We start from the raw sequence: 71,293 nt of genomic DNA, 5'->3' as shown, positions 1-71,293 counted from the left end.
TAGTGTAGTAGGCTTGAATTTTTTTGCGATGTGGTTAGCTTGTATGATAATTGAGGTCAAGGTTTTATAGAATTTATGTAACGGGGCTATAGTATAGGGGAGTGTAGGTTCAACAAACGTTAAGGATGTGTTTAAGGGAATTTTGTTTAACGATTGGGGTATATTGCCACTGTGACCTGGTAACGCTTTAAGAAAGAATTTAATGATCACTTCTTTCCCGCACCGTGAGGCGGCAAAAAAGCAAGAGAGTTCTCAAGCTTAGTCCAAGGGAGCATGACCGTGGAACAGTACGCCCGAAAATTTATAGAACTTGAGCGATTTTCTCCCCACCTCATCGCCACAGAAGAAATGCGAGCTGAGCGTTTCTAGGAGGGTCTACGTCCTGATATACGCCGTATGGTGGTCAGCCACCGGATATCCACTTTTCAGGATTTAGTGGATGTGGCCACTCTTGTGGAGCGAGAGAATAATTTGAGAATGGGCTCCCCTCCAGGACATAAGAGGCGGAGTTTTTCTGGTGAATGAAGTAGTTCAGATTTGCCTCAGAAGTTTGTTCAGCAGACTGGGATTCGACCATTAGGAGCCTCGGGAGTGCGTATGGGAGAACGAGTGCCAGTTTGTGCAAGATGTAATAGAGCTCATGGAAGCGAGTGTCGTCTGGATAGTAACCAATGTTTCGAATGCGGCCCGACGGGACATCTTGCTCGTGAGTACCCTAGTCGAGTACAAGAAAGTCGTGGAGCTCGTCGCAGTGGTAAAACTAACCAGAGGCAATTAGTTAGGGCTCATGTGCGCAGTGACTCTTGGTACCGTTGGAGGCGAGGTTACGGAGACTCAGAATGCTAGAGTCATGACAGGTAGGGGTCTAATCTAATCTTTAGTGATGAACGCCTTGTGTGGTTTGTTTTTCTTATGTTATAGAGGCTTAGAGAGAGTGGCATGATCTAGGTGATCTTTTAGGGAAGTAGAATAATTGAGTTCTTTAGTTCCGTGGAGTTTATGAAATGGTCTATAGCGTAGTAGTTTGTAAGTTCAACAAATTTCAATGATAGATTTTATGAAATTTCATTAAAGTTTTAAAGTTTGGGGCCTTATAGATTTTAGGAAAATAAGTTTATGGTAATTAAGGTGTTAGGTTCGACAAGCTTTGGGGGGGAAATAATTAAGTTTCGAGTTTTAGATTTCGTGATTCGGATAAGTAATTTGGTGGCAAATAGAGCTTTAGATTTTACAAGCTTTTAAGGTAAATATTTCGGATTAAAGCCACCAATCTTGAGAATTTCAAAAAATGATTTATTATCTATTAATGTTTTAGAATTTGAAAGATTTGAGAAGTCGATTTTTCTATTATGGGATGTAAGTTCTTTGATCTTAGAGATTCCGGGAGATGATTCTTGTTTGATTTAAGGTTTTAGAATTGTAGAATTGAAGGACTGATTTATAATTGGAATTGAGTTCTTAGTTTTACAGATTTAGTGTTGTAGCTTGATCTACTCTAGTGAGTGATTAGTTTGTAACCATTAAAATGAGGTTGATTAGAGTTGAGTTATTGATATGAAAATTTTTTCTAGAGTAGATTCCTTTAAGAATTGGAGGTAATGATCTAGTTCGTGTTTTTCTTTGAGGATTGAATATATCGAGCTAGTTTAGAAAAATATTTACTGTTAACCCGAGGTTGTAGTGGCAGATTTTAGGAAATGATTTCTATCGACTCGAAAGATATAGGTCCATCATGGTGTTGGAAATAGTAGATTTTGTATTGGTATTAAATACGATTGAATTTGAGGTTATATGATCTGCAGACTTTTGGGAATGGATTCTTAGCAGGTCTAAGGTCATTCTCGGTACCAAACTTTAAGCAATGGCTAGTTGCTGATTTAAAGATATAAGTTGAGTATATTCAGGAATGATTCTTGTTGAGTTGAGGATATAAGTCCAGGTGATGGAAATGTAATAATGGATCACTTGTACGTTTGAATGATTTGTGGTGTTGGCTAAGAGTACATGAGATCGATGAGTAGTAATGGTAAGTGCGTATGGATTTCAGGGAGTGTTGGTTCTAGTCTCATCTATTTTTGGCTTGGTAGGAGTTGAAGAGGAATCTGTGTGATAATACTAAATTCAAGAGATTTTGGCTCTGAGTCATTTGGTAAGTTGAACGGAATGTACAGTCGAATCGGGTTACCCATTGGGATGATGGTTTGAAACGACTGTTGTATTCATCTTGAGAATTAATTGCGACTTGAAGTCATAGGAATTTAAATTGGTGAGGCTATACTTTTATTTGGAAATCAAGTATCCAATTGGGAGAATTGGGGATATGGTTATTTAACTTGAAAGGAGATCGTTAGGTCACCATGTGGGGTGTATCAAGTAATAAATCTTGGAAGTTGAAACTTATGCATCAAAGGTGGGTAGCATGATCATATGTATGAAGTAATAAAGCAGTAGGATCCTTGAATGTTGTTTAATAGTTTTTGATGGATTGAAGATTTAAACAGTATGACCTGTCTTGAGATGTTTTTTTGCAAAGTGCTATGAAGGAATTAGTTGTGCTAAAACTATAGTTTTTGAGAGTACAAGTAGGTGGGTGAGTTACCAAGAGCGTTTTGATTATGTCTAGGTGATGTCAATGGTAGTTTATAATGAGTTTGAAGTATGGGATATCGGATAGAAGTTATAAGCGCTCTCGTTGGTTGGCCGGGAAGGACTTGGGCCTTTTGGAGATGTTCCTTATCTTTAGAGGAGACAGGTGTATTTTGGGATGGTGTTATGTGTTTTCAAATTAGGGCCTAGAGGTTTATTAGTACTGGTTTCTGTCATCAATCAATGGATGTATTTTTACGGAATGTCGATTTTCGTTTAGGGCAGCGATGGCCAACCGAGGAATGAGTGGAGATTTGTGGTTTTTGGAAGTATATGATTGTGGTAAACGTTTTCTTGTGGTTAGGTGTGGATTGAGCTTGTACTTCATGATATTAATTTTAAGGATATAGCCTTTATGTATGTTGGTGAGTTATAAGAGTGCGCGCGAAAGCATGATTTTTGGAGATTTTTAGAAGTTCAATTTTTGTATCGATTTTGAGAAATTAGTAGTAATTCAGAGTTTTAATGGGAGATTAATCTTTTGGTCGTGCAAATTTTATTTATTGATGGTTAATTTCGGGAAGTGGCTATTAGGTTACCAAGGTTGGAATAGAATGAAAATTCGGAAGGTAAAGCAAAGGCGTCGTCGATATTAGCAATTTATGGTGTAAAGTTAATAACCATTGGTTTTGTTGGGAGTTGTCGATGTTATGTATCTCTCAAATATGTTCGTAGTTGTACCTTGTATCTGTTTGGCGCTGATGGTTGATCTTGCAAATTTCGAGGACGAAATTTGTTTTTAAGGGGGTGAGGATGTGATGACCCGCTTTTACGTGTATTTTCACTGAATTGTTGTTTTTATTTTAATTAATATATTGGTTTATTTATTTTAAATTAATGTATTTTAAATTGGTTTTAATTTATTTGATATTGTGTTTAATTTATTTTAGTCGTTTTACGGTTTTTAATATCGTTTTCGGCGGATCGGTTTTTGGTCTCCGAAGTGAGGATTGGACCTCATTTCTTTTCTTTCCTCTTTTTCTTTTTCCCTTTTTCCTTTTCTTTTTCTTCTTTTCTTTCTTTTCTTTCTTTTTCCTCTTCTTTTTCTTCCCGTTTTACTCTTTACATGTGAGAAAATGATCATTTTACCTATAACTTAAAGATTTTGCATACTAACTCCAAAAGTTTCCAAAAGTTACATTCATCATGTAAATTTTGTCCTAAACTTAAATATCAACTCAGAAAAATTTAAAACAAAACACAACTATGAAGAACACATTATGGCCGAAACATCCAAAGGCCATTTCCCTTGATTTTTGTTGCAATTCCTTCTAATTTCAAAACTCATGCTTAAACCAAAATTTTGCAACAAATATCTTCCAATCCTAAGTTCAAAACCATACTTAAAACATCCATTTAGAAAAAGCTAATAATTAACATCAAAATTTTTTGTAAAAAGATCCAAGCACTTAAATCACAAGTTTTGACCTTAAATCAAAACATCTTCAAGAATTTCAAAAATCAAATCTTACTTCTAACATATTCATAATATCATCCTAACATCAACCATGCTTTAAATCATCAAACTAAAGTCACCAAAATCACAAAATAACATTTGGAGTTTTTGGTTTTACACTTAGTCCAAAAACAGAAACTTTTTCCTCAACTAGTTTTGATAAATCTCTTGATCTATGACTTATAAATATATGATCTTCAAACCAAACCATCACATGGTTTAAAAAGATGTCCTAAAACATATATAAGCTTCTAATTCAAGATCACATGGTTAGAAATTAACCAAAACATAAATTTAGCCAAGAATATCCACACTTTGACTTATATGAATATCTCTTTGCATAAAATTTCATATCTTTGAAACTAACATCAAATATCTTCAAAATAATAATATAACATGTATATAAGATACTTAGGATCCTCCAATAAAATTATTAAAGTCATTAGAATAGGTTTAGACCACCAAAGAGTTAAACTTTCTCAAAACAGAAACTGTTTTTCTTCTTCCAGTTTCTAAGTTTCTAAATCTAAGAAAATCTTTCATCAAAACCTTTAATCATGCAAAAACCCTCAACCAATAGTCACATATACATGTTAACAATACTCCATAAAATTTTTGGACCAATATCTATCCATTAACTTGGTCAAAAACTCCAAACTATAACATATTCTCTAGTTTATCTCCCAGAATGACATTTCTATAGTTTACACAATATTTGACTGACCAAATGATCTTAAAATGGGGCAAATAAGATATCCATGTAAACTAGACTCAAAAAGAAACAACTTATATGAAAGAGACTTTATGATAAAATACTTACAACAGCTTCACAATGGGCGTGCAAAAGAACTCCTAAAAACTGTCCGAGAGAGAGTGTTTGATAATCTTTTATTGGAAGGTGTAATTGAAGATAAGTTCATGGGTGCTGGCTGGACATACTTATGGACGAGATAAGGGAGGTGATAAGGCTGGAGTAGAGAGTTGAGTGTGGTTTTCTCCTACCCAAAATATCTATAAAAAATTATCTCAAAATATTTTATCCAATAATGTTTACAAAAATCAGCTCAATATATTTTCCAAATGTGGAGTAGATTTGGAAGAGTAAGGTGGGTAAAATATTTCCATGTGTCCAAATAAAATTTTGCTAACTTAATTTGGATATTACACACTGTGATTTTGAAAAACACTGCGCTTAGTACGTTTACCGAGCTTACTATTCACTCCAAAAATAAACGTAACAAACTTAGTACTGAAAAATCCTAAATATTTAATTAAGCCAAGTGGTGTAGACTATAATGTATTCTGACACTTCTAACTATCTCAAATAATTAAAATCGCATTTCTAGCACCATAGTGAGGGATAACACTAACTATGTTGACATGCTAAAACCTATGCGATTAATCAATTCGTGTAAACTTACGGAGTTTTCACGAGGTTCCTAAAGTCAATAGAAATTCCACAATTGAATTTCTAGCGGCTGTTACAATCTCCCCTCTTAAAAAAAAAGATTTCGTCCTCGAAATCAACATAAGTAACAATTCAAAAGTTAAGGAAACACATATACTTTATTGATATTCGAACAAAGAAGTACAACGTCTGATATTGTCAGTCCCGTACAAGTGAATCACAAAGTATCAATTAAGCAAAAGCCCAAAATAACTCTGCAAGACTGAATTTAGATGTCAAACAACTGGGGGTACTTGGCTCGCATATCAACTTCATTCTCCCAAGTCGCCTCTTGAATATTATGATTTTGCCAAAGTACTTTGACCAATGGGATCTTATGGTTCCGCAACTCTTTATCTTTCCAGTCAAGAATTTGCATTGGCTTCTCTTCATAGGTCAAGTTGGGTTGTAAAGGTATGCTATCGGGATCCACTATCATTGGTGTCTAATTCCCAAAACTCTTTTTCAAAGAAGACACGTGGAAAACATTATGAATTCCATGGAACTCAGTTGGCAATTCCAAACGATATGCAACTACTCCCACTTTCTCCACTATCTCATAGGGTCCCACATATTTCGGACTTAACTTGTTTTTCACTCCGAAACGACTTACTCCTCTCATAGGAGATACATTCACATAGACCCAATCTCCAACTTTAAAATATATGCTCCTCCTTCGATTATCAGCGTAGCTCTTCTGTCGACTCTGTGCAGAAGAAATGTTTCAGAGAGGGGATGCAGAGGCTGGAAATTGTTTTTTCCTCTGAATCACATCACACAACAGTTTGGGTGTGTGACGCCCCCAGATTTCGTTTGGGATCGGACGGACATTTGAAGCGTCGAGACATACAACACAAGGTTACCTGCCCCCGTTCATGACATATAAGATGCAATATTCCTAACATGCATCTAACAATATGCAATATTCACAGCGGATAAATTTTTTCTTTAGCAATATGACCGGTGCAAAACTGCAAGTGCACAGTATCGTAGTTTTATAGTAAAGTAATAAGAAGAGTATCGTCCTCAGGGATTAGTACCTTACGTTTGCCAAATACCAAAATTATACTAAACTTGATTTTATCTAGAGGAATCACTAAGATTTTTGTAGTTGCAATTTAAACTAGATCAACTCAAAGAAAAATATGCAAAGGAAATAACACTGACGTTCGAAGATCAAATTAATGGGAAGAAAACTTCTAAGAAATCGATTTCACCTACTTCTTCACTATGCTTTTCTCATCCAGCTAATTTAATTTAAATCTCTTTTGTCTATTAGCAAATCTCTAATTCATCCAAAAGCCTCTTTCGATAGTCAATTGGAATTGACTCTTGGTTATCAATTCACACAAGAATATGCAAATTCAATAATCAAGAACTCAATAAGACCAATGATTTAATTACTACATAGGTTCATACAAGTCTTTCGATCTCTATACTTACCTATGCTGAAATATCCAAGATCTACCCTATGATTCCCTCTTTCGATAGCAAATCACAAGATTACTTATCATCTAATCAATGGCCAGTTAATTAGAAGCAATAAATTCAGAATAAATCAGATAAACAAAGAGAGAATTGCATTAAATTAGCATAGATAATCAAGCATAGTTCGGAAATAGGTTACATCGTTTTTCTAGAATGAAGAAAATTTAGCTCATGCTAGAAATAGAATTCAACATAAACGAATTCACCATAATTGTTCTGAGAAGATGGGAAGAAAATAAACACTGAAAAATCCTCCTTGCAGCTGCAACTCGTCGTCAAAAGCTCAAGGGAACGATTCAACGCTTTTCTCCCGTCCGTGCTCGTGTATGATTCCAACGTACGTGCAATAATTGGAATTCCCTCTCCAAAAACAAATGATTTGAATCCCTCTAGCTATATTTTTCTCTCCCAAGAAGTGTTCTCTAGTCAAAACTCGCGGCCCTAAAGTGAAAAATTGCTTTTATATGGTGTGACGGCGGAAAACTTAAAATCTGTCAAAATACGATGTTCACTCGAGCGGGGTGTCGAGCGCACATCGAGCGTTCGACTCTGTCTGATTTCGCTCGAACATCCTATCGAGCGCACGTCGAGCGTTCAACTCTGTCTGATTTCGCTCGAGCGGCCAATGTCTCCGCTCGAGCGATCTTTGTTTTTCAGCAACCCGCTCGAGCTCCCTGTCGAGCGGTAGTCGAGCGTTTGAATCTGCCTGAATTCGCTCGAGTGGCCAAAAGCCTCCGCTCGAGCGAACTTGTAAAATCTGCAATATGAAATTTTGCAAGTCATCACAATACTATGCACCAAATTGAAAATATCTCAAATGCTTAAAACATATTTCATACATAAAAATCCATTGAACAACTAAGATCACAACACTAGTCCAAAATGGTTATGATCCAAAAAGTACTAGAGATGCAACTCAATCGTACAAGTAGTGATTTACGTTAATTACTATATTAACATTTATGTTGCACCGTCGCTTAGTCAACTGTGTCTAGTTCATCAGCTCCTGAGTCTCCTTCAGGTCCTGTAACAAGATCTACCATTCGGGGGGGAATGGTAGTTGGGACTACCAAAATGAGATTTGATTACAAATCTCAGTAAGTTAACAAAAAACTTCCACACAAGCTAATAATGCATGGATGACAGTAAAAGCATAAATGCATAATCAAATTCATAAGTAATTAAAGCATAACTTGGTGTACAACATAGCATAATTGACATAACTTAAATTGAAACATGAACTGAACTTGACTTGACATGAACTTGATCTGAAACTTGACTTAGCATGAACTTGCTTTGAAACTTGAATTAACATAAAAAATACATACTCTACAGTTATTGTGGCCCCATGTATTCTACGTGTAAATACATACTCCACAGTTGTTGTCGCCCCATGTATTCTACACAAACTTGACTTAACATGAAAAATACATACTCCACAGTTGTTGTGGCCCCATGTATTCTACGTGTAAATATATACTCCACAGTTGTTGTGGCCCCATGTATTCTACGGAAACTTATTCTTTAACTGCTTAAATACATACTCCACAGTTGTTGTGGCCCCATGTATTCTACGTGTCACAATTGCTGTGTCTCACGTAGTATATGCGCCACAATTGCTGTGACCCCATACATAAGTAATCAAGATGAAACGTGACTGGAATACGAAATTACTGAAACCCTGACGTAACATAACGTGACTTGAACATAAATTAAAATATATGACCAACTTGAGATAGAAACATTTCGTAACATGGCATAACATATAATAGACAACATATTTAGCATGACATACTTGCAACAGTGAATATTACATGACTTGACATACATGTAATAGATAGCATACTTAGCATGACGTACTTGTATGGTACAGTAATATATGACAGAATATATTATGTAACAGATAAAAAAATTGATGACAGAATAAATTCTGTATAATAGACAATTATGTGATAACTTGGCATGGCATGACATATATGATAATATACATACATACACTATAGTTCCTTTACTTAGCACACATACACAGTAGACTGCTAGTAAGTTAAAAGCTAACTTACCTCGATCTCCGCGTTTCTTATAAAACTTCAAGTGCGATCACGAGGAACTGTAATTAGTGATTCTAAAAGTTAGAACTAAATCACTAATAATTTGAAATATGGAAAATACTAACTTAAAGAGTAAAATTTTCATTATACTCTCTACATGTGGAAAAATGACCGTTTTACCCATAACTTAAGGATTTTGCATACTAACTCCAAAAGTTTCTAAAATTTACATTCCTCATGTAAATTTTGTCCTAAACTTAAATATCAACTCAGAAAAATTTAAAACAAAACACAACTATGAAGAACACACTATGGCCGAAACATCCACAGGTCATTTCCCTTGATTTTTGTTGCAATTCCTTCCAACTTCAAAACTCATGCTTAAACCAAAATTTTGCAACAAACATCTTCCAATTCTAAGTTCAAAACCATACTTAAAACATCCATTTAGAAAAAACTAATAATTAACACCAAACTTTTTGTAAAAAGATCCAAGCACTTGAAACACAAGTTTTGACCTTAAATCAAAACATCTCCAAGAATTTCAAAAATCAAATCTTACTTCTAACATATTCATAATATCATCCTAACATCAACCATGCTTTAAATCATCAAACTAAAGTCACCAAAATCACAAAATAACATTTGGAGTTTTTGGTTTTACACTTAGTCCAAAAACAGAAACTTTTTCCTCAACTAGTTTTGATAAATCTCTTGATCTATGACTTATAAATATATGATCCTCAAACCAAACCATCACATGGTTTAAAAAGATGTCCTAAAACATATATAAGCTTCTAATTCAAGATCACATGGTTAGAAATTAACCAAAACATAAATTTAGCCAAGAATATCCACACTTTGACTTATATGAATATCTCTTTGCATAAAATTTCATATATTTGAAATTAGCATCAAATATCTTCAAAATAATAATATGACATGTATATAAGATGCTTAGCATCCTTCAATAAAATTATTAAAGTCATTAGAATTGGTTTAGACCACCAAAGAGTTAAACTTTTTCAAAACAGAAACTATTTTTCTTCTTCTAGTTTCTAAGTTTCTAAATCTAAGAAAATCTTTCATCAAAACCTTTAATCATGCAAAAATCCTTAACCAATAGTCACATATACATGTTAACAATACTCCATAAAAATTTCGGACCAATATCTATCCATTAGCTTGGTCAAAAACTACAAACTATAACATATTCTCTAGTTTATCTCCCAGAATGACCTTTCTATAGTTTATATAATATTTGACTGACCAAATGATTTTCAAATGGGGCAAATAATATATCCATGTAAACTAGACTAAAAAAGAAACAACTTATATGATGAGACTTTATGATAAAACACTTACAAAAGCTTCTAAATGGGCGTGCAAAAGAACTCCTAAAAGTTGTCCGAGAGAAAGTATTTGATATTCTTTTAAAGGAACGTGTAAATGAAGATAAGTTTGTAGGTGATGACTGGAGCTACTTATAGACGAGATAAGGAAGATGATAAGACTGGAGTTGAGAGTTGAGTGTAGTTTTCTCCTACCCAAAATATCCATAAAAGATTATCTCATAATATTCTATCCAATAATATCTACAAAAAATCAACTTAAGATATTTTTATCTAATAATATCTATAAAAATCAACTCAAAATATTTTTACCCAATAATATTCACGAAAATTACCTCAAGATATTTCTTTTTATCTAATAATATATACAGTTTTGAACAGACGTTTTGTCCGAAAATGTGAAAAAAAATGTTATTATGCCATAAGCCTTTAAATAACCCTCCGAGTCTAATGGCACAAACCATAATACATTTTGACACTTCTAACTATCTCCAATAATCAAAAACACACTTCTGATACCATAGTAAATAATAACACTAACTATATAGTTAGACAAAAACCTATACGATTAATGGATTCGTGAAAACTTATGAGGTTTTCACGAGATTCTTAAAGTTAATAGAAATTTTACAATTGAATTTCTAGCGGGTTGTTACAGGATGTGTAGTCTACGTGGCATGTTTTACTTGGACTCTGTTATTTGGGAAAAAACGGAGTAACCTGTGTGAAGTTTTTCTCATTATAAAATTCTCAATTCCTATTTGTTGTTTTCGATTTGATCCAAACTACTTAAGTTAAAATAAAAAGGAAAACTAATCATTAATATTTTTAAAAATTATGGAGGAATCATCCTAAAATACCTAAGCATTAGTATTAGTTCCGTCAAATTCATCTCTAAAATTTAGCTAAGAGCACATATTTTTAATAAATTCAAAATTAATCAAGCCATAACTCTACATTAGATTAGTCAAAATAATAATAATACTATTTTTAAATAAATTTTTTTATTTTTTTATATTTTACAACTATAATAATCACATATTAATTAATAATTTAGTTTTTAGTTAAATTATTATTTCTCAACTAACTTTTTTTCTCAACTTAATTATCTAACAAACGCATAAAAATCATAGAAAAACTAAAGCTCATCTGGGTTAGTGACTAGCCATGAACGGAGGAAAAAAAAAAAAAAAGTCAAAAAAAAAAGTCAATTGATGAGATTTAATGGAATAAAAAATGAATTTGGTCAGTGAATAATGTCTCGCCAAATGTGGCCAAGATGGCTAAATTAGTGTAGCTCAAAAGTTCACATTTCTGCTTTCGGCTAGTCCAGAAAAGTAAAGAAATTAGTGATATTTTGAAATTTGATAAGGTGAATACCAATGCTCTTAAATTTAGAGCAGTGATATTGATGGGACTTCTTGGAATGCCAATTTGGTATATACAGAAAGTTAAGAGTATTTCAAATCATCCATCAATAATAGTAAAATTATTTATGTATAACATTGAATAAGCATAAGTAAATAATTTGTAAAAATGCTTAGAATGAATGATGAGTATTTCAGAACATTGAATAATTTATGAAGAAGCATGTTCTCAATTCTTTTTATAAAATAATGCTCAACAGTTTATTTTATTATTTATCTTTGAATAATAATTTATTTTAAATTAATTATTATAGTATAGTATATTTATAAATCAATCATTTCATATCTTTGAAAAGATGAAGATCAAAAGAAGATAAATATGTTATTATTTTATTTAAATAAAAAAAAAAAGTTAAACTTGTTAGCAAATAGTAAGAGCATAATCAAATGTCAATGCAAGTTCAAATTTTAGTTAGATGTGAGAAAAAGCTTTTATATTGAACTAGTCAAAATTCCAAATCTCGAGATTTAAGCTACAACAAATTAAGGAGGCTCTCTATTGTTGAAGAGTTACTATTTAATATCTATTTAATTATTTTATTATTTTTATCACTATCTTCTTCTCTTTTTATTACATTGAAATAAATCATATAAGTATTATATTGAAATAAATTACCACATTTTATTTTTTAATAAAATTATTAATTAATATATGAAGTGTATTTATAAAATATAAAAAAAAATTAATCGAATATTATTAAAAAATATTATATTATATTATTATTTTATATTTAAGATGATTAGTCTAATATGAACTTATTTAGCTAAAAATTAATGTTATAGTCAAAAGGTAAGATTTTATTTAAATTTTAGACTTCACAATAATTAAATAATTTTCAATGCTCTAATAAGAGTGAACAGTGACCATAAGCTACAGTTCAAGCCATCCTCGTTGAAATTGAGGGGTAGGAATATCGACCCCGGAAACAGAGCCAATCCATTCGCCCTGGAATTAATTATGGTACATGAACACCTACTGTTTATCCTTTTGGTACATGAATTTTGCCATTGTTCCTCACACCAGCGTGCAGGCTTTTGATGAGTTATTTGTCCCTCGATCCAGTCACAGTTGCCATGATTGGCTCAATCATGCTCCCCATAAAATCTCCCCCTTTTTTCCATTTTTTTAGTCCAAAACAACTCTCTCTTGCAACTTCTAAAGATATCCTTCTTTCGTGGGTTCATGTATTTTGAGATATTCTATTAATTCCTCATTTCCTCCCTTTCTGTCACTTTAACGAGTTTACATCTCATAAATGTTTTAGAAGGTTGACATTTTTTGGGTACAAGACATTGCCTGTTTCAAAAACCAGTTCTGTTCTGCCACGGAAACTGCATATCTCTGACCTCATTCTACAGGGTCACTTGACAGATGAACAATGCAGAAATTGGGAAAGAACAGGGCCCATTTGGCAGCATCAGAAGGTAAATTGAAGGGCACCGCTGCAGCTGCACATGTTCCGAGCTCCGTATAAATAAATAACATATGTGCATTACAGTATCCGACGTTTCACATGCCGGAGAATTGAGAAAATGGTAATCCGAGAGATTCCAAGAATGACACTCAGACACGTGGTGGTGGTGGTTTGCGCTATCTTGTAAATAGTCAAAGGAATATTAATATAAGCCAAACCAGGTTGTTTTGTTAGTTTTTTTATATGGTGAAAGGTGATTCATCATCAAGCCTTCCGACAAGACTGTTCCATTGTCATTTAACTGCTCTTTCAGCAAGGGGAAAAAAAAAATACATTGAAGGGTCTTCACATTGAGAAGGAGGGGAAGATTTCAACAGTGTGAGCTTGTAGAGGATGGTTGGAGCCACTTTAGCAATCTGCTACAAACCAAATAGTGCACTGTGCACAAACATTTCATGCAATTTTATATGTTCTTCAAAAGGACTAGACGGAAAAGAAGTTTAAAAAGATGGCAAACTGTGATGTACGGCTAAAAGCTCGAGGAAAAATGGGCTGGGCTTTGAGTGCAAGACTGCAGGTGTTAAAAACCATTAAAACTGAGTAAGGATCAGATAATTGGGCAGAACCTACAAACAAGGTAGATGAAGGGTGCAGGCGGAAGGTTTGTGGAAGGAGTAAGAAAATCCAATCCAGCGGAAAAAGAAGAGAAAAATAGCGTTAGGAAATAAACAAACAAAGCAAGCAGTGCTTTTTGTGGGTCCGAAAAATGCCACAAGGAGACAAATTGAATCTCCGACGTTATTTCACAACGCAGAATTGGGGTTCATCACCACCAATGACTTCGTGATTTCCAAGGAGAAAGAACAAGCGAAAGAGAGCGTAGGGAGTTATTTTTGCCGTGAGAGAGGAGAGATATTCCACGCCGCTCTGATCTGACTCCTCTTTACTCTGCTGTCTGCTCATCCTCTCTCATCCTTTAACCAAAAAGAAAACTCTTTTTTACTGTTTACGTCCGCTACTTTTCCCACTTCTCTGACCACAAAAGACACCATTAAGAGAAAAATAAATCATCCACTTCTCTAATACAATAATAATAATAATAATAATAATAATAATAATAGTAATCAATGCAACAAAACCCACATTACCATATTCACATCAGGAAACAAATAGTAAATAAACCCCATTCAAAACTAAGTGATTACTGGTGTTTCATGGACTGGCCTGGTTTAAGCGCTGCTGCTACTGATTACAAAGTAAATAGATACAAAGATTTGATTCTACTTTCATGTTCGAGGAAAGATGTGAGCTTTTACACATGCGCTCACCAGTCATCTTTCGCAAGACATGAGACACCTCTTTTCTTCGCCCTAGCTAGCCATGTTTTTTTCCTCGGTTTATGAAACATTTACAAAGAACAAAGCTGCGGACTACTCACTGAGAAGGTGACATGAGTACTACAATTACCTAGTCCTTCGTCGGGACCTGAAGACGGATCACACTGATCGTGACCGGAGTTGCCACGACAACTTTGGGGGGCCTCAAAGTCAAGGAGATTGATCGGAGTGTACATCTTTCCCTTCAACCGATGACTTCATGGCCAATTCTGAAGATTTGTCGCTAGACGGGTCGCTTACGGAACGGGATAGCAGAGAAGATTCCGAATCTATGTAACAAAAAGATAATAATTAATCATAACAAAAACTATGTTGCTGTAAACGGTGAATTAGCTTGCATTAGAACTCTGCGGGTAAAGAATTTCAAGAAAAACATACGGAAGAAAAGAGCAAGGGATTTCTTGACATGATTACCTCTGGAGGCATTGAAGGACCTTTTGCAATGCAGAATGGCACCCTGGATCCCATCCTGTTGCTGCAACAGCGAATCATCTCTTCGTCTCGACGACACGGGTGCCGTTGGCACCGCCGCTACCGCAGACGACGAAGCCGACCGGCTCTTACCCAAATGCTTGCACACCACTCTCAGCCCCGTCGGAATATTGCCCAGCTTCTGACTCATCTTAACATTGTTAACTAGACCTTGATCAGAAGCCGCCGGCTCCGCTACAGCCTTCTCGGCGTCCGATTTCACTGGAGCTGGTTTCTGATCCGCCTTGGAAGACGGAGGTCCAGGCTTGGCACCGGCACCGGCACCGGCACCTAGGCTTAACTGCCCGGAAAGCCTCAGCTTCTCGCCGTACCTTTTGGAAACCCGGAAATAAAGAGGCTTTACCTTTCTCAAGTACTTTTGCATTACCTCCTTTGAGAAGCGCTTCTCTTCAGAAACCGACTCTTCCACGTTGTTCTGCTTCTGCGCCTTGTTACCAGCTGAAGCGCTTCTCGAACTGTCTCTGGTGAACAGGGATACTATGGGTACCTCCTCCACCTTGAACTTCACAGTTAGAGACTTACTCTGCTGCTGTTGTGGCTGTTCCTTGTTCTGTTTTTTGGGCTGTGGTTTGGGAGCAGCGGCAACAGGCTCATTTGTCTCTGATTTCGGGGCATCATTTCCACTCGGTTTAGGCTTCTTGAGGCCCAACATGGAGACTCGGAATTTCGTGGCAGATTTCAACAATGAGACAGGGAACTGGGGCGGCTTGGAATTGGGTTCGGAGGTGTTAAACACGAGCGAAGAAGGCTCGATGGGCACGAGCCTTCCCTTGAAGAACAGATCATCAGAAGGAGAGAGCGACAGATTCTGATCCGTACGGTCAATGCTGGACCCAGAGGAAAGCGTGAAGTTGAATTCTCCCTCACCGTCGACGTCCCCACCGCCATCAAACTCGTCGTCGTCTTCTTCGCTCTCGTTCTCACGGTTGGTTCCTTCTCGTTCTCCGCTTTCGTTTTCGTCCCCATCTTCCACATCGTCTTCTTCGTCAGGAACAGCGAACTCTAAGTCGAAAAAAGGTCCGTCGTCGTCGTCGTCTTCGTCGGTCTCCCCGGCACTACTTTGAGCAACGGCAGTGACTATAGTGGTAGTGCCGGCGGCGCGTAAAGAATCTCCGCCACCTCCGCCGCCACTGTTGATGCCACCGGCGCCTCTCCAATACTTGAGCAAGCTAAAAGCTTCCATAGTTGGGAGAGCCAGTATACAAGTGGGAAATGGATTCAGTTGCTGCTTTTAGAGAGGGCTGGGGGGTAGAGTGAAAGAGAGAGAAACGGGAAAAGTGAACTAGGGAGAGGAAAGAGGATTTACGGGAGCCTAACTTAACTTAATGGGTTTGCAGGAGTAGTACTGGTACTGAAAATGGGGGTGGCAGGGAGAACAGGCGATAAGCTTTTACCATAGACAGAGTGAAGAGAGATGAAGAGAGGGAGAGGGTAAAGACTTGGGAGAGTTTTGCTTTTTGGTTTGTCTGTTTCTTAGAGGTAATTGCAGCAGGGTCATGTGAGACCAGTCCTCGCGTCAGATATAGAGACAGAGATAGTCAGAGTAATAAGAGAGGGGGGGAGTTTTATGGAAGAGAGAGAAAAAACTGAATACTAATACTAATTTTTACCAACACGAGTACGTACGGCTTCTTGGATACCTATTTTCCTTTTATTTTTAATTATTATTCGCAATATATTCTCATTACAAATTTAACAAAAATTCACTAAATAACCAAACAAAAGCTGTTTAATAGTCACTAAATTCACTACACGGATTTGCAACATTGTGGGTCTTCCCTACGACTGATCGAAACATAACTTAGACCTTAAACCTTAAAAAAAAAAATTAAAAGATAAGAAAAGCTATATAGAACTGTTGTAAAATCACCAACGTGTTTATACTAAACTCTAATTAAAAAATAATAATTGTGTTCAAATATCATATTTTTAAAATTATTTTTATTAGAAAATAAAATATATCTATCGTGAGTTATGTGAAAGTGATATGACATTCATATAATAACTACAAATCATACACTTGTTGAATTTCTTGTTTATCATGTTGAATATGCGTTACCTATAGTTTATATATATATATATATATATATATGAGTAATGCTACACATCATCTCACACCACACATTTTATATATTAAAATATTATTTTTTATTTTTTTTATTTTTTATTTTATTTTATTCTTATTAAACTAATTAAATTATTCTATTTATCATCCACACACTACATATTTATTATAGAAAAAATGAAAAAAAAATTAAAATAAATATGATGTGTGAAATGTGAAGATGACAAGAAGAATTTTTATATATATATATATATATATACAGAACCAATGAGATGACAATGAGTCTCCAAAATTTCCTGGCAGTGCAAATAGTTTGCAGAGATAAGAGTGGGCACAGCAGAGCCATGATTGATTCAGATTGGAGCTCTTTTTACCTCTAAAGTCTGAAAGCAAAGAGTTGAGTTTGGGATCAATTTCCATCGTCTTCGTGTCAAATAAGGAATGAGTTTTGAGTGTAGTACTCAAATGTCTTCGTTGTTCACAAAGGATCATAATTATTTATAACTTTTCTACCTAAACTTGTTTTAAATTTAGAAAGAATTCGTCTTTTAGAGATCAAATGACATAAGATTTGATTTCTATACAGGAGAACTAAACATGATATACTGAGAGAGAGAGAGAGAGAGAGAGAGAGAGATATGACTGTATTTTTACCGAAATGTAGCAGATATTGGTGGCGGAATTCATCAGTGTTCAATTACCAGTTATTGGGCCAAATAGTCATGAGCCAAAGTCACGTGGCGAGCATGCAGAGGTGGGGGACCCAACTTTTGCACGTGTCTCATCAGACCTCACTTTGAAAAGATTTGACCTTGATTCGTATTCAACGCCAAGTTGGTGCAATCCAAACCGTCGGATATCTAGGTGCATGCCTCATCCAAGCAAGAAAGAGAGAAATGGTCCATACTCCATACGCCATCCTCCACAAAACCCATGAAGGCGTTACACCAAAAGTCAAATCGGGCAATACATACATGAGGGATAAAGATTGATAGCAACCGTCAGATATGTGGACCTTCCCCACCGTGATATTTATTATTATTATTATTATATCTACCAAGTACTTGAAAAAGGGTCCCCCCCGACGAAAGTGACAAAGCAACTCCAGAATCTCTTTTAAATGGGGCGTAACCACCGGTGCCTGCGAGACTCCCATGTGGTATGTGGTCGTATTTAAGGTGATTGCTTTGTTTCTTTCGAGGGCCAGGGATTGATGATATTTTGGTAATAAGGTAGGTACACCTTTCAATAGTGTCACACACACCACTGATGATTGGTTCGATCTCAATATCCCAAAACTTAATTGTCGCACTTGGGATTTCTTTAGTTGCTGTCTAATTTTGTAAACACAGCATATTTTCCACCCCTTTTGGAGAATTGGGTTGGTGGGGATACTCGTGTAAGGATATTTTTGAGAGGAGATGTTAGAATGAGAAAACATAGATACATTACCGTGAGGGGGTCATTCCTAATGTTAGGCCGAGCCGAAGAGGCTCGCCTATGGAGCCCAAATAGGTCTAACGTGGCTCGAGAAGATAGGATAGGCCAACCCAAGAGGCCCGAAAGGAAGCTATTAAGTGGCACGCACTGATCAAGAGTTGTTAGAATTTCTAACACACTACTGACCAACAATCCATACACACAAAGTCAGAGATAATTTTTATCCCTAAACCCCGACGACTGTAAAGACCTAAGGGTTGACGCACCTAACTAAGGCTACACCTTATTTAATGGAAGATAAAGACAAATACGCTACAATATGAGACCACACCACATTTAATGAACGATATCAGCACGCCACAACGTGCTTCGTGGACTACCAGTGGTCGCCATAATCAAGTGTGGACGATCAGTTGCATAGAAGGAAGCTAACAGAGTATGCGACCTAAGTATGGAGTGACACTCCACGATCGATGTGCCAAGAACTATCCCTATCAAGTATATATATATTCCCTTGTGATGGGAAAAACTCTTTAGATACTTTCTATACCCAAGACATTATAATTCACAATTGGAGAATCGTATTTTGATTTAAACATCGGAGCTGTTTCTCACCACTCTGGAGCTTTCACTTCTTCATAGTCGCAAGTGCATGTTGGGCCCCTACAGAGTTGCTCAAGCAGCGAAACACAACATCAACTATGTACCAATACAAGCAATCAAAGACGTCACATAATCAAATACTATAATCAAGAATTTAAGAGTCAACTATTACTATGCTGATTAAATCAATCTATGAATGAAACCGGAATTCATATTGCAAATGTAATATTAATTCAGCAACAAATTTTTGAAAAATTTCATGGCGATCATTTAATTCTTTATTATCTCATATTAAGAGTGATTGTTATTGAATTGCGTACGAATTAGACTCTAAATTCTGAATCTCGCTATATAGTAGGGAATGTAATTATCAAGATTTAGTTTCGCACTTTTGCTTCCCCATTGTTTTGCAAAGTAGGAGGGATGCATCATCGTCAAGAAACCTAGCGTGTATGCAAAGTGAACAAAAGAATTGGTCAATTTGAAACCTGAAACTTGGAAGGGTTTACAACTAGCTAGTAGCTAGGTCATTAAAATAACCATTTGTCCGGAGCTTGCGGGCATAAAGACAAGGGAAAGAATCCCAAGTCCGATTACCATCAACAAGTCTGACAGTTTTGCTTCCATCTTTCTTTCAATATTCAGTCTTGTTTTTCTCCCTAATTTTGTAGGAATCGGGCATTTGGGCTTTTAATATTTTTTCTCGATGATATTTGGACCATATGAGTAAGGATGATAAATGGAATTTATGAGTAAGTCTGGTTTCTTTTATAAATTATCTAATTTAATCATTATAATTTTATTAAATTTTTAAATAAAATATAATAAATAATTCAAAATTTTCAAATCTTAAAATTAAAATAATATTAAAAAATTTAAAAATTCTACGTAGAGTTATTTTTATATATTTTTTATGTATTTTATTATTTTGATTGGCCGAGTTATTTTTTTTAATATAAAATAACTAGTTTGGTCAATTATATTAGTAGAGTACACAAAAAGTGCGTAAAAGTGATTATATGTAGCATAACTTTAAAAAATTATATTTTAATAATATTTTATTCAACTTTAATCAAATCTTATCTCATCTCATATGTGTAACCAAACGGGAAACGCCATCTAAGACTCCGTATGGTTACATAAATGATTTTAAACTATCTCATTCCATCTTAACATTCAAACACAACCACTTTTTATTTTAAAATTTTAAAATTTTTCATTTATTCATTACATAATCATTAAAATTTTCTTAAGCTTTCAAGCAATATATAAAAAATAATTCAATTTTTTAAATTATATAATAAAAATATTATTAAAAAATTATATCATAACAATATTTTAACTTTATAATATTATTATCAATTTTCTCTTACTCATTTTCCAAATCGCATGAAACATCTTAATTCAAATCATTTTATTATTATTCACAAAGTATCTCACTACTATACACAAATTTCTCCTCTTATATATATAACCAAACGAGACCTAAGGGGACATTTGAATACAGAAACAAGACATGAAATTCTCATGACTTCTTATAATATCATTATCAAACATCACTTAACTTAAAACAATTTTCAATTTCAAATTGCTCGTTTAATCATTACATGATCATTATCTAAAAACAAAAATTAATACAATTTTTACAAACTTTAAAATAAAACATAAAAGTTAATATAATTTTTTAAACTTTAAAATAAAAATAATACTGCAAAATTATATTCATATGATTTTTTAATTTTATAATATTCTTTTATTTCTTTACATCTTCTTATAACTTAATAAAATATCTTAACTTAAAATATTTTATTAATATTGAATTTCAGATTTCCAAACGTGCCAAAAGCTAATAAATCAATAGCTTTTGTGACTTTCAATCATATTATTATGTCTGCATTGATATTAATAAGCTTGGCACCTAATTCTTTGGTGAAACGTTAGTCATGAAAACATAGGTCAGAACATCATGGGGGAAGAGGTTGAACCTCGTAAAAAGATGTATGCTATAAAATATGGTATTTATTTGCTGGGATGATGTGAAAACTAGAGAAATGCAAAAATGCAAAAGTTGTTGCGGCAATTAGATGTACAAAAGTGGGAAGGGGTAGCTGCACGCTACGGGCCTACGGCTAGGCCCCCCTAACTTTTCCCGAGGTATGAGTATTTTCTTTCTTTCAAGTTTCAAGTTTGAAAAGCCAGTCAAAGGTCCCACAGTTGGAAATGCTGCCCCCAACTTCTTCATATATTTATTTTTTTAATTTTTTAATTTAATAATTAAATAAATGATTTTTAATATATTAATTTATTTTTTTATTTTTTATAATATAAATATATTTAAAAATTTTCAAAATAAAAAATTTATATTAGTGAACGCACCCAACTATCAAAATTAGACGGTATTCTAGCATATCCTATAGCTAGCCCATTGCATTGCCAAGTCTAAAATAGAACTTTAATATAGTCTTTTAGTTATAATATGGACTCTTAGTTAAATTAATCCATATTAGACTAACTATTTTAAATTTTAAATAATAATATAATATTATATATTTTAATAATATTTGATAAATTGTTTTTAATATTTTACAAATACATTTAATAAATTAATTAATAACTTTATTAAAAAGATAAAATTATTATTTTTAACTATTTTTTCCCTCAACTTAATTATTTAATAAATATATTTTACCAACAATTCACCCAACAATCACATATTTATGATCTACCTCATTTAATGTGAATTAATGTAAGTATAATTTTTTGAACTGCATCATGTAAATATTAACAAAATCAAAGGCTATGTGCTTCATCCAAGGTTAATGGCTAGTGTAGAAATATTAAAATATTCATTTGGCCTCAGAATAGTCACTCTTCAAACATGGAGAGGTCCTAACATTTACTGTAACTAATATGTCAAACTTTCACACTATAGCTAGGCCAATGCAGCAAGCTTTTCTCACATTTTCATTTAATTTAGACTTGCATTGGTCAATGCTATAATGTTTTCTAGGATGCAACTACCATACCTTATTCAGTACATATTTTGTGAAATCAAATTTGCATAGTCTATTACATATTCTTTTTTTTTTTAAAATAAATATTAAATTTTTTAATAATATATTAAACTCTTTTTAAAAATAATTATACGATATTTGCATACTGTAATATTATTCTCATATTTTTTTTGCATTTATTAAGTATTTTTTTATTTATTATTAAATATAATTTACTTTTGCTATCAACACGTGTTACTCACCTATTATTATAACACGATATACCATTAAAAGATAATACTAAATGCAATTTTAATAATATAATATATTGTGATGATAGAAATAAGTTATCACCCAATTTGTTTGTTAATTTTGTTGGTAAATATGGTGTGTAAATCAAATTCACTCAGAATAACCATATAAAATATTTATTTTTTATTGGTAAAAAAAATAATAATTAATGAAAAAACCAAAGTCATATTTCCCTTTTATTCATATCAATATATAGATTATACTATTTATATCACTTAAATTATAAGATTTGATTTGTAATATTTGGAATTTAAATTTTATTTTTTAAATTAAATTATATCATATAAATATTTTATTAAAATATGCTCTACACATCGAATATAACTCTTTTTTACTATGTATAAGCCACGTAAATCAGCGAGAAAGGAAGAGATGACTGTTGACTATACAGTAGGGTGTTAAATGTGAAGCCAACCATTAGTCATATATGGAGAGTTAGAGAGGAAATAATGCCACATTTTGTTTGAAAGTGACGAGTGGATGACTTTTGCTCATCATGATTACCAAGATCTCATCATCTCATGATTCCGGAACTATTTGTCTTGCTTAGAAAGAATATGGTCCAAGCTTGAGATAAACCCCATACATCAATATATTGCCAATCACATGTACTTTCGCATTTATATTTATATATATTATATATATATATATATATATGCCTCAACCTTTCTTTTTGCTGCTGAAGAGTGGCCCATCTTTCTTTTTCTTTTCCTCCCCGTTTCATCTTTTGTTGTTGACAACGAGAGCCCCCATCCAATCTCTATTTTTTCTTCTTTTTAAGAGCATTATACATTTTACACCCTATATCTAATGTATTTTTTTTTTTTTTTTAATTTTTATAAACTCCTTTCTCTCCACTTTCTATGGGGTGGGTTGCTCTACTGGCCCATCTACTTGTGACTTCTTGGGCAACCATATTAATTTTGTAGGGTCCTTTATTGCATATATATAATCATGATTTACAAAGGAAAGTGATTGGTTGATCTCCATATTTCTCCCTTATTATTATTTAATTTTATAGACGTCTAAATCATCATTATTTTAGATATCACATTAAATGATTGATTTTAAATGATAAAGGCGTGTTAATTAAAAGGATAATAAAGATATTTATTTTTTTCTAAGTCTATTAGAATTTGAGTGGTTTTTGGGCATGAAAGAGGATGGAGGAGGATAGCCATAGGCTTCTTGGAAGTATAATGATTAAAAATATCATTAATAATATTTTTCTTTAATTTATTTTTAAATCCATTAAAATTTAAGAGCCTTTCCACCATAAATAAGAGGAGGGAGGATAAGCATAGACTTCTTGGAGCAACAATCCAAGAGAAGGATAAAGATTTTCAGGTTATAATGATGATTGATTGCCACATATTTGGCATGGATGGAACTTATCTTCAGCGAGCAAACTCAAGGGGACCCCAACAAAATTGACAGACCAACTTCTAACATCCTGAATGGGCCCAGAGCTTCACAGCCATCGCAAACCAATGTTATGTCTCACAGTCGAATTACATAGGAGTAAATAGGATGAAATCAGAACAAGAAGCCCAAGTCCAAATGTCTTTTCATTAGCATGGACTGCAACAGAAGACAGAGTGCTTGTTTTGACACAGTGTCTGGTCCAGGCCTTTTTCTACTTGGTCTGGGGGGAGCAAGGCCCATTTAAACCTAATGATATATAATCAATCAAGGGAATTTCAAGCCCACTTTCCCAATGGCTGTGGATTTTCCACCCAATTCATTAGGGTAAAATCTTGTTGCTTGGCTGTGAAAGCTGCAGCAGACCTTTGATTTTTTCGTTTTGTAAATGATCTGAACTCATATTGTGATCTTTATGGACTCAAGGAAAATCCAAGAACTTTGGTTTCTTCTTGTGTTTCATTTCTAAGAAACCAAAGGCCCAATTTCATCATTAAGGTGTTCTATTGTGGTGGTTGAATTGCAAAAACTGTCATGCCAACTAATTATACTCAAGATTTTTGCATTCCCACTCATTTGATGGAGAAAATCAGCTTTAAGTACTACTTCCATTTAGCCTCAACCTTCGTCTATTAACTTTTCCTGTCATTCCTCAAAGTTCTTTAACTTCTTCTTCTTCTTCTTCTTCTCCCAATTGTCAATTGTTTGCATCCCATTTTCATGAATTGGCCTGTCCCTTCGGTTCTGAAACCAAAAGGTTGGTATATTTTTTCTTATGCTTTTTCTGCGTAAAGAATACTTTATGCATATATACCCTTAATTTAATTCCGGCACCAAATTACAGAATAATTTAGTGGAAGAAAGTTTTAGAATAATTTAAAACTGCATTTTACTTTGCTTATATCTGCCTTTATAAACTAAATATGCGCAGATCTCAAAATCTGGGGTGTTTAAAGTAGTTGCTTTACCCTTTTTGCTTTGCTTTAAACTTGCTATGGCTAATGTGTAATTCTTGTGGTTTTATTCATATGCATGCGTATGCTTTTTAAGGAGTGAGTGCTTTTACCTAAAAGAAACTTGAGGGATGAAGATGTAGGTCCATTTTTAAATCATGCCCAGGTTTCTGAATCTGCTTTTCAATTCGGGTTAAGCATAGTGATGTCCATGACTTTTCAGGGTCTACAGATTCAAAGTTGTTGAATTAAGTTTCATGTTTATTTATTTATTATTCTTTTCAAGTTATTGTACCTCCTTGACATTATGCAGGTTAGTGTTCAGAAGAGATCAATAACCATGTTCTAGCTGTCAGCATTCAAATAATGCGTGCATGGGGTTCGCATCCACAGCTTTTCAGGCTGTTACAGTGAGGTGTCTCTGGTCTCATTGTTTGAATAAGATATCATCACCACTAATCCCTATTGATTAGTCAAAAATCGTGTCCATCACATGAACAGTACTGCGTTGCAGGGGTAAAAACTTGGTACCATCTTAGATAAATTGTGAACTTTATCTGCCTTTCATATAAATAAATAATATTTACAATTATTGACTGTACAAATGCTGCATATTATTTTTTTTTAAAATAAATAAATATAAGATTAACGTAAAAAATAAAAAAATCCTTTTACTTACTATTGATATTCTTGTTGTTATTGTTATAAATATTATTATTTTTGAGATAGTCAATGCCATTAGGATATAATAAAGAGAGCACTCATTTATTGGTTTTGGTCCAAAGATAATATTAATTATGCAAACCTTTTTATCTCTTTCCCTGCCATATTCTTAGGATTTGGTTGGAAATAATATCATTCCAAACTTCTCAATCTCATTTCATCTTCAAACATAATTTAAGAGTATTGGTATTGGATTAGCTATCATAATCTTCAAAATTTGAAGAATATTTGACTTTTTATTTTTTAGCTAATCACTTAACTCTTAAAACCTACATTGGATTAGCTATCACATTCTCTATAATAATAAAATTCTATATATATAATATTAAAAAAAAAAAAAAAACCTTAACAGCAGAAGGTCCTAAAATAGTCCTGAAATTCATGAATACAATTGCAGGAGAAAGCTCTTTGGAATCATAACAATTAAAAATCGAAAATATCAAGGATTTAAATTAAATCTCAAACCCAAAAAGTTCCAGTAATTATTAAAAAGCTTGAATTATCCTTGAAAAAAAACCTATAATTTAGTTTTACGGCAGAGGTATAATAATTGAAAATGCGAAGAAATTTGAAGGATTAAGCAATTTGGTGGCAGAAAAAATCAAGTCCATAAAATCAGAGAAAAAAACCATCAAAAAAATCCCAACAACATCAATAAAATCAAACTCAAACAACAAAATCAAGAGCAGGAATCAGTGGCTAGGGTTTCGGATTTTATCGTGTTGTTGGGCGTCGGTGTTGGAGTGAAGCCGTGGCGGTGCCGTGCTCGAGAGAAGGAAGTGAAAGATGAAATATAGTAGCTGTGTGAGAGAAAAAAGGAAGACGAAGAGAAACAACAGAAAAAAAAAAATAGAAGAAGAGAGAAGGGAGAGACACGGGAGAGGGAAGAAGAAAAGAGAGAAGAAAAAAAAACTGGAAGAAGAAAAGAGAGAAGAAAAAAGACTGGAAGAAGAAGAGGATGCGCGGGAGGGAAGACGAACCGCGGGAGAGGAGCCGAAATAATAAACGAAGTATTTGGACTTGCTACAGGACTTTTCAAAGATGAAAATACTGTAGCTAATAATTGATATGAAAATGATTTAACCAATATGATGTAGGCCTTTTTTTGATAAAATCCTTCAAATTTGAAGATGAAAAGTGGTTTAAATAAACTGATGCGGATGCTCTAAGTACAAAATTTTTAAATTAATCATTACAATTTTTTCAAATTAATCATTACAATTTCTCAAATTTTTAAATAAAAAATAAAAACAATTAAATTTTTTCAAATCTTCAAATAAAAATAATATTATAAAAATATATTTTAATTTTATAATATTTTTTCTCATTTTTAAAAATTTAAAAAATACTTAATTCAAATTATCTTATTATTATTAAAAAATTTATCATCTTATCCCACTTTCTAAAGAAGCGTCCTTAGGCTACCAAAAGGATCAAGTCATGGATGTTTTCTTTTTTCTTTTTTATTTTTAAAAAAATAATTTATGAAATTTATGAACTCATGAAATTCGAGTTTTTGTTTTTTTTCAAACACCTTTTTTGTTTTGATTTGAATTTTTCAAAAGAGATAGCCAGGCAAAGAAATAAAATCTAATCGGCCGTCGCATGGAATTCCACTGATTGTGCTGCAAAAGAAGGTCAGAGTGACTTTAAGTTAATCTAAGGGTTCCCGTTTCGCATTAAGGAAGTTGCTGAGATGACAGTCCAGTTTCAATTGGTGCATCAAAACTACGTCGCTGAAACTCAACCCACTTTAATCGATTGGACGTCAAAGAGAGCGAGATTTTAGAAAAGAATAATGTTATGTAAAGTTATTTTTATGTATTTTTTATATATTTTACTGATATAATTAATTGTATCTACTAAATATTAACACATAACTTGCTCTAACGTTTGTTATAACTGTTAAGATATTATGTATCGGTTGACGTGACACAATGACACATCTTCAATAGGAATGTAAATCTGAATCAGATCTAAAAATCTGGCTATACCTTTAATCTACATTCAAATTACCCATTTGGAGTAATCCTGTTAGAACTCCCAACATGTATTCAATTCGGATATTATAATATTTGTATTGTCAAAAGATAATTTTAAAGAATAGAATTATAAATATAAAATGACGTTTTTTTCTTTATAAGATAAATTATTTTTAAAATCTGGTTACAGATATCGGCATTAAATAAATTGAGTTGAATGCACAACCTTAGTATTAGGAATTTATGAATTTACTTAAGAGCTAAGGTGGCAGTAAAGTATGACCAAACCGATATAGTTAAATATACAACTAAAACATTTAATTTATGTGGGGCCCAAATAGTACACGTATTTGTGTCGGCTCATGTCATTTTTCGCACTTTCCTTTCCTTTGTTTCTTTCCTCCATAATATCTAGATTGCGACTTTCTTCCTCTTTATCCGCCCTGTGATTTCAAAACAACACCTGTGTCTTCTCCCGCCACGTATGCCCCTTGGAGCGCCCGTCATCTCTAACGGCCGTTATCCTCGGACCTTATATATAATACGTTCCCCATTAATGTTAAGCTAACCTGATCTTCGTTGGATTTCCATCCTACAGTTTTACGAATTCTTATCATTTTAACGGTCCAGATTAATTCTATCAGTTCCTCTATTTCGCCGTAAATAGCCTCCACAGAGCTTAGAGAGAGTGACTCGAGTCTCGAGAGTTTCTATCGGTTTCGAAACGTGCAGCGTGAGAGTTTTTGGATCGGCTGTGGCGGAGATCTGAAAACGAGGTAGCGTTTCGTTGAGTTAGAAAGCCATGGCTGATGAGCATCACCGCGAGGAGCCGAAGCAGGAGTCTTTGATTGAGAAGATATCGGAGAAGATACCCGGCGTCGGCCATCATGATTCCTCGTCGTTGGATTCGGGCGACGAGAAGAAAAAGAGCAGCTCTTCTTCTTCTCCTCCTCCTTCTCCTTCTCCTTCGCCGATGAAGTCCAATATTTACCGGCTCTTTGGGAGGGAAAAGCCTGTGCATAAGGTTTTCGGTGGTGGCAAACGTATGTTAAAAAACTCCTCTTTTCTATGATTGCCTCATGAAATGATATGGAAATTGTTTTTGAGTTCTTTTTTTTTTCTTTGCTTCTGTCTATTCTAATTTTATTTCTGGTGTGGAAATTTCGTTGAATTCGCTTCAAATGCATTTCCTGGTTTATTTGGTTGCTGCGAGAAAGTGTAGTAGTAGTGATCATGAAACCTCAGAACAGCTGAGGCCTGGAACGGCTGATATTAGATCCCAATCTCTGTCTTCGCAGTTTTCCCCTCCACAACATATATGTAATATTAGTGTGTCGTAAGAAAATAATACGGCTTGAATCAGAGAAACAATTTATTTTTTCGAAAAGTTCGGCGTTATTTTGTAAGCTTGGTATCGATTGTGACAAATTTCCTTATCTACTTTTATTATCAGTTTCAGAAGGTTTTTCTTCCCAGATATTGCTAGGTTATATTGGATCTAGATCTGGTTTTATTTTTTTCCTAGAGGAACTTGTGATACCGACTAATCTATGTTGCTGAATACTTAAGCGGTTGTGTGGAATTACTTTATTAGCTCTCAAATGTTGTTGACGCGTGAAGGTTTCCGGGTTTTAGCTTACAAAACCTTGTGAGGTTCTTAAATACTTGTTTTATAAGTTAATTGGCATTGAACCTTCAGTTATCGACTCCATTCCTTGGTTTAAAATGTGATTCCCCCAATATTTCAAATTGGCAAAACCATATCCTTTATGAATAATGAAACAAAAATATCATTTTGGCCTAATAATGTTGGTTTGGTCTTCATACCACAGCGGCTGATGTTTTCTTGTGGAGAAATAAGAAGACATCAGCAGGGGTGCTTGGTGTAGCAACGGCAGCGTGGATTCTGTTTGAATTGCTTGAGTACCATTTGCTGACTCTGGTCTGCTACATCTTGATTTTGGCACTTTCAATTCTGTTCTTGTGGTCAAACGCATCCACCTTCATCCAAAAGTAAGTCTGCTCTTGTTGTGGTGGTTTAATTATTTCAATTTCTCTATTTTGATTCGTTTTGCTCATACATCTATTTGATCATGTAGACGTCCACCACACATTCCAGAATTCCATATCCCAGAGAAACCACTTTTAGAGTTTGCTGCAGCTCTGAGGATAGAGATCAACCGTGCTTTTGTTGTTTTGCGTGATATTGCGTCAGGAAGAGACCTCAAGAAGTTCTTATATGTACGTTCATATCCCTATTTGATGTACTGACTTGTTGACATTGATTATAACCCATATAAAGAGCTTAAGAGTGATGACTAAATATTTTTATGCTAGTATATGATCTCTTGAGTTCCATAAAATGCAATCTTTGTTCGTAATGTTGTTTTGAAATATTATGTTTCCCTACTGATGGTTTATATTTTATTCTCTATGAAATGATCTGATTAATTAGGCGATCGCTGGCTTGTGGGTTTTGTCTATTGTGGGGAATTGGTGCAACTTCTTGACCTTGTTCTACATCGGTAATGGAGTTGCTACATGCATTTATTCTTTAGTCATACATTGAATAGATTCAATCTTTAACGCACGATTTGATCACTTTTTTACAGCATTTGTTTTGCTTCACACATTGCCTGTGTTCTATGAAAAGTATGAGGTCCAGGTGGACTCATTTGCTGAGAAAGTACATGCTGAGATCAAGAAGCAGTATGCGGTTTTTGATGCAAAGGTTTTGAGCAAGATTCCGAGAGGACCATTGAAGAAGGATTAGAGTGGCGTAAAGTTGGCCTTTTCAATGAGCTGAGAAATATTTGGTAGCTGTGTTATGTGAAAGGGTGGTGTGAAATTTTTATCCATGATTGTCAAGAACCTGTTTTACTTTTTTTTTTTTTTTCGTTCCTTTTAGGGTGTTGGGGGTTCACATCGTGGATTGATATGGGTGCAGTAGTACTTGTGAATGTGTCTTTATCTGCTGACGGCCACCAAATGATATGTTGTTACTACTTACTCCTATATATTGCATATTTATTAATGCATGTACATTGGGCTAATTTTATGTCGGAATATTTTGCAATTGGTGTTTGTGCTTTGATTTGCATTGATGTTCATAGTGATGTAAGATAGCTCTGACCTCATTTGTTGTTGGGGGGATTTTACCTGTTAAGTTTAGAGGTTTTATTAAACAAAAATTCTATGTGAAACCGAATGCTCTGAAACTAATAATTGCAACGTAAAAGTTACTTTTATTTAGTGGAATCTTCATTGAGTCTTTTAATTTTCTTTCTAAATTGGTTCAAAATATGACTTCCCGATACCCCCAAGCTTATCAGGCAAAACTAACTCCTTGTGTGAACTACGAAATAGCAACTTTGGGCCTAAAAGGGAAATGGAAAATGATAGATGATACAACCATTTTTATAATATTTTATACAATTATGTTTTAAATGATGGACAATTTTGTAAAGTAACTTATAAAAGTAACCCCATTTTACATGTAAATACCCTCATTTTAAAACATAGTTGTATAAAGGATTGTAAAAGGAGTTGCAATTCTTTGTAAAAAAGTGGGTTCCACTAATAAGGAGTGGTTTTTTAACAGGAGGAGGAAAGAAGACTGCTTTTGGAGAGATTTACCTATCAGTTAGTGGGAAATTATTTTCAAAAAAAAAAAAATTGGAGGAAAACATTGCCCTAAAAACTGGTATTCTTTTATTGCAGTACCATCGTGGATGCAATTATTAGTTTGAGAAAGAGACGTGCAAAAGGTATGTAGCAGTATGCCAAATGGGATAAAAAATTTCACCCACAGCCAATGTTTGCAAAAGTTACATGAGGTAAAGGTAGCACCGTATAAGAGAAGGCCATTCCTAAGCCTCTTGGGTATCTTTTAAAATCCATCACCATCATTTTGATCAGAAATACAAATAATACACTACAAATGGTAAAGAAATATTGCATACTCTGGATACATACTCAATCCCATCCAAGTCCAAAGTATCGTGGCATGTCCGACTATGTCTGTTTTGCTCGAGTATCTGGCTAATGCTCATGCATTTTCGTAGTGCTTTTATCAACCTCCAAGAACTAAAATGTATTCCCTAACAAGTAACAACCCCGTTTAAACAAAGGTTTCCTTTGCTTGGCAGCACAGCAATAAAAAAGATCAAGCAGCTAAAAAGCGTAAACAGGCTCCATCCAAAGAAACCTACATGCATATCCCTAGAAAAACCATAGCACCTACATGATGGTTCTGATTTTTCCAGTTATTAGGGCCTAATCAAGTGGACAAGCATACCTCCCATTTTGTTTTCTCCACCATCTTTTTGTTGGTTGCTTCAACTTCATGTTACAGTGGACAGCATTTCAACGGTTCACCCAATGATTTAAAATCGTTCTCTTAACAGCCTTCTCATCAACCTCGTTATAAGAAGTAAGTTAATTGCTGTTTCTTTCTAGAACCCCCCTCCCCATACAGATCGTTCCATTGCTGCAACTCACTCATTATAGATCCCTCGGCTGCAAAGCTTGTGGAAACCTGCATTCCAAACAGCAAATGGAGTGGACCAACCATATGCACATATAACCAAAAACATCAATTGGCTTAGATATATGTGTGCATGTGTCTATAGATCAGGATAACACATTTAACCCAAATCCTTTGTCCAATGTGGTTGAACGTAAAAATCACAGCCACTCCAATGATATTTGCTTTGTATACAGCGATTGGGCAGTACATATTCTTAAACTAGGCTAGGGTTACCAGAACTTAATTATATACTCTAAAAAGTCATCTTCCACAAACAATACGCTCTACACACACAGATATTTTACCTGATTCTTCGCCTGCCTCAAATCTTCCATGTTCAATGGCCTAAGGGTAATTACTTCTTTCTCCTGATCTTCTTTTGTGTCTGAAGCACTTCCTGGATTCTGCCCTTCTGCAGAATGGACCACTTTCTCTTCTGAAGCTCTCTGAATAACAGTTCACAAGTAGAATCTACCTTAAAATTACTCCATGAAGCATTATGGCAAAAGCTTAAAATTGTCACCACTCTTACCAAATCCTTTAGTCTCTCTTGCTTTATTAGCTCTCTAATTGGCCGATAAGCAGCTGTTGTGCACAAGTTCTGGTTTAAAAGGTTACACCTAGTTAATAAAACCCAATTATCCATTTGAAAATCAAGAATGTGTCAAATCCAGACCTTCAGATCGCTTCCTGTATATCCTTCCGTCATTGTTGCTAGCTCCTTAAAGTCTAGTCCTTCTTCAACCTTTTCCTTTGCCAAGAGAGTTCTGAAGATCATCTCTCTGCTCTCCACAGATGGCAATCCCACCATAATTCTGTTATATGAAAGTAAGCGTCATCATAGACAGTAATGATTCTCTTATGAATAAAGGATTCATTTATATCTGTCTGTTTGGTCCATATTCCCCAACAAAATTCTCTTAAGATAAGTTGAAGCATTGTTCAAGTGGATTGACGGTACTACTTCCACTGGGAATTCCCATATGTATCTTTTCCTATTGGATTTCAGGTCATAAACAAAGTAACGTCATTCTACAAACATGACACTATAATTAACACTGAGATCTTCAGAGTAAAATGGTTGTTCTCAGAGCTGTAAAATTGCAGTCTTCAGATTAAACTTGAAAGGAGATATTAGTTGCATTCTCAAAGCAAGTTTAGAATGGAAATTGCAAACAAGTGATACGACATAGCCAAGTAAGAGACTTAATGGTGAAACTAAATGTTACTACGTATGGAGAAATACCTCCGCTCAAAGCGCCTAATAATTGCTTCATCAAGGTCAAATGGCCTATTGGTTGCGGCGAGAACAAGGATGCGCTCACCAGGTTTTGTCAAGAGCCCATCCCAGTGTGTCATGAACTCATTCTTTATCTTACGCATTGCTTCATGCTCCCCAACTCTGGTCCGCTGGCCAAGCATGCTATCAACCTCATCTACAAATATAACAGTCGGAGAGACCTTGGCTGCCAGAGTGAATAATGCACGGACATTCTTCTCATCTTCACCAAACCATTTAGAAGTGATGGTAGACATGGATGCATTTATGAAGCTTGCTCCAGCCTCCTTGGCAATGGCCTTAGCCAGCATTGTCTTCCCAGTGCCAGGCGGACCAAATAGCAATATCCCCCTGCAGGGTTTTAGAAGGCCTCCTTTGAAGAGGTCTGGTCTTCGAAGAGGGAGCATCACTAGCTCTTGAAGGGACTCTTTAATCTCGTCTAAGGCACCAATATCAGCAAAAGTTACGCCAATCTCATTTGCCGGTATAACCTCTGGCCTAATGCGCTTCTCAAATTCATTGTCAGGTTCCTGTTAGGTAGTGACATGTACCAACATTTTCACACAACTAATCATATAAAAGTAGTGAAGAAGAATGTTGTACACTGTCGAGATTGGCGACTTTCAGAGTATGAAAACTCGAATACAATTGAACTATGAGACATATTTCCCAAAATCCTTTTGTTCTTTATATGTGGCTTTGAAATTTTGTTCAAAATAGAGTTTAGTGTATACATGTGCAAATTGGGGATGTTTTGATCAGTCAACCACAAAATATAATTTAAAAAAAAAATATATATGTAGACCATAGAAAAATGGAAAAAAAAAAAAAGAAGAGTTAAAGTACAAAAAAGTCTTTGAATTTTGCATGGTTGTCATTTTGCTCAAGTTCTCAATTTTATAATTTTTATAATGTGGGATTGTAAATTTTTATAATTTTTTTAATGTGGGATTTCCATTAACTAAATTAACGGAAATCTAATGTGGCAGGACATGTGGCTAAAAAGGGAAAAAGCAAAAATTAAAAAAGAAAATTCATTTAATAAAATTAAAATAATTCAAAACCTGAAAAAATATTACTTTAAAAGTAAAAGAGCAAAGACAAAATTTTTAAAACAACGAAAAAGAGAGAGACCGCAGGGCCACCCCTCTTACCGCCGAATGTGGCAATTAACCTAGGCATTGCTTGTGTTTCCAAGACCAAGACCGCTGTTGGGTCCAACACCCAGGAATGGACTCTTGCCGGGGAGTGGTGGTTGTGCCCTTGTATTGTTCTCCTCTTCAATTTTTCAAATTTTGTTTTCTTTTGAATTTGAATTTAAAAACAAAAATCGTTATTAGTTCCTTAATTTTTTTTTGTCATATTTTTGGCTTTATTTTTATTGTTTAACTTTTGATTTTTTTAAATAAAAGGGTGTTATTTTCTTTATTTTTATGTTTTCAAAATTTCTATTTTATTTTTTAGGTTTTAAACTTTTTTAAATGCTTTGTTTTAACTTTTTAGAATTATAAATCAACTTCTTCTTTTTTAAATAATTTTTAGGGTTTTGTAAGAAAATATATACAAAGCTAAGGAATAAAATGATAAAATTTAAAATTTAATGAGCAAAAAGATAATTATGCAAAATGACTATTTTTGTAAACCCATAAGCGAAAACTAAAACACGGAAGACTTACGGGAGCTTTGGAAGATGTAACTGAACTATCACCATCTGTCTTTGGCACTGAAGCTGGCGTTTCTGCTTCTCTTTTGTGTTCAGGAGCTGTGCCTTCAGCCTTTGTTTCTGGCTTCGTGCTAACAGCCTCTTCCTCCACTGCATTCTGTAAGTAATCGAAACGAAGCAGAAACAGGTCATTCTAGTGCCATACGACTTCTGCGATTCTCAACTTAATGTATATTAAATATGTCCAGCAGACCTTAGATGTTTCAGCTTGTGCTTCCAACTTCAAAGTATCTTTGTCACCCGATTTTCGTTCTTGGAATATACTCAATCCATGGGACAAACTGTTCCACCGCAACAACAACATAAGCACATAAAGCTTAAATAGTTAGGACACCATTATAAATGTTAATCTTACCTATTAGATGATATAACAAGTTTTCCATTTCTGTATTCAGGATCCTTGTTATTCATTAAATGATAAGAAATTGCTGATACCACGATCTCTTCTATGTAGTTACTTAGAACCATTGTGTCCGCCACACGGATTGTATCCAGATCATCACAATCAAGATCATTTGATGAAAGTACTTCTATGATGTGGTTTCTGTTGTCTTGAACCTGGATTGTCTTCATATCCTCCTCCAGTCTAGACCTCCAGCTGACAAGATGGGATTCATCCTCTGGAGGCCTGATCTCAATACTGTAAGGGAACAGGGCAGTAAGCCTCTCATCCACATCTCCATAGTCATTGCAAGGATCCATAATTTGTGAACCAAGGATCAGCACTGATCCAGACAGTTTCTTCAACAGTTTCTGGAACAAGTTATATATCCTTTGCGATCTGAACAATAACTTATCAACATCCCTAAGATATAGCACAATTGGATTGGTTTTTGAAACAAAAACCAATACCTGCAAAAGAATTCGACAGAGATGTCCCCCTATCAATACCCTTAAGAAGCAAGAAGTGAATGCAAAACTACATTCCAACAAAATAATTATGGACATGTACATGTTTAGATGTCAGTCTCGCCACTGGAATTGATAACAAAAAGATAGTACCTTGTAGAGAGACTGTATAAGAAGCTTCTCATCAAAGGACCAGCTGCTTGTTCGTTTGAGAGGAGCTAGAAAAATAAAGAACGGGGAAAAGTGAAGAAATTCAAAGCAGCAAAATATAGAAACCAATTAAAATGGAATTACAAATGTTTTCAAAATACTGTACAACAACCCAAAGAAAACTCAAGGCATATCTAGGTTTATTCTCCAAAACGACTAGTCATAATTACAGTTGAACCTCATTGGAATTATTATAAAGCTTAGTTCCATCTAGTAGAAACCAGTGTGGGACAGCACTTAAGGCAACTTTATCATTCTCATTCGCCCTTCTAATACTTTAGCCACCCAATGCAGAACTTAGTGGGGTGTTAAAATCTCCTCACTTGAATTCCTATGTCCATCTCAGAGTACACCTCGCACCAATCTCCTCACTTAAATACTTAACTTCCTTCTCAGGGTACATGTCGCACAAATCTCCTCACGTTACTAACATTTGTTATAACACAAGAAAAGCCTAAGCCACATTTAAGCTTATGCTAAAAAAGGAATAATCAAGGTTACAACCGAAACCCATTGGAATCATCAAAAATCGAAGTTCCATCTGGTAGGAAATAAATGTAGTAACAGATACTCAGCACCCCTTTTATTAGACTTGTTCACCTCTATCACACTTCATCCACCCTAGGTGGGACTCTTTTTTTATGAATAATATTTAATTAAATGGAGTAAACTGTAGAGTTAGGAGTTGAATTCAGAACCTCTGCTATGATATCACGTGAAATTACTACTTGTTCTAAAAGTTTAAGCTTTCACCCTAGGTGGACTTAGCAGGGTGTTAGATCTTGCTCTTTATCAAGTTCATAAATATCTAAAAAACATGGGTAGGATTCAAAGAAAAAAACATGGTACAGAGCATTCACACTTAAGCTGTATTCATTAACATCTTATCCATAGCATATCACAAAGGGACTCAATCTTTCATCACTTATGTGAAACCTGGAGAAGCAGTAAGGAATTTAAAGCATTTATACCCCTAACACAAACATATTGAGACTGACGTGTTTGAATCACCATTTAAATTTGAAGGGTTCCTTCACACTCATTGCATGAAGACAAGTGCATTAAACTTCAAATTTCAGTATAAGCTTGGTGACTTGGTCCACAACATTGTTAAAAATAGAAACACCAACAACAAAGTGCACAACAAAGGCTTAAAATTCTCTAGTTAAACATATTGCCCAGGTAAAATATACATCACAGACATGATTTTCACACAACATCAGTAGTTGAATACTATGTTTATTGACATGCTACATTATTCCCAGCACTTGTAGAACCACACATCAATCAGGAATCTTTAGTAGATTAATTTTCTTTGGAAAACCTGGATTTGCAGAAGTGTTTTGCGAAATGAGGTTACTGATATTGGCTGAAGCAGAAGCATGTCTACGAAGCTTAGGAGGATAAGAAGAACCATCTGTGGGCCTGCAATTACTGAATGAGATATAATTCCAAAGATAAAGAAATAAAGAGGGAACCAACGCATGTCTCCTGTCATCAACTAAGAACATCCACCCTACCATACCTTGAACCAATATCCGCCACACTGCTCTGTCTCCGTAATGTACCTGAAACAAAACTTCTTTGTCAGAGATAGACCATAAGATGAGAACACGATATAACCAGTATAACCAGAATATTAATTTAATTAACCATGAAAACATCAGTATACAAGGTATAATATATCTAATTATTGTAACCAAATCCTATATCCTAGCAACTAAGCTTATCAGATCTTGCATTTCTGCCTGTTTGGAAAAACAACACAATTCACATATTAGTTTTAATGATTTGTCACATGTAGGCCCAAAAATTTCCAGAGGGAGATAACACTGTAATATGGTTGCATATATTGCACCAATGCTGGCCGTATAGGCCTTTTCACATATTGGATGAGTTGGACCTCAAGTTTCAAAATATTGGGCACAAAATTGGTAAGTGAAAGCACAGAATATGTTGCTCCAACTCATAGTTATTCTAATGCAAAATGGTTGTTTAGAACCATACTCTGTAAAAGTTCATGATCTGTAAGATCAAATGATAAGAAAGAATTTGACAATATTCAAATCGGTCCACCCAAATAAAAAGCAATTATGTTTTTCTTCGTACCTTTAGATTCCTCTCTCAGCTGATGAGTTGAAAATGATCCAAATAAGTCAGACAATCGCTCCAAGGTTGACTCTGAAGTGGACCTTTTAAAGGACTGCAAAAGAAGATCACCCATGGAAGCAAATGAAGGGGAGGCAGCTGAATAGTTAACTCAATATGCGTGCATATAATATTGGGAAAAAAGTCCTGAACTCCAATGCTAGAGTATCATGAAAGATTTAAATACTAAACAGAATTCATACACAACACATAAACATAATGAAAATCAACTAGGGAAATCTTACAGATTCTCTGTTCCCACTACCATATTTGCTCTGAATCTGTACAAACCAAATCGTTACAATTATCAATACAAGAATTTATTTCAAAGACAACAATAACTGCAGATACTCGCCTTTAGTGAAAAGTCTGTTACATCTAACAGTAGTAACTTCGCTTCAAAGAAATGGGCCAAAGCCTTGGCAAGCATTTGTTGGTAAAGCTCTTCAACACAAAAATTATTTTGATTACCATTTGTCTGAAAATTTTGAATATAATCAAACATTCAATGCCAGATCAGGTAAACATTGTGGTCGAGATAACCAACCAGTGGGTCCCGAGAGCAAAATAGCCCGACTGGCAGGAGAAAGATTTCGTGTGTACTTAGAAACATCAGCATGCTTCAAATGGACATAAGCAGCACTTGTTAGTAAGACCCGTGTCTGCTCACTGTAATTGCACGGCCAAACAAGAACATCTGAGTTACCGTAATGCAATTAAAGGACACTAATTGTAAGTCCATTTCAGCATCAAGAATTTATGTGGAGACCAGGTAAGAAAGCAAATAACGCTGCAAACTTCTTCAGTTCAAGCGCAACCTAGTTGGCTAGAACTGATGGACATTTACATTTATTATAATGATACAAGATAATATGATAATAATAAAGTTATTTCTTAAGATTAAATGAATGCACTTTGATGCATATATATTTGGTATCAATTCCATTAATCCTTAACATTCAAGTCTACACAAACTGATTCAAAGAGGCTGAGAAGACGAGATCAAGTGAATGGTATCAACTGCCAGGGATTAGAATCTTACACAAGTTGTTGACGTGAACAGATCCAAATTACCTGGGAAGGGGTATTACACTTGTTTAATGAGTGGTTTGAATTTTAAGAACCCTGACACGATTGCTCATTTCTAGAACATCCTAATCTCTCAGCTTATACATCCGTCATGATATATTGAAGACTACCTGGACAAGAATCATCGACATTCCTTATATTTTCCCTTGGGTGGATTGAAGCACCACACTTACTGGTCATATAGTAAGTTATGGATGGTGATACTCGGCCAATATACTCGGCTCCCACTGAGTCACTGACCGAGTAGTGACAGCCCAGTACTCGAGTTCTTTCCCGGTGGCTCCAAAACAAATAAATCCCAGATAGTTTGATCTTTGAAGAGAACACAATAAATCCTTCTAAATATAGAATAATTCTCGGCCACCACACCATTTTGGCAGCAGAAAAATTGCTATATCGGTTCACGAAAATTTTCCGAAGTCCAAACATATTATAATATTATTAGGCAGGGAGGAAAACCAAGAGATTCAACTCGAACACCGAGAAATCAGATATTCACGTGAGCGTCTGATTCTCGGATCAGATTTGAAGTACCCATAAAATTCTGGTATAAGCTATTAAACATGTCCCAAAAAATCCCTAAGCGTCCATTATCAATGTATCCTATTATTTTTATACATCATTTAAACATAAATATATATAAAAAATAATTATTACAGTATTGTTAAACTAATGATTACAACTTTAATATTTTCCAAACTTATAAATTTTTAAATAAAAAACAATTCAATTTTTTTAAATATAAAAAAAATTATATTAAAAAATTATATCTTAAAAAAATATTTTAAATTTATAATATTTTAAATTTTAATACTCATCATCTCCATATATCATACTAGTTTTAAAAAAAAAAAATTAATTTTCTTATTCCTAAACTAATTAAATTTTTTACTTATCATCCACACACTATATGTTTTATAAAAATAAATAAAACTGATATATATATTATATAATATGTAAAAATAATGAATATAATTTTTTTATTTACAAATTATATTATTATTCTTCACACAATTTTTCCCTACATCAACTTCTAAAAAAATAAAAAAAAGTCGACCTCAATGATTTCACTAAAAAAATATATATATATTTCAACTCTCGAGGTCTCGAAATCTAGCACTAAAATATATTCTAATATTATTTATTTTATCGGTTTTTCTGAAACCAAAATGGCTCGAATTTCAACAAGCAAAACCTTACGGTAGAAAAAGAGAAAATACAACGGAAAAATAAAATGTGAGGCTAAAAATTTAGTTTGTTTTACATAATTCTGTTCAATGTATCGTATCATCTGTTGTACCTGAAATTCTAGAAATCAGAAGAACTTTTATCGTCCGAATGTCTCTCTCTGTTTTTCTTTATTTTGTTACAAAGACGGAACTAGAAATAATATAATGGGGAAAATCACCTGAGGTAGTAGGGGAATTGTTCGAACGTGACGTTGCTTTGTCGTCCGTCAACTATCTGCCGGAGCAACTCCTGCTCCATCTTCTCCAGAGTGACGGCGTTTGAGGCGGAACCGGTTCCTGACCATTTAGTCTGTCCTGAGGCCAATCCCAGCCCTACTCCGACTCCCACCCCTACACTCAAAGCCGACCACAATATGCTTTTCTGTTCCATTCAGCAACCGACTTTAATGCCAAACAGAGGAAACGATTTACTAGCTAGAAAACAAAACGACAGGGAAACCGGAGATCTTTGTGACGAACAGAGCCTGCTATGTGTTAGGAAAAAAAAAGAATCCAAAAGCTCAGAAAATTGTCAATCTCTCTTAATCTTGGTATTTCTTCTACTTCTATTTTTGATTATTTTTATAGATTTTTTGTGATGGTGGTCGATTTAGAAGGAGCGAAAGAAGCGGATAGGGCACTAAAGAGTCGCCCAAAAAAATTATCGGCCGGGGGGAAGCGGTGGCAGAGTAGAGACGAGAACAAGAGAGAGAAATAGAGAGAGATTGGGGGTGGTGATGAAGTTTGTTCCCGCTTTTTCAGGACTGCCCCTCGGGTTTGGAGTTTTTAAAGACAACATGGGGAGAGAGAGAGAGAGAGAGAGAGAGAGAGAGTGTTTATGTAGCAGCCGTCACTATTTTGACAGTTTATCCGATCCGTTTGACGGTTTACCGTTTACGGATTGAGTTTTCTTTGCATTAAAAAAATAATAATATTATTGAACCCTCCGAATTGGGTATCATCATTGATCATATCGACGATGCATTAACTGTACTTCAAAATAATCAATCAAAATACACGTTTATCTATTTTAATGAACTTTTGAGTTTTAATGTTTTTTTTTAGAAGCAAGACATTAACTCGAACGGGGCTTTATTCTTGCTTCTCTCTTCTTTTCTCTCAATCAGTTGAAGGTCTTTCTGAATATTGCCGTTGACATGGGCGGAGGTGACTCGGAACCTTGTCTCACCACCTCCTCCCCTTCCTTTCCATTCCTTTCCTGTCCTGTTTTTCTTAGTGTTTTTCTAGTTTTTATAGTTTTTTTCGATTTTTCTAAGTCTAGTAGTAACAACCTCCTATCTATTAATAAGTGGCAATCTCCAGCCACCACGCGTGGGCTCACTGACTTCCCCAGATGCCGATCTTCCTATTTGCGATGGGGGGCTACGATTCCGGCTTGCGCATTGACCGTATGGGCAGCTCTCACTGTGCGCTTCGTCAACGTGCTGCCATGGTTTGTGATAGTTATTTACATCACATGCAGCTGCGTTGGTTTCAGATGCCTCGAATCTCTCGGAATGGGCTGTTTTAGTCTGCTTTAGGTGGTGTGTATGTTCCACGCGCCGCCACTGTCTTAAGCGCCTATGGAGAATCGTTGCCGGAGACTCGGCTTTGGCTACAACGTTCCTATCTTTCCACTTCCAATAATCCGTGATCTTAATGGAGGGATCGTGGACTACTCCTACAATTTATTCCAGACAACTTGTGACAGTGCTCCTGCCACCTACACTCCTTCAAGCAGAGGAACCACTACCTCCAACGGTGGTTTCGTTGTTCGCTTTTTAGCAAACATTTTTATTTTATCTTTTTATAAGATGACATCCTGTTTTAGGACATGGGTAGGGATCAAGCTTTTAGTCCCAAATAAACTCACTTTTTTTCTTTCTTTTTTTTCTTGTTTTCAGCACTTTTATATGTTTGTTTTGGGGTAATTGTTAGGGAACCCACCCCTTTCTTATATATCATTTTACCTAGTTTAATGAATATGCTTGCTTAAAAAAAAAAAAGACACTAAATCGAACATTAAGTTTCATTTTGTTATACATTTTAGATAGGTTAAATGAGATATTTTATTAAAAAATAAATAAAATCTTATTATTATAATTTTTTAATATAATTTTTATTTTAAAATTTGAAAAAATTAAATTATTTATTATATTTTGTATAGAAGTTTAGAAAAATTATAATAATTATATGAGATGAGATGAAATAGTTTGATTTTGTATAACCAAATCAGTCCTAACTCGTATTCAAAACCAGACTTTAAAATATAGTAAGAGAAATATTTCCTACACATACAAGCTAAAATTTCTATAATTATAGAAAACAACTACACGTACCAATATTTAAAGCAATCGATTCAACCAAAAATAATCAGCAAAACAAAATGTATTAAGAAATGAGCTTTACAAATCAGTGCCTAAACCTAGATAAACTCCTGTAGTCCAACTTATATTTACCTAAGGGCAAAAAATATGTAACAGAAATACTATCAGTCTCTTCTTTAGCCAGACAATCAGCCACAAAATTACTTTTCTAGTAAGAATGTTGAAGAGAAAATGATAGAGCTTGTTGAAAAGAAAGAATGTCATCTCAAATATTGTAATACTTTTAGGAAGGACATTTTAAATTCAAAAACCAATGGACAAGAATAGCTAAATTTAACTCAAATATCACTCTCGAAACACCTAATTATAGACAATAGAGTGACATTGTCTTAGAGCCATTAGTTCTACATATGTATTAGTGTAATTTTCTAAATGAAATGAAAAAGTGAAAATCATGTCATCTGAGCTAGATCTGAGTACCCCTCTACACCCTGTCCTACAGGACCTTCAAAGACAGAACCATTTATATTAAATTTTAGCATTCCAAGAAGAGGATGCATGCTGCTAACATATTAAAACATGAATTTAAGCTCAATACTTTCAAAGAAATGAAAGCATAGAACGATCGAACCAGAGATGGCTTTATCAATATATTAAGGTCAACTAGCTAATGATAAACTTTTTTGATTACCATAGAGCATACCGATTCCTTGCCATTATGGTAGTATTAATAATTTTTTACCAATCATATCTCCCATAAAATAAGCATGCGAGTGATGGATGCAATAATGAATTTTTGGTTTTTAATTACTTATTTACATATTATGTCATTTGTTTATTCGTTTTTATATCATTTAAATATTTTTTTTTAAATTATAAATATTTCTTCGAACCATCAATAAGTTATGTATTATCTTCATCTCCTTCAATATTTACATTATTTTTTTAGGGAAACAAATGAGGAGTAGACTCCAAATCAATGATAATATCATAAATAGTCAATTTATATACCAAGAACATGAGCTATTGAGTTGAGATTGCTTTTAACACGATTGACAGACCAACAAGTATATTTAGAGAGAAAAGCTTTCATATCATATATGAGCATGCCTTTGTTATTCCAGCTGTCTTCATTACCTTTGATGGCATTGATTACCTGTAATGCATCCCCTTCAAGAATAATTTTCTGAAAACCAAGTTCAAGACCAAATTTAGTAGCTTGGAGTGTTGCAGAAATTTCTGCTAACAAAAGATCTGGGAACAATGATTTGTGCATCCTCATACTAGCCATGACATCTCTCTACCAGTCCCTAATGATGACTCCAATCCCAACTTTGCACTGCTTTTTATCAACTGCTACATCCTAGTTGATTTTGTAGACATCCCTTGGAGGTGCCTTCCATGTACCATTATTAGGAGATGAAGAAGAAATCTACTTCTAGGCTTCTAATGAATGAGTTTCATATCCTGCAAATTTTGAAGGGATCTTCTTAGAAGTGTATCTGGAGGTGTGAATACTTTCTGAAAAACAAACTCGTTCCTTCTCTTCCATAGAATCCAAGCCACAACTACAAACTCTTCCAAATGTTCTTTCTCTAGAGATCTCATCAAAGACAATAGAGTATCTTTAAAGCTCTGAGATATGATGCCGCATTTTTGTAGTGGTCTTGAACATAAACCCCAGAGATCTCTTGCAGAAGCACATTCCCACAAAACATGTATTGTTGTTTCCTACTCTTGTGAACATAAAGGGCATTTAGGATCTTCCACCATCTTCTTCTTGAATAAATTTAACTTAGTTGGTAAATCCTCATGACAAGCCTTCCAAAGGAAAAGTTTCTATGAATTTTGGGACAAAGAGTTTCCAAAGTTGGCTCTAATTCTCTTCCTAGTTGATGTTTCTTGATGTTTGCCCTCTTAGATTATCTCGAATTTCCCTTTGTAAGTAGTATGCACTTCTAACTGAAAAAATGCCATTGGTTGTGCCTTTCCATATCAATTTATTTGCACCACCACATTGACTTATTGGGATTTTGCTAATCAGATTAGCTTCTTCCTAAGAAAAGGTAGAGCTAACACGGGCCATATACCATTGTTTAGTATCATGGTCAATCAGTATAGCTACCTTCTCATTTACATGAAATAAGTTAACCTTGCTTTGAACCTTACAAGAGGAAGGTTGGGGCAACCATTTATCCAACTAGATTTTGATAGATTTCCCAATACCAACTCTCCAAATTAATCCTTCTTCAAGTAGTGGCTTTGCTGCTAGGAAGCTCCTCCATAGAAGTGAAGGTCTTTTCCCCAATTGTGCTTTGTGAAAATCTCCCTTTGGATAGTATTTGAGGGATAAGACTCTTGCAGCAAGAGAATGAGGATTCTGAATCAGTCTCCAGCATTGCTTGGCCAGCATGGCTAAGTTAAAATCCTCTAAATCCCTAAAGCCTAAATCTCCCTTCAACTTGGTCTTGCTCATTAGTTGCCAATTAGTCTAATGAATCTTTCCCTCTTTGTCTTTCTGCCTCTACCAAAAGCCTTGCATCAGTCGATTAATCTCCTGCAGAATGTCTCTTGGGATTTTGAAAATCCTCTTACAATAAGTAGGAATAGCTTGTGTCATAGATTTCAGAAGAATATCATTTCTAGTTTGTGAAAGAAGTTTAGTCTTCCAGTTGCTTAGCCTTGATCTAACTCTATCCAACAAGCTATTAAATGATCTGACTCGAGTTCTACCCACTTGGGTTGGGAGTCCAAAGTATTTTTCATAAAACTGTGTGGACCTGATACCAACTATTTGAGTGATGATGCTCTTTGAATCTTCTTTTTTATTGTTACTAAAAAATGTCGATGTTTTCTCCTTGTTGAGTCTTTTGCCTGAGGTTGTTTCATAGGTCTTCAATAGCTGCAAAAATCTACTCCATTCCAATGAATTTGCTTTGCAAAAAAATAGACTATCATCTGCAAAGAAAATATGGTTGATTTTGATCTTCCCTTGAGCTAATGGAACTCTAGTGAGATGACCTAAAACTTTAGCTTGATTTAACTTACTTTAGCTTGATTTAACTTGTTACTAAGAGTTTCTGAGTAAAGAATAAAGAGATAAGGAGAGAGGAGGTTACCTTGTTTGATCCCTCTTGAAGGGTAAAATATTCTACTTGGTATTTCAAGATGATAATGGAATATGAATTTGTTGAGACACATCTCATAGTAATAGCAATCCACTTATTAGCAAATCTCATCTGCTTCATTACAGCCTCCAAGAATGGCCACTCAATTTTGTCATAGACTTTACTCATGTCCAACTTTAGAGCCATGAAGCCTTTCTTGCTTTTCAGCAAAGAGTTCATAGTATGCATGACCTCGTATGCAACAATCACATTGTTAGTAATAAGTCTACTTGGGACAAAAGCACATATCATGTAGGTGATATGATGGAAGGAAGGATTTTAATCTGTTAGCCATCACCTTAGGTATAATTTTGTAAAACATGTTACAGAGGTTGATAGGTCTAAATTCAGTAACTGTGTGAGGTTTTTCGACAATCAACATGAGAATACCTTCACGCTGGTCGGGTTGTCCAACCTCAAAAAACAGCTCTCTAATGACAGCTTGCCACATTAGTTGTTTAATCTACATCTCCTGCATTTGCCAATAGCTGATCAAAAAATCACAAGCTCTCTAATCTTTCTCCCGTGCCTGACAAACTCACAAAATAAGAAACATAGGAGAAAATCTTTCCATGTACAACGGCGGTAACATCTTCAACAAATTCATCCGTAACTGCAGAATCGAAGGACCCAAAATAGTATTAATCCACAAAAATAAAATCCAAGTGAAAAAGAGAGAAAAGATGAAGAAACCCCCTGGTTTCAACTTATTTCGGCTTACTAGTTTCATGCAACAGTCTTATTTCGGCTTATAGGGAGGGGTATCATGCAATAATCTGTGATTATTGGTCTGCGTTTAGTCATATCCATGCAATCGGTCAAAATGTTATCCACATAAGTTGTTTAATCTACATCTCCTGCTCTTTGTGATGGTGATTGTTTCGATTGTGTTTTACACTGACCGCCTCGCTACTTTTTAACTCGTCTTCGTGAGTTTCTCCTCCTCCATCGGCTTATTTACCTGGCTTTATGGGTCCAAATTTAAAATGTTCCAAGATCTGTTTTTTATGTCAATTCTTATGTCTCTATTGTAATATTTCATCAGTCCCAAGTTTCAATTTATGGCTGCGTTGGAGTTAATTAAAGTTTTTTCATTGTGTCATTGGAGTTTCTCTGAGATATATATTCTGTTCCTAGAGGCCCCTTTTAATTAGGCTTTTGTTGGCAGCTGATTCTGTTCTGTGTCTGGTTTTCTTTTTCATTTTTGTGGTTCCTTTGGTTTCAGCTAAGGGGAAAGGGGAAAGAAGGATTTTATTTCAGATGAGTTTTAGATAGATTTCCTACATGTACGTCTTAATATAAGTGGGGGGCTGTTATTTGGACAATTTCGGATGGACTGTTCCGAAGAAGCTTTCAATTAACATATATCTGATGCATGGCAACAAGTTGCCCATTGGTACGTATGTGACAAATTCTTCAATTAGATCGAAAAAGACATTACGGGTAGGCCAAAAGCTGGCCATGCATGCATTGCAAATAATTGGTAAACTTTGAAGAGATTTTTTACAATTTAATTACAGCATGTCTGACCATCATGCTGCTAACCAAGCCAATGAATGCCACATGAACTGCTTCTTTGTTTCTTTAAGAAGATCTGTAATTCAGACTCTTTTAACATAAGGAAAACCCCCCTTCCCAACCAGACCCAAAAAAATAACAAAGTTCCAAGTCCCAGATCGGAAAACCAGTAGTGATCATGTTGAGTTTTGTTAGGTTAAAAAGTTCAAATATATAAAAGCAAGATGTAACTTCGTCCATCAGTCAGGATGGCCGAGTGGTCTAAGGCGCCAGACTCAAGTTCTGGTCTTCGAGAGAGGGCGTGGGTTCAAATCCCACTTCTGACATTCTTTTTAACAAAATTTGGTAATGATTTAGTTGGAGTTGCAATTACGCACATTGGTTTTCAAAAGGGAAAAATATAGTTGCAAGCATAATTGTACACTAATTTGTGCATCAATATGATGTGATTGGTTAAAAAGTAGATTTTATTGAAAACAGTGTTAATTTAAATTTTACGTATAAATAAATCAATATCAATACATAGATTAGTGCGCAATTGTTCTTATATATAATAAAACTCTTTCAGAAGTGTAGTTCCATCAAATTAGATGCATATTTAGAGACGAACGGGGCCAACTAATTCCCAATGTCATTTGACTACCAACGAAGGAACGACCTAGTAGTTCAACTTTCCAACTTATGCTAATAGTGGGCTCAACAAAGTCAAAATTCAGTCAAAAAATAACTAAAGTGTAATAATAAGCTCAACAAATAAATAATAAATTTAATCATCAACTATATGGCTGACCTAATTTATTGAGTGGAAGGGACTGGCCAAATATTATTTTTGGACTAAAACATTCACTTCCCGCTGCCATATAAAAGGTCTCGTGGTCGAATCCTTGAAACACCTTTTAGCAAATGTAGGATTCCAAGCATATTTGGTGTGCTGTGTTGCAACGACTGAGCAAGCTGTGATGGTGGCGGTGGTGGATGTAAGATCGTCGGTGGCATTGGCAACGGCTTCGATAGAACACACGGCTTGAGTAATGTCCTAGTGGGTAGAGCGCATGAGGCAGAGGAGGAGCATTGTGAAGGACTTGGATGCGTCTTTCACTTGCTTCATTGTGGTCTTGAAAACTTTTGTTGTTGGTGGCCCTACCATGACCGGGACAGTAAAATTATGAGATATCAAAGTTAACATTCTCTAGGTGATTGATCCCACTTGTTTGAATTTCTAAAAACCATAACTAGAAGAAATTAAATAACTTGGATGAAGAGTTTTTATCCTAAGCAATAATCTGTCTCTGAATGTCTACAAAACGGTGTTTCGAAGTGAAATCGGTACCCATTTATGGAACAGTGAAAGATTTAAAATAATCATATTCAAATTATAATTAGAATTAAAATAATAAGTTCAAAAATCAATATTTTAATAGAATAGTGAAATATTTGTTGAGTTTATTATTTAGTGTTGGAAAAAATGATTAGCTAAAATTTGTAAAAGTGAATTTTCTAACTAAATTTTGACTAAAATTTATTGAAGCCATTACTAATGCTCTTCCTGTGTGAGGTTCTAGTTTAAACCAAGAGAGGCTACCATCAAGCTTACTGTCCTGTCTCCGAAAGCCGAATGAGGCGGGACATTTTTCAGGTGAGAAGGTTGGCCCCAGAATCCAGATACATTGGTCCTCCTTGGTAACAAAAATGTAAACAAACGCAGACAGAGGCAAGACAGGACAGGATTCAGAGAGAGAGTGTAATAATGCTCATCAGGAAATTTACAAGAGAATTTCACATTTTGCTGGAATGCAAGATCCACTATGGAAGATGGATTGTTCGCAATTCTCTCTTTTATACCTTTACCCCTTATGTCATCAGCGACATGAACAAAATAGTGGATTGACGCACTCCATGGACAAGACGTGATGGCATAGTCAGTCAGCCCAATGCTTGGTACTTTCATTCAGCAGGTGGACTCGTACTGTTTTCTGTGGCCATTTTTTGTTAAACTTAATCTGCTGCCCCACGAAGCGTGCCCGAAGACCGAAGTTGTGCTTCATTGAGAATGGATAGAGGTATCACTAGACTATATATTTGGCACAACTTTTCCAGTTATTTCATCAAATCTAAGAACACAAATCCATTCCAGAGGCTATGCAAGAGCATTGATGGTAATAGATTCTTTGACCGGGTAAATATAACACCCATTACCGCCCCAAGAAAAATAAGCGGTAGCATCCTCTGTACATTAAAATGTGCTAGAGCAAAGATGACCGAGCTCACCATTACTGCACACCATACAGGCATGTACTTGGTCAAGGAAGGAAGAAGAAAACCACGAAAGACTATTTCCTCCCAGACAGGAGCACATATTGACACTACTACTGCATACAATGCCATCGCCACGGGATCCCGAGCCAAAATTGAATGCTCAACACTTGAGAGAGTGACAGGCGTAGAAGGTAAAAGAGGCAGTAGGTTGAGGTTGAGCTGTGAGAGCCGATTAACCAAGGGAAACATGAAGCAACCCAGAACCACATCAATATGCCAGTTCCCTCTCAGGCTAAACCTAAACCAATCGGGGGGAAGAGGATAAAACCTAGAAAGGCAACGATGAAGGATTGCAATTCCAGCAATGCCTTCAGTTACATCGGTTATGAGGCTCAAAAAGGCTTGTCCTCTAAAAGTCAGCGAGTCCTTGTTGAAACCAGCAATGTGGGCTGCAAATGGAATCATCCACGAGCCAATGAACCAGAATGCTGTAATCCATAAAAGCATAACCTGCAATATGGTCTCTGCTGTCCAGGGTACAGTCCATCTGCTCCCAATCACCCTGGACGCTACATTCACAGCCTGCAAGTTAATCATAGCCAGTTAGTACACACCTTGGTGTAGGCTGACAAATATGTCATACATTTATTAATAATAATTGGTATTGAGGTATAATCAACATTTCCTGGTCTAAAGTAAAATTATATTCAAAATTCCACATATATGGGGAAATTAATGCCCCAGCAAAGTATTTGGAAATTGGCGGCAAAAGAGGGAGGAGTTTATAGTAGCATCATGAGTTTACGGAGCAAATTACAAGAAAAAGAGCTTTTATTTCCTTTTCCAACACTTCTAGACAACAATAAAAAGCATCTGTCATGCAAACCCACACATAAGTAATGTTGTGACTGAATTCCAATTGCACAGCTAACTGCTTCCTTTGGTCTATATGGTTGAATTTGCTCAGGGTATAGCATTCTGTTACATGGGGGCAAGACCAAAGGAGGGAATGGGAATCCACAAAAGACAAGACGCAGCCAAAGTCTATGGAAATGAAAGACACATCCAAGGGAGCAAATCTCATGCAAGGAGAAGTGTGATGTGACAAAGTGACAAACAAGAATAGTAGAAGACGTGGGGAAGCTAAGAAAGACATATCATAGTAAAAGGCTTAGGCATCTTTGCTTAGGTCTGCCTATCTTATCTCCATTTGGATTAAATATTTTATGTTATTTCCATTATTAAAATTATTGTTAGGCTTCAGTTATTCTCTAGTCAAATGTTCTTCACCTATTATTTCAGTCATGAAGTTGAATGACAAAGGGGACTTTGTTTGGCAATTTTCTTCAGCAAACTTAAATTTGCTAATTTGGGGATTTGTAAGCCCATTTCTTCTTTATTTTCTGTTTTTTTAAGGTAATAAAAAAAGACTCACTGTTCTTTCCTGTTCAATGTCCAAATGCAGGTAATTAGGCATGTAGCACATCCCACAAGGGAAGTATATAATGCCATTTGGAACAGTTGGCCTACTAATCAATTAACTTAAGACTGCAGGGAAAACTCTACACCCTAGGGTTCTAAGAGCAACATCACCACATCAGCGCAAAGGTAAGCTGCCTCACCACTAAAAGGTAACTCGAATTGTTAGATCTCCTAAATACTATATGACAAAGACACTGATATCAACCAAACTAGGGGAGAGCATGGTCCCTAGGGACCGGACTGGACAGGACCTGGTCGGTTTAACCTTCTTCTTTTTTTTTTTAATCGGTTAATAAAAAAAAATTATTTAAAATACTAAATTAAAATTAAATGACTTATTAAATGAGAATTACATAATAAATTGTACAATTATTAATATATACTAATACTATATATTATAGTTATACATTAAAGAATATAAAAATACATTGATCTAAATATATATAGTTATAGACTTAGTAACAATACTATAACTAATAACTATACTAGTAGTATTACTAATATACTTTATGTTAGTGATAAATTGGTTATAATATATTAAATAATACTCTATGTAGTTATAGTGATTTAATACTAACATATTAAGTTAACTATACTAATACTATTATAAATTTATACATATACTATAATTTATACTATCACTCTTATAATATGCTAATATATTAATATATACTAGTACTATATATTATAGTTATACATTAAAGAATATAATACTTATGTAATATTGTGATATGTATAATTAATTTATACAATTATTTATATAAATAATATATATATATTTTTTTAATTTTTCATTCGGTCCGGTCTGGGGTGAAAAATCCCTAGACCGCGGACTGGACCGGACCGAATTCGGTCCAGATCCGGTCCGGTCCAAAAATGAACCAGCCAATTCTCAGCCCTAAACCAAACAATGCTTAGATTTCTTTTAACCGAAAAGGGTAATGATTCAAAGTCATATATGGGCTTACATTCCAAAAGAACTAGTACAATCAAAGATCCTTAGAATCATTCTTTTTTTGATAAGTAGATCCTTTGGAATCATCATAAAGGCAGCAAGAGTTTCTCCCTCTCATGGCAAAGTGGGTTTCCATTCACCATCTTCTATATTCAATATGAGGTATGAAAATTTTCCACCCCTCAATTCCTAGCATCTTCGTCAAGTGATTCCCTTATAACTGACACAACCCAAGTTCCACACTTAAGGTTGGAATTGCTCTGATACCATTTGTAACAACCCAAAAAAAGCCAAGCCGCATCTGAGCTTATACTCTAAAGGACTATTCAATGTTGCAATTTTTTTTTTTGAAGTAAACAAGTCTATATTGTTTCTTCTGAAGTGATGTGGACAATGCCCAATGCCTCAATGTTAAAACTATAACTTCTTAGGATCATTACAAAAGGCAAGAACTTCTCCCATGTGGGATCTCATTCACCACCTCTTAAAATCAACATGGAATATTACAAAAAGTCTTAATCCAATAAGCCAGTCCATATATTGTTCTTTAATGTAATGAAATGGTGTACATCTGATGCACAATACATAGGCTAAAAATTGAAGAATAGCAAGTATATCAGCTGAGAATTATTAACATCAGATACCCATGATAAGGGATGAATAATAATCAGAAGTGTTACCTCTCGAAGATTGGATGCCCAATCTCTTTTACTGGTACACGAGTTGTCAGTTTCTGAATTCACTGATTCCTCAGGCAGATAATGTTCGATATATTCGGTCTTTGGGGCTTCTGAGGCAAAACCCTCATGCCTAAAGCATGATATTTTCAATTTCTGAAAAGTAAGCAGGAAGAAGAAATTTTTTTTATCAACTCAGGACTCGCGCCAATACAAACACAAAAGAAGCTGACACAAATTAACTCCGAACTATTTGATTCATATTCACAAGATCCATACAAATTTAATTCCAATGTTGTACACTTCATGTTTCAAAATAATAAGTAAAAGTAAATTCAACTACGCCTCCAAACTCAGGTTCCAGATAGTAAAAACCAGAACTTATATTGGCATTTTTTTTCCTCTTTTCTTTTCTTAAATGTTGTCAGGAACCCAACATGGTTAAACCCTAATCACACGTTAAAATTCACCAAAAAAGGAAAACGGGAACAAGGTTATTCCGGAATCGCTTACGTTCTTAAAGAGGGGCGAATGAGATTGAAAGCTCCGGGAAGTTCGGGTACATGGGCGAAGAGTGCCGGGTCGATTGGAAACCCTAATTCGAGAGATAGAAGAGAGAAGAAGGACGGGGTGATGGGTGAAACAGCGAGAGGAAGAGGAACTCAACATGAGTCCAATTCCCACAAGACAAGTTCCGAATGATGTGTCTCGACAAGTCTGGGATTTCGATTTTTCAAAGAGGTCGGGAAATTTGAAATGCCGTTGTAAGAAACTTGTAAAATTCCAACCATGTCCTACCTGGATCTAGAATTTAAAGAAAAACACGTAAAAATATATTGGAGAATATATTATTAAAAAAAATTTCTACCTAATTTATTAAATACTGAATATCATTGGGAACTTCATAGAAATAATAAAAATATTATGATCTTTGATAGAAAATTTCGGAAGGTTGAGTTGGGTAATGTGACCAGGAAAATATTTTAGCTGATAAAATAAATTCATAAATTTATATAGTTTGATATAATACGTCAAATTATAAAATTATTTTTATTATATAGTAAATCTAACAGATTTTATAAAATTATATCAATTTATAAATTTATTTTGTGTAAACTTTTTATGTACGTAACAATTCTCATATCACAAATATTTCAGGACAACCGATAAAAACGTGGAGCATTCGTTGAGAGATGTTAACAATTTTTATTTTTTTCCATTTTTTATTAATTTGTTAGTAGGTGTTATGCATTTTTTGGGGTTAGGCAAAGCAGTATTACTTTGTTATGTAAGACTCGTTGAACAGTGTTAAAAACACGTTTTTAATATGGTTATTATGGCATTCTCAGGGCTTTGTTTAAGAATTGGGTCCCATCCCACGAGAAAGAGGAAGACAATGTTTAAGCTGTTTTGATATTTTCTTTCTCAAGGTGAACACTTTTGAGCAAAAGGCCAAGCTTTTACGTCCCCAGTAATGGGCCAATGGCTCTTAGATTATTGCCTTCTTATGCCAAGGAAAATACACCCAGAATGTATGATGACTTATTCTACAGAAAAACAAAAGCAATTTGGAAAATCATAAATGGCGAGCCTTCCAAACTGGAAGATCTAAGCTTGATCTAAGCTTGAGTTACTTGGCAAAACCAATTAATAGGAGCCTGCATTATGAATTGAAACAGTCATTCAAATGCAGCCTTTCACCCCCTACCATTACATTATGCCCAGTGAAGATTTCAGAGCAACAATTCTCTCAAAAACCATAAGTGTGACTACATATTGCAATTTCCAGTAGCACCAGAAAAAAAAAAACCTCATGTAACTTAGAATACTTCAGGCGTACATGTAGATTCTGCTACACATGATAGGTCATTCCAACTTCAATCAAACAGATATGGGGGATATTCAAGCCCACAGAAAGGGCACGGCAGTTTTTACGCAGGAAAGAGTAGACGATATTGACTGCAAACTTCTTTAAGAACGATGAATTCCATTTTGCTTTGATATGAGAGTGGCCTACCACATAGGCAACCTCAGCATCCTTAGCTTCCACAAGCTCCAAAAGCTCTTGCTTGACATGTAGATCCTTGTATTTTGTATTCACCAACTCAAAATGAACCGTTGGCCTATTGTTGAGATAGATTGATTCCTGTCTATTCATGGACTTCAATTTCTGCAGTGTGGCTGACTTGCTGCTAGTCACAGTAGCAGAGGTCAAAGGGCTTGAGCTACTGCTTTCCCCAAAGAATGCAGATTCTGACCTTCTCAATCTAGTCCCAAACTTTTCAGACGTCCTCACAACTGCCATCCGGCCATCTACAGAGCCATCGAGTGTACGGGGACCTTCTGCTTCCAGTTGGATGAACTCTGCTATGCTCATCACCAGATCATTTTCAAAATCATCTTCACTGCTATTAAAATCTTTGTAGCCATTTCGGACAATGCAGCGGTACATCCGGTAAGATCTGGGACCAATCCGGCCAATGAGATACCGTTCTTGAAGGGGTACATAGGGAACAGGAACAGTTTTGACACAGACGAAGACAACTACTTGATAAAAAGCGGGTAAGTTTGTTAAGAAATGGTTAAACATTGCTGGGACTCCAGTTGCCAACTCTGTGTATACGAGGCCAATCCCAGGAACCTTAATGACCCCAAGACTAGGACCCTGTGTCAGTATCCATCTCATGGAAACCTTGTTATGTTGGTCATATAAATACTTCTTCCTGGAACCATAATGCCAGACATACATAATGAATAAGAACACCACAGCGATCACAAGAGGAACCCAGCCACCTTTAGGGATTCTCATGCAAGAAGATGAAAGGAAGATAAGCTCAATGGATCCGAAGAATAGGATGAATATAAGGGAAAACACAAGACTCTTGTGCCATACGAGGTTGATGATCAGTGACATCAAGCAAGTTGTCACAAATGTGACAGTCAGATATGCAATCCCTGAAATTAACAAAGCCATATTAGCTATTTCCAAAAAAATTGGGTGAGAGAGACAGAGAGAGAGATCACAATGAATTTCCTTTTATCATGTCACACAGAGGATATGATGATAAACAGATGATTAGTTATTTCAACTTTTGATGGATCAACACACACCTCCAGCCAACTAGTTAGTAACTACCACATCTTTTACTTCTCAAAGCTGGCCATAAAAGCAGGTGATAGTGAATCCAGAGGCAGATTCCAAGACTCCGGGCACAGTTGGAAACGTTAAAATGATTTCTGTAACCATTCTTGATGATGTAGGTTTGGATGGAAACAAAATGGCAACCAAAATGACCTTTCATGCAAGAAGAAAATATTCATCTAACACACATTCGGCTAATATGCATATGCTCATCAATTTTTTTTTTTTTTAAAAATACACACCATGGAATAAAAAGGGGTTAGAAAAGCAGCTTCCCTTTCTGATGTCTCTCCTATTGAAGTCATCCAACTCCAAATTCACCATTAGCACCATTCAGGTAAACTTCAGGCAGAATAAAACTTGAAATTCTCTCGAAGTTCACTCAAATATTTTCACACACGGGTTATTTAGGACATATGGTCACATTCTGTTTACAACTTGACGCTATTCCATAACACACAAGATCATACAGCAATCTCTCTCTCTCTCTCTCTCTCTCTCTCTCTCTCTCTCTCTCTCTCTCTCTCTCTCTCTCTCTCTCTCAATATATGTACATATCTAATCAGCACTGTATCAAAAATAAAAAAGAACTCCAAAGTCAAACACAAAAGTGATGCACACAAGAATTATACATGTACACCAATACACCCATGAGAGAGGACAATTATATTAAAATGAGCAGCTCAACATATATCTTGACAAAAACAACTTACCATAAGCATTTCCAATAGGAGTCACATGTCGAAAACTGACTGTGACAGCCAGATTGAGAATCATAAGGATCCAGTTTATCTCAGGAATGTATATCTGACCAGGGATCCATCTCCTTGTATGAACAACCTTGACACGAGGGAAACATCCTAATGCATGGCATTGTTTGACAATTGAGATTGTGCCAGATATAACAGCCTGACTGGTGACCATTGCAGCAAAAATTGCCACCACAAGCATTGGCCAAAATAAGGGATCTACAAACATGGAAAGAGTATTGCAATAAAAAAATAATTAAAATGTAAGTCACTCCCCTTCAATGGTGATTTAACAGGAGTTTTAGCTGAATTACATTTCTCAATTTAACTGAATTGCATTTATCAACACTCCACTTAACCAGTAACCATGTACATAGTATTGCTATCATCACGATATCACATTTGGACAAAGAAATATTGTTCAGGCAATTGAAAATTTTAATGTCAATTACTTGGATCGCATAGAATATTCTAGGGTATTTACAATACTTTTGAGGTTTTTATGACTTCCCAAATGGTATCACCATGGAAACTGTCTGAATGGAATTGAATTATTTAGTAAACCCTTTTACAAAATATGGTGAGATGGAAGAATCTGAAAAAAAAAAAAAAAAAAAAAAAAAAAAAAACAGAAAAGAAAAGAGAGGAAAGAATTTGACTTGTCCACTTGTTCAACAATTTTTCCATTTTGCTTGTTTATATATGTTATCTCTTGACAGAATAATTAAAAATGCTGAAGCCAGTCAGTTTATATCATCAGGTGCTACAGGTATAAAGAAGCTGAGGCATAGAGTTTATTTGTAGGTGGCTTAGAGTAATGGGCATTAAGCTATAGGTTGGAAAATCGTTGCTTGAACTGAGCTAGGAAAAAATGAGTAGGCCATGCAAGGTTTGACTCAGTTTGCAAAGACAAGCAAATCTTCACCAGAATCCAAGGTCTACCCACATGTTTTTCAGTTTTTCTCGGTCTCTCCAAACTCTTAGGCTGCAGAACTGTGGAAGTCAATGAGATAATGAGAAGTAGAAAAACAGAACTACACAAATGACTCCATTCAAAAAGAAAAAAAAAAAAAAAAAAACCAAAGAGTTGAAGTCAGGAGGGGGAGGTCCTCCCCTGCCTTCTTCAGTTACAAAGGTGGCTCGCCATGGAACCACCTTGATTTGGGTCACCACAGGGTGGCTGAAGGTGAAGGAGCACCTCCCCCCTCCCACCCCACCAGCCGCCATCCCTCCCGGTGCTGGGATTTTTTTTTCCTTTTCACTATTTCTTATTATCTACTATATTTATGTATTTTTTTTAATCATTTTTTCTTTGCTATACATTATTTTCATTAGTAACAAAACATGATTACTATTAGCTTTTTTTTATTTTTTAAAGAAAATATTGCTAAGGATATTTAGACAACTCGTTCGAAAAATCAAGGTTTTCATTAAATTTAATTGTGAAGAGTGTGAGTTGTTGTTCTTGGAAATTTAGAGCACAATTAAAGAGGGTGGTAGTTCGAGAATGCAAAATTAAATTTTCTAAAAAATAAACTTTCGACTAGAAAGAAAACAACAAAAAACTTTGATATATAACAGCAATGATAAGCAAATTTCAGATCATCAACCGGATCAAATCCAGCCAGGAATCTAACTAATTACTAGTCATGTGCCAATGAGAGAGAGAGAGAGAGAACAGGAATTCACCATCATAGCATATTGGCATCTCCCCCCCCCCCCAAAAAAAAACAAAAAAGAAAAGAAAAGAAAAGAAAGAATGACGTCAACTATAATTACCCCTTCAATAAACTTACCAGGAATGGAAGCATAAAAGCTCATAGACACTTCGGAAAAGTTCTTTGAAATAAATGCAGCTTGGCCCATATATTGAAGTATTAAACATGGGTACAGACAAGAAAATGTGACCTGCAAAAAGCAAAAACTATTTAGAGTTTTTATTTTTTTATTTTTATAAGTAAACTATTTAGAGTTTTACTAGCAGTTGTTAACAAATTAATGAAATAATGATCACATAAATTTGTATTAAAAAAACCTGAGCCACAATAATAACAAGCACAACCTTAAAATACAAGGAACTGCTCAACTTCAGATTGTGGGAAAAGGGGAAACCTGTCCCATTTGACCAAACATATGACAAAAGAGAATCTGGGTTCAGCATATCAAAGTTCCCCTGAGACTTTTCCTTTTTGACCATCTACATTGGATGGCAAGATCAGAACCACTGATTCAAATATGGGAATATTTTGGAATATTTTTCAATTGACATCTTTTACCATTTTATGACAAAATCTTCTGTGGTGTCCACTGCAGAAAAATAGAAGAGAAATGGAAAACAGAAATTTTGAGTACTGGAGATATACTTGCCAGTTAAGACTGGTCCTCATGGAAAGATGCTAGGTTATTGTTTTGATTCCTAGTACATGGATTGTTTTCCTTCCCCAACATCAAGCCCCATCAACAAAGCCAGGCATGATACCTCCCAAAGCGTATAACATTGCCAAAGTAATGAACCACCGGATCCCATAATTCCCCTTCCCCATCATTTTGATGATAGGCAATCATTTTGAGGCCCCACAACAAGAACGTGAAGCTGGTGCCTAGAACAGGGAGATGATGCATTTTGAGGATAAATAGTTAGAAAGGCCGTTTTACTGCCCCAGCATCAAACCTCATCAACAAAGCCAGGCATGATACCTCCCAAAGAGCAAAACATTACCAAAGTAATGAACCACCAGACCCCATACTCCCCTCCTACTATCAGAAAAAGCGAGGCAAGATGAGCACAAAACATTCGTTGGTGTTTGATCCTCATATGCAGGTGTGAAGCTAAAAATTAGGCTTATAGGGGCCAGACCACATTTAAGTACCTTTTAGGCGGCCAAGAGTAGAAGAAAATGCCAAGAAAAATTTTAAAAATCATGTCCCAAGTGAGTTACAAAAGGAAGAGTAATGAAACGGGATCCATTTCAAATATAGAAATATAAGGGATAATTGCACTTTACCTTTCAAATTACCATTTTTTTTTTTCAAAATGATCACCAATGAGCAAACTATCACTCCTTTTGCAATTTGCCCCCTCTTTAAGATCCAACCCTTAAAGAGAGGATAAATTACAACTTATGTTTTAAATTGGGGAGCTCAGCAACAAATTTAGTGGTTTGGTGATTATATTGCAAAAGGAGTGATAGTTTGGAGGGGGTAAAGTGTATTTTTCCAAAAGATAAAGGAGCAGTAGACCAACTCAAGGTAACTTCTATAAGCTTCAACAACAGTTTACCACAATTTAAATCAACAAGTCTTTCCATTTTGATCTAAATAACCTAGAGGGTAAGGGCTTGTTTAGAAATAGATCTCATCCCAAAATTCTCATCTCATCCCATCCCATCTCCTTCCCAAACATAATTCAAATACAAAGTTTTCAAACTAACCATTACAACTTTTTCAAACAAATCATTACAACTTTCAAACAAGAAATAAAAAATAATTCAACTTTTTCAAATCCGCAAACAAAAATAATATTAAAACTATAATCTAACTTCCCAAACGATATTACAAAAATAACACTCAACTCAAACTATCTCACTACTATTTACAAATTATCTTACTACTATTCACAAAATTCTCATCTCATCTCATCTCACTCCCCAAACGAGCCCTAAAACTTTGAGAGTCGGCTCTGCTTGAACTAATTTTACTAGATACAGTAATGTCCACAGTTATAATGCTTGAGCAGCATTATCTTCCTTTTCCCTTGACTCGATGCACTTATGTATTACCACAAATTGAGGATATGAGGGTGGTGAATGGAATCTCATATTGCTTAGGAGAGAGCAACTTTTTCCCTTTATAATGATTTTAATGGGCTCCAATTGTAACCTTGACTAGTTCTTAGAAGTGTAGGCTCAAATGTGACTTGACTTTTCCTTGGATTATTACAAATGATATCAAAGACAAGTTCCAATAAAAATTGTAGGCTTTCAGCTGTACCACCTACAATAGAATAGCCTAACAAGCATGTAAGAGATTTTAAGGAGGGGTTATAATGAGGGTGGTGAATGGAATCCCCCTTGCCTGGGAGGGAGAAGCTATGCCCCTAAAAGTTGCTTTCTTTGCTTGGCTGACCTCTCGTGGGAACATTCTGACCATAGACAGGTTGAGAAAGCATGGTTTTTTCAAAATAAATTGGTGCTTTATGTGCAAATGGAATGGCAAATCAACGGACCATCTTCTTCTCCATTGTAATGTGGCGAAGGCTTTATGGGATGAAATCTTTTTAAGGTTGGAAATTGCTTGGGTGATGCCTAAGACGGTGGTGGATCTTTTGGCTTGTTGGAGTGGAATATGGGGAAATCATCAAGTACCAGATGTTTGAAAGATGGTGCCACTATGTTTTATGTGGTGTTTTGAAAACAAAGAACACTTTCTTTCTTTTTCTTTTTTTTTTTTTTGTTGGGGGGGGGGGGGGGGGATTAGAGACATTTTTCCCATCTTTGTTATTTTGGGCTAAGGCTATCATATTAGAGGGGGTTAATTTTAATGACTTGTATGCTTCTTCTTTTGTTCATAGGCTGTAATTAGGTATTTCTCTCTTGTATACTACTTGTGTACTTGGGCTATAACTAATTATGAAGATAAATAAGTTTTCTTACTTAAAAAAAAAAAAAAAACTTTGACTATTCTATTTGGAGTGGCTCATACTTGGCTTGAACTTTCTTTAAGTCGTTACAACTTAAGTGATCCATGGCGAGTAAGCAAAGGAAAAAATAGAGGAAAAAAATACCGGTAGACAAGCAAGAAAATTTTATGTCCTAATAGAAGGTACACATACTCTCATAACAAAAAGCAATTGAAGTTGCATACTCGCATTGATTGGTAGTCCTAAAAGTTCAAAGAATTGATAACATCTAACACACCAAAACACAAATATTTAATGCAGTATAATTATCTTCAATTTTTTATCATGATCACTTATTGTCCAAACAAGTAGGTCCATCCAAAGATTTAAATAGGACCGAGATCTTCTAATCTATGGGGAGAGTTGCTTAACCCTTTAATGCCGGCTTCAAGAATTTTTATTTTAACCAAAATATGAAAACCCAAACCCTCTATCAGAAGTAAGCTTCAAAATTTCTAAGCATTATTACCCATTTAAGGATTTAAGTTGCATTAATGACCATATTTCATTCTTGTGGCTTCAATATTGTTACCCAAGTTTGATCTATATTGCATTAAATTGTAGGTTTAGATAGAGAAAATCCTCTCTATACACCTAAAGACTTCTCATGAGGAAAAGTGAAAACTTTCCTTTTGGTGAAGCTTGAGGTATCTAAATCTAGAGTGGGACGGGGCATTCGAAATTTGTAGTTATAGAATCTAAGGAGTTTGAGGTTTTTAGGGATGGGTTGCAAGTGTTCATTATCGAGAGAGGGAGAAGAGTGGTAACAGAACTGTGTTTGGGTCTGAACACAGTTTGATGGTTCATTAGAGCCATGGAAGATTGTTTGAAAAAAGGGAAAAAGGTGTTCTATTCTGCCCATCGGGAAGGAGGTAGGGGATATACTGCGCAGAGGTGTTCCAACTTGAGGGGCGGGTACATGGAGGTGGTGGCATATGATGGAGGTGGCCATAGAAGCTCTGTTTGTATTCCAGAGGACAGAGATGGTAGGGGATGGAGGATGTTGATGGAGGTTTTGAGGGAGGTGGGAAGAGGCCCTGCTTTCCCACCAACACCAGAGAAGGCCTTGCAACATGCTTCTCGGTCGTATAGGGAGGCCCTTCAACAGAGGCCCTACAACCAGCTTTCCAGTGTCGGTATAAGGGAGAACTCAAGAGGTAGGGTAGGTCTGATTAGAACAGAGTCAATTCCAGCAGTTGCCTAGAGCAAAGTAGGAGATGGCAGAGGAAATGTTGGCCTTAATATGGAAATGGAGAAAGCGTGTAACAGGAGCTGAAGGCACAAGTCAATGCCATGTAGGAAAGAATTGCGTGGCTTATCAGGCGGGCTGAAGAAAAACGAGGCCTGGGCCTAGGCCATGCTCCAGTTCTGCCGGTGGGTCAAGGCTCGGGTAAAGTGGATGGGCTGAAAGGCAAAGGGCTGGATCTTGGCCCAAGCCCGAGAAAGAAATGGGTGGATATGGGGCGAACACTACCCGTTGTACCCGATATTTCGGCCATGCCGAAATCTGACTTTTCAAAGCCGATACTTGGGCCAAGGGTGACGAAGTCGACCCAGAAAATTTCAGTGGACTTAAGGGAGGCAAATAGTGGTCCGGTGGAGGCGAGCTTAGACGTGGTTATGGAAGAGGTGGAATTTATAGGCATCGACGGAGATCCCGAAATCAATGGAGGGTTGGTGGGTGAGTTTCTAAACTCCCCGATGAGCCAAAAAACGCCGACAAGCTCAGAACTGCCCTTGAGTACGCCGGTGTCACTACAGGAGCTCCAGATCATGCTGATGAGTGAGTCGAGAAGTCCTGGAAGGTTGCTGAGTGAGATGGGAAGCCTTGGACAGACACAGACTAGGACGATGGAGGAAGAGGAACCCCTAGAAGGAGAAGAATAGTCTCGGGCTGTGGAAGAAGTTGAAATTCTAGAAATAGCAGGGGATAAAAACTCTCGGGTAGGGGAAGAAGTGGAAGTGAGGGAGAGAGGGGAGGTGGAGGAGGAAGGTTCAATGATCCTATTTGAGGGGGAGGACTTCTCAGAGGAAGATCATTCTCCAATAAGCATGATAACTCCCTTACCTCATAACTGGGTTTTGAACAAGGTGATAGAGATGCTAAGTGTGGTGGGGATCTTGTGTGTGGGCTACAAAAATCAATTTAAGGTGCTGCTAATAGCCATTGAGGCTAGTCACTACCAACATGGAGCAATATAAAAAAAAAAAGAAATAGGGAGTTGAGACGGCTTACTTGGTCTATCAATTATGATGGCAATGATGGAAAGGAGGGGAGTGCAAGTCGTGGTAGAAACAAGGGAATGGCTTTTTCAGTTGTTAAATGAAGCCAAAAATTCTGAGTTGGAATGTCCAGGGGTTAAATGAGGTTAACAAACGTATCCGGGTACGATCTTTGTTGAGACAATGGAAGCTGGACATTATTTGCTTGCAGGAAAATAAATTGAAGATTATTACAAGAAGAGTCATAAGGAGTATATAGAGCTGCCAATTTGCAGGATGGTCCTATTTACCTTCAAAAGGGGCCTCGGGGGAAGTATTGGTTATGTGGGATAAAAGAGTAGTGGAGAATATCGATGAATTTGTGGGAGAATACTCGGTGGGGTTTCGTTCAAAAACTCCGAAGATGGATTTGTGTGGGCTTTCGTTGGAGTTTATGGTCCTAACTTGGATTGTGAGCAGCGGTTGCTTTGGGATGAGCTTGCAAGCTTAGCTTCATGGTGGGAGGTTCCATGGTATATTGGAGGAGATTTTAATATGAATAGATTTCCTAGCGAAAGATCGGGGGAGGGACGACAAAACCTTGCTATGAAGGAATTTTCAGAACTCATTTATGAGCTGGAACTAATGGATGTACCGCTAATGGGAGGTGATTATACTTGGTCTTCCAACCAAGCCTAGTCAAGACTAGACAGATTCTTAATATCTCATTCTTGGGAGGAGCATTTTCCAGATCTCTCTTAGAAAAGGCTCACTAGGATATGTTCGGACCACTTTCCCATATTGTTGGATTGTGGAGGGATCCCAGGGGGTAGAAGGCCTTTTAAATTTGAGAATATGTAGTTAAAACATGAGGGATTTGTGGAGATGGTGGGGCAATGGTGGAGCTCATATCAATTACAGGGCAACCTAAGTAATGTATTGGCTGGAAAGTTGAAAGCTTTGAAAAAGGATTTGAAGTTATGGAATGAGCAAATATTTGGTGATGTTACATTACAAAAAAAGAATATATTTCAAGAGTTACAAAGCTTGGAGGGGGTAGGAGATGAGAGCAATCGCAAAGGGCAAGTAGTTGCTGAATTGGAAAGAGTGATCCTTATGGAGGAAATTTCGTGGCAACAAAAGTCAAGAGCATTGTGGCTTAGGGAGGGAGATAGGTGCACAGAGTTTTTTCACCGCATTGCAAACTCTCACAGAAGGTTCAATACCATTGAGTCTCTAAACATGGATGGGGGTGCACTTACAGACCAAGTAAAAATAAAGGATCATGTGGCTGGACACTTTGAACATTTTCTATCGGAACCTCATGATTGGAGACCTACATTAGACGGAGTAGCTTTTGAGTCCATCGACCAAAGTAGTATGGTTTGGTTGGAGAGACCATTTGAAGAGGAAGAGGTACACATAGTAATAAGAAAAATGAATAAAGACGAAGCGCCGGGCCTGGATGACTTTACTATGGCTTTCTTTCAGATGTACTGGGAGGTGGTGAGAGAAGATGTTATGCAGGTCTTCCAGGAATTTTTCACATATGGTAAATTCGAGAAGAGTTTGAATGCTACTTTCATTGCACTTGTTCCAAAAAAAAAGGGTGCTATAGGGTGCAAGATTTTAGGCCTATTAGTCTTGTGGGGAGCATATACAAGATAATTTCTAAAGTCCTGGCTAATAGATTGAGCACAGTTATGGATAAGATTATATCTAAGACTCAAAATGCTTTTGTGAGAGGACGACAAATACTGGACTCGGTTCTTATAGCAAATGAGTGCTTGGACAACAGGATCAAGTCGGGAGTGCCAGGTATTTTATGCAAATTAGATATGGAAAAGGCCTATGATCACATCAATTGGGACTTCTTGTTATACATGTTGAGCCGATGTGGTTTTGGGACAAGATGGAGAAAGTGGATGAGGCATTATGTCAACGGCTTGTTTCTCGGTGTTAGTAATTGGAGATCCGGTGGGTTTCTTTAATAGCTCGCGAGGATTACGACAAGGTGATCCATTATCACCCCTATTATTTGCCATCATAATGGAGGCCCTAAGCAGAATGATGTCAGCTGCAGTTGAGGGGGGATTCTTGTCTGGTTTTGTAGTGGAAAACATCAACATTTCACATCTTTTGTTTGCGGATGACACATTGCTGTTTTGTGAGGCAAATGCAGGACATATACAATCTTTGAAGACCATTTTATTGTGTTTTGAAGCGGTATCTGGGTTAAAGGTTAATCTTGCGAAGACGGAGATAGTCGCGGTTGGTGAGGTGAGGAACATTAGAGGGCTGAGAGGAGGTGTTGGAGAAATTAGAGAATAGATTGGCTAGGTGGAAAAGGTTGTATTTAACTAAAGAGGGGCGGATCACTCTTATTAAGAGCACCCTATCCAACCTTCCTACATACTACTTGTCTCTATTTCCTCTCCCCGCCAGCATAGCAACAAAAATAGAGAAACTTCAATGTGATTTTCTGTGGAGTGGTCTAGGCGCGGAGCTCAAATTCCACCTAGTGGGGTGGAATAAGGTGTGTACTCTGTTGAGAGATGGGGGCTTGGGGGTCCGTAATGTGAGGGCCTTTAATGAGGCATTATTAGGAAAATGGTTGTGGCATTATAATAAGGAAATGGGAGCCTTATGGAAAGGGGTGATTGACATGAAGTATGGAAGTGAACGGGGGGTTAGTGCTCTAAGGAAAGTAGGGGGGCATATGGGTTGGGGTTATGTAAGTACATAAGGAAAGGTTGGTGTACATTTGCTAGTAATACTCGTCTTTGTGTGGGGGATGGCACTAGGGTCAGCTTTTGGAATGATGTGTGGGTGGGAGACATGGTCCTAAAGGAGGCTTATCCTAATATCTTCATAATTGCTCGGGACAAAGAAGCTATGGTGGCTGATTTGCGGGTAATAAGTAATGGCACACAAGAGTGGAACATAAGTCTTACTTGGGATGCACATGATTGGGAAGTTACTAGGATGGTGGAATTTCTCAGCTTGTTGTACAACATTGTTATTGATGCTACAAGTGAGGATAAGATGGAATGGAGACCTTCTAGGAAAGGGAATTTTTCTGTGTGCTCCTTTTATGTTACAATTACCATGCAGCAAAGACACAATAATTTTCCTTGGAAGAATATTTGGAGGAGCAAAGCACCTAATAAGGTTGCATTCTTTGTATGGACAACAGCATTAGGGAAGATTCTCACTATGGACAACCTAAGAAGACGAGGCCTTATCATAACAGAATGGTGCTGTATGTGCAGAAAGAATGGTGAAACAGTAGACCATTTACTTTTATATTGTGAGTTTGCTCGGGAAATCTGGAATTACTTCTTCAGCAGAATGGATATAACATGGGTCATGCTGGGAAGAGTGATAGAATTACTTGCAAGCTGAAGAGGAATCGCGGGGACACCACAGATTGCGGCTGTATGGAAGATGGCTCCTCTTTGTATTCTTTGGTGTATTTGGAGTGAAAGAAATAATAGACTTTTTGATGATCAGGAATGTTCCCTAGAAGAGTTTAGGAGGTTTTTTTGGAAGACTCTATTTATGTGGGCCATCACTCTAGAGCTGAATGGCCTCAGTTTCCAAGATTTCCTTGTATCAATTACTAGATCCTAAATAGGTGTATTCACATGTATACTTCCAGTGTATCTGGACTATGCTTATTAATAAAATTTCTTATTACTTATCAAAAAAAATATTGTTACCCAAAAACATTAGATATGGAAACAGAACCCTGTTCTGCAATCAATAATTTTACATACCCTCATTGATGCTGCAGTGAAGTAGCCAAGTTCTGCAAACATTGCTTCGGTTCCTGCAGTCAAGACGAAAATTCTACACGGATTAACAAGTGCAGAGCTTAACAAACCAGAAGAGGTTCCAAAGGCCATATTTACCAGCAACACAGAGTATTATTCCTCCAAGAGAAACCCAACCATCTTTTCCTGTGTCCTTAAAGAACTTGTAAATATAATATGGAGAAAGAGCCTGGTATACCCTTGGATTCCACTTAATGACATTGTAGACACCAACAGTAGCAATCGCAAGGATCCATAGAATCATGATCGGAGCGAACATAAATGCCACCCTGTGGCTGCCTCGGTGTTGCAAGACAAAAAGACCGACCAGTAAAATACAGGCAATAACAATCACGATACCTGTGTAATTATTTAAGTGTTGGCAAATTCAATTGAAAGTCAGACAAAAGATAGCAAACTGAATTCCAGTACATTATTCCAAGGTTAACAAATAGTTATTTATGCATAAAATAATAGCACTTTTACATGCCAAAAGCAGACAATTCCAGAAATCCCCTCCCCCTCCCCCCCCCCCCCCCCCCCCCCCCCCCACCCCAAAAAAAAAAACTCTTACCCTCTTGCTAGGCATTGATGCTGAAAGGATCAGAAAATAAATTATGTAAAATTTAGGTCCCCTTTGCCAATGTGAACTCAGGCACACAACATTGTGGGTTCAAACTTTAGACTGAGATCTTCCCTCATAACTTTAGATTGAAATCTTCATTGTACAGAATGAGGTCAATTTATCATAAGATCATAACACTTCTCAAGTTAGACACCGTTTTCAGAAAGACATAATATTAACTTTTAAATTTCGTAGATAAATTACTTACCAAAAAAAAAAAAGTTACCTTGGTAAATCACAAACAAGTTGAAGACATATGCATACATTTGTACATTATTTTTCTCGTTTATGAGAGTCATACTCACTATTATCCAGATTTGTCGCTCGAAATTTTAGGCCCTCAACAGATGAAAGAACTGCCAAAACAGGATATCTATTAGCACGGGTAGAAAACAAAAGATAACCATGTAGTGATGGCAAAATCGGGCAGTAAAAGTTCAACTGAAAAACTCTAAAAAAAGGGGAGAAAGAAAGTGCATTTACCAGAAATTGCAGGTGTTAAGACACCAACACTAATTACCATGCAAGCACCAAATAAGGTAACAATCAGTAAGCCAGTTTTTGCACTTTTATGCCTCTCAACGAATCGTCTAATTATAGAGGAAGGTATACTTCTATTTGAGAAACCTTGGTAATGATACGTGAAAAGCTCCTCATCCGCTGCTTGATAATTAGGCAGCAAAGAGAATTTTGCATTTCGGCAAAGGAGTGAATATAATGCCATAATTCCTCCTGCAAATGACTAAATGGTCATAGATACATCAAAATAGAAAACAAGGAAGACAACTTGTAGCATCTTTGGGGAAAAAAATTGAAATCTTTACCTTCACCATTGTCATTTGCACTCAGCATGATGATGACATACTTCAACAGCGAAAGAAGGGTAAAAGTCCAAAAAATCAAGGAAAACACCCCAAATATTGCATCCTCAGTTTGATAGTTACCCAAACTCCCAGAAAATGAACTCTTGTAAACATAAAGTGGGGAAATGCTCAAGCCACCAAAAACTAGCCCAAAGCTCTGATATACCAAAATGAGCATTTGTTTGCGCTGACGTCGACCTTCAACCTGTTTAAATACGGAAAGAAAGAAAATTTGGGAAGCTAAACAATTATTGGATCATTCAAGCAGTTGCATGAAGAAAGCGATAAAAATATATCATTGTATTTGCAATATTACCTTTTAGATGAGAAACATGTCCTATCATAAACTGCAGAGTTCCATGGATTTCAAAGTAGCTTCTTTTAACATAAGTTATTATCTTCTCGCGAGAGAGAAAGGGAGAGTAATAAATGATAATTTCTGAATACCAAAATAGTAGATAAGTACCCAATCAATCTTCGTTTTATAGTTCCCATCAACATTTCCTCGTCGAATTCTCAAAATATCTATATCTTACCCAAATTTCACAAGGTATTTGCCAATCAGCCTCATCAAACTCCAACTCTCAAAGCATTAACCGTGCTTGAATCTATTCCAAATTACTCGCTCCAGCTCAAAAGAAAGGGGAAAATCAAAATAAAAAGACTCAAGCGGGTGACGTTCCAAACAGTTACAGCTAAGCTTTTTTACTCCAGACTGCTCAGCCAATTTTCTCTTGCATCACGAAACCAAAAATTCGATCAATTGTTTCCAGCACGGTTCCATACTTTGAACTCAATCAGATATGATAAGACTTTAATCAAATAATACCATAATATGAACCAGCTACAAAAAGAAAAAGATGATAAATATGGCGCGCGCGCGCGCGCATACATATAAGGGAAAAAAAAAAAAAAAAAAACAAAAAAGGAATTGAGCACAGTTTGATTATTGGAAAGTATAGACAAATAAACTAGCTAAACAAACGAATTTGGTTTCGATGTGAGAGACGAAGACGTACCATGGTCGTTCTTCACCTCCTTTCTCTGTCGCTAAATTGCTGAAAACGAAGAAGCTCGAAGCGAAGGCGTTCGAGATTTTCTATATATATACACGTAGAGAGTTTTTTCTTACGACGAACAGATCGGAATCTCGCGGGTTAAAAGGATTGTTTCGTCTCTTTTTATTTCTACTGAGAAAAGACAACCAAAAAAAAAAAAAAAGGTATACGTTTATCTCGTATCGTTTCTCTCTTGGATTTTTTATTCCAAACCTTCTAATATTTTTTCAATGCAGAAATTTTAAACAAAATAATTTATATATTATAGTAATTTAGTCATTAATTTAATTCATTAAATTATAAACTTATTTTCATTATAAAATAAAATTTGATATATCCTAACAATTCATTTTATCGTATAAATATTTTTACTATTAATAAATCGTAGAAATTCATGTATAAGCAAGGTGCCCTTCAACTCTCTAAGTCTAACCATAATTACATTATACGGTTTGGATAATGAGATAAGATAAAATAATTTTGAATAAAAATTAAAAATTAAATAAAATATTTTTAAAATATTATTTTTTAATATTATTATTATTTTAAAATTTTAAAAAATTAAATTATTTATTTTGGATGGATAGGCGCTCACGTGGACCTTTTCCCTTCATATGTGTTACAAGCATTAAGGCCATGTGTTACCTAGCTTGCAAGATATAAGTTACTTGTAGTTATACTGCAGGGTAAAGGCTGGCCTTTAAGACCAGCTATGTAGGATGGGGCTATATATATATAACCCCCTCAATTGATTCTTGGCAGGATTCTAAAATAAAGAAATTACTCTCTTTTGTTCTTACTTGAAATAGTATTTAAATTGTAGATATATTGAGTGTTACACTAATTTATATTATGTAGTACACTTCTTCACTAATAAGAGATGCTTGAAACTTGTTAAATTGGATAAACTTGTAAAGCAACTTAATAAAATGTGCTTGGGGTATTTTCGTTGTGCTTTCTAACAATTTATTATATTTTGTATGAGATTTTAAAAAAATTATAATAATAAAATGAGATGAAACATTTTCACTATCTAAACAGGGTTTAAATGTTTTATTTGAAA

General features: G+C 35.5%; 5 protein-coding genes and 1 non-coding gene across 13 annotated transcripts; 2 read left to right on the top strand and 4 right to left on the bottom strand.

Moving 5' to 3' along the window:
* Positions 1-14,407: 14,407 nt before the first annotated feature.
* Positions 14,408-16,702, bottom strand: LOC122281915 (probable membrane-associated kinase regulator 2). The gene is made up of 2 exons (XM_043093783.1): positions 15,091-16,702; positions 14,408-14,945 (listed from the first exon to the last, which is right to left on the bottom strand). The coding sequence occupies exons 1-2, from the start codon at positions 16,349-16,351 to the stop codon at positions 14,827-14,829; spliced, it is 1,380 nt and encodes a 459-aa protein (XP_042949717.1). The 5' UTR covers positions 16,352-16,702; the 3' UTR covers positions 14,408-14,826.
* Positions 16,703-28,229: 11,527 nt separating this feature from the next.
* LOC122281506 (reticulon-like protein B2) lies at positions 28,230-30,737 on the top strand. The gene is made up of 5 exons (XM_043093034.1): positions 28,230-28,704; positions 29,494-29,674; positions 29,761-29,902; positions 30,117-30,186; positions 30,274-30,737. The coding sequence occupies exons 1-5, from the start codon at positions 28,464-28,466 to the stop codon at positions 30,432-30,434; spliced, it is 795 nt and encodes a 264-aa protein (XP_042948968.1). The 5' UTR covers positions 28,230-28,463; the 3' UTR covers positions 30,435-30,737.
* A 683-nt stretch (positions 30,738-31,420) lies between these two features.
* Positions 31,421-41,518, bottom strand: LOC122281505 (spastin). Of its 4 annotated transcripts, XR_006230242.1 has the most exons (17): positions 40,896-41,518; positions 38,946-39,067; positions 38,754-38,842; positions 38,644-38,679; positions 38,360-38,453; positions 37,776-37,818; positions 37,575-37,675; positions 36,194-36,258; positions 35,547-36,043; positions 35,385-35,472; positions 35,145-35,288; positions 33,436-33,998; positions 32,866-33,004; positions 32,722-32,790; positions 32,495-32,635; positions 31,959-32,198; positions 31,421-31,761 (listed from the first exon to the last, which is right to left on the bottom strand). XR_006230242.1 is itself a non-coding variant. In XM_043093031.1 (16 exons), exons 1-16 carry the CDS (start codon positions 41,105-41,107, stop codon positions 32,085-32,087), a joined length of 2,517 nt encoding a protein of 838 aa, XP_042948965.1. In that variant the 5' UTR covers positions 41,108-41,518; the 3' UTR covers positions 31,421-32,084. The 4 variants fall into 4 exon arrangements, 3 of the variants coding, with proteins under 3 accessions (XP_042948965.1, XP_042948967.1, XP_042948966.1); XM_043093031.1 differs by having other exon boundaries at positions 31,421-32,198; XM_043093033.1 differs by having other exon boundaries at positions 31,421-32,198; positions 38,946-39,018; positions 40,896-41,007.
* Positions 41,519-47,970: 6,452 nt separating this feature from the next.
* TRNAL-CAA lies at positions 47,971-48,054 on the top strand. The gene has a single exon. It is a non-coding gene; the product is annotated as a tRNA-Leu (tRNA).
* A 1,273-nt stretch (positions 48,055-49,327) lies between these two features.
* LOC122280508 lies at positions 49,328-53,891 on the bottom strand. Its single transcript, XM_043091432.1, has 3 exons — positions 53,612-53,891; positions 53,102-53,254; positions 49,328-50,566 (listed from the first exon to the last, which is right to left on the bottom strand). Exons 1-3 carry the CDS (start codon positions 53,765-53,767, stop codon positions 49,826-49,828), a joined length of 1,050 nt encoding a protein of 349 aa, XP_042947366.1. The 5' UTR covers positions 53,768-53,891; the 3' UTR covers positions 49,328-49,825.
* A 774-nt stretch (positions 53,892-54,665) lies between these two features.
* On the bottom strand, positions 54,666-70,352 carry LOC122281010 (potassium transporter 3). Of its 5 annotated transcripts, XM_043092194.1 has the most exons (11): positions 70,192-70,352; positions 69,709-70,016; positions 69,489-69,611; positions 69,134-69,377; positions 68,793-69,041; positions 68,615-68,665; positions 67,784-68,044; positions 67,649-67,701; positions 58,786-58,897; positions 56,954-57,208; positions 54,666-56,053 (listed from the first exon to the last, which is right to left on the bottom strand). In XM_043092194.1, exons 4-11 carry the CDS (start codon positions 69,348-69,350, stop codon positions 54,951-54,953), a joined length of 2,301 nt encoding a protein of 766 aa, XP_042948128.1. In that variant the 5' UTR covers positions 69,351-69,377; positions 69,489-69,611; positions 69,709-70,016; positions 70,192-70,352; the 3' UTR covers positions 54,666-54,950. The 5 variants fall into 5 exon arrangements, with proteins under 5 accessions (XP_042948128.1, XP_042948127.1, XP_042948129.1 ...); XM_043092193.1 differs by having other exon boundaries at positions 69,489-70,016; XM_043092195.1 differs by having other exon boundaries at positions 69,489-69,905; positions 70,192-70,337.
* Positions 70,353-71,293: the final 941 nt, after the last annotated feature.

This window comes from Carya illinoinensis, chromosome 11 (genome assembly GCF_018687715.1).
Source record: "Carya illinoinensis cultivar Pawnee chromosome 11, C.illinoinensisPawnee_v1, whole genome shotgun sequence".
NCBI lineage: Eukaryota > Viridiplantae > Streptophyta > Magnoliopsida > Fagales > Juglandaceae > Carya > Carya illinoinensis.
The sequence above is the reverse complement of the archived record's forward strand: the minus strand, read 5'-3'. Positions and strand labels throughout refer to the sequence as shown.

What these genes read in the sequence shown, in the direction of transcription:
- LOC122281915 (XM_043093783.1), bottom strand. Translation starts at nt 16,351, where the DNA reads ATGGAAGCTTTTAGCTTGCTCAAGTATTGGAGAGGCGCCGGTGGCATC. An exon ending in GTCCTTCAATGCCTCCAGAG is followed by an intron (nt 14,946 to 15,090) that starts GTAATCATGTCA and finishes TTTGTTACATAG; the next exon opens with ATTCGGAATCTTCTCTGCTA.
- LOC122281506 (XM_043093034.1), top strand. Translation starts at nt 28,464, where the DNA reads ATGGCTGATGAGCATCACCGCGAGGAGCCGAAGCAGGAGTCTTTGATT. An exon ending in GGTTTTCGGTGGTGGCAAAC is followed by an intron (nt 28,705 to 29,493) that starts GTATGTTAAAAA and finishes TTCATACCACAG; the next exon opens with CGGCTGATGTTTTCTTGTGG. An exon ending in GCATCCACCTTCATCCAAAA is followed by an intron (nt 29,675 to 29,760) that starts GTAAGTCTGCTC and finishes TTGATCATGTAG; the next exon opens with ACGTCCACCACACATTCCAG.
- LOC122281505 (XM_043093031.1), bottom strand. Translation starts at nt 41,107, where the DNA reads ATGGAACAGAAAAGCATATTGTGGTCGGCTTTGAGTGTAGGGGTGGGA. An exon ending in TTATACAGTCTCTCTACAAG is followed by an intron (nt 36,044 to 36,193) that starts GTACTATCTTTT and finishes ATTCTTTTGCAG; the next exon opens with GTATTGGTTTTTGTTTCAAA. An exon ending in ATTAGGCGCTTTGAGCGGAG is followed by an intron (nt 33,005 to 33,435) that starts GTATTTCTCCAT and finishes TTCATATAACAG; the next exon opens with AATTATGGTGGGATTGCCAT.
- LOC122280508 (XM_043091432.1), bottom strand. Translation starts at nt 53,767, where the DNA reads ATGTTGAGTTCCTCTTCCTCTCGCTGTTTCACCCATCACCCCGTCCTT. An exon ending in ATTCGCCCCTCTTTAAGAAC is followed by an intron (nt 53,255 to 53,611) that starts GTAAGCGATTCC and finishes CTTACTTTTCAG; the next exon opens with AAATTGAAAATATCATGCTT. An exon ending in GGGCATCCAATCTTCGAGAG is followed by an intron (nt 50,567 to 53,101) that starts GTAACACTTCTG and finishes ATTAACTTGCAG; the next exon opens with GCTGTGAATGTAGCGTCCAG.
- LOC122281010 (XM_043092192.1), bottom strand. An exon ending in AGCGACAAATCTGGATAATA is followed by an intron (nt 68,045 to 68,614) that starts GTGAGTATGACT and finishes ATAATTACACAG; the next exon opens with GTATCGTGATTGTTATTGCC. An exon ending in TCCTATTGGAAATGCTTATG is followed by an intron (nt 56,054 to 56,953) that starts GTAAGTTGTTTT and finishes TGTTAATTTCAG; the next exon opens with GGATTGCATATCTGACTGTC.